At 37.4% G+C, this 54376-nt stretch overlaps 3 protein-coding genes, 1 long non-coding RNA gene and 1 other non-coding gene across 6 annotated transcripts; 3 read left to right on the forward strand and 2 right to left on the reverse strand.

Annotated features, from left to right (window-relative positions):
* The first annotated feature begins 205 nt into the window (after positions 1 to 205).
* Positions 206 to 11235, forward strand: LOC124636250 (vam6/Vps39-like protein). The gene is made up of 14 exons (XM_047172239.1): positions 206 to 539; positions 917 to 1066; positions 1210 to 1337; positions 1529 to 1732; positions 2046 to 2232; positions 2416 to 2533; positions 2823 to 2949; positions 4961 to 5326; positions 5693 to 5915; positions 6344 to 6799; positions 7038 to 7270; positions 7882 to 8016; positions 8735 to 9086; positions 10706 to 11235. The coding sequence occupies exons 1-13, from the start codon at positions 470 to 472 to the stop codon at positions 8888 to 8890; spliced, it is 2553 nt and encodes an 850-aa protein (XP_047028195.1). The 5' UTR covers positions 206 to 469; the 3' UTR covers positions 8891 to 9086; positions 10706 to 11235.
* A 1642-nt stretch (positions 11236 to 12877) lies between these two features.
* On the forward strand, positions 12878 to 12950 carry Trnar-ccu. Its single transcript has one exon. It is a non-coding gene; the product is annotated as a tRNA-Arg (tRNA).
* Positions 12951 to 13528: 578 nt separating this feature from the next.
* LOC124636587 (homeobox protein XENK-2-like) lies at positions 13529 to 26325 on the forward strand. The gene is made up of 3 exons (XM_047172744.1): positions 13529 to 13887; positions 21509 to 21738; positions 24744 to 26325. Exons 1-3 carry the CDS (start codon positions 13733 to 13735, stop codon positions 25340 to 25342), a joined length of 984 nt encoding a protein of 327 aa, XP_047028700.1. The 5' UTR covers positions 13529 to 13732; the 3' UTR covers positions 25343 to 26325.
* Positions 18494 to 30659, reverse strand: LOC124636588. Of its 2 annotated transcripts, XR_006985137.1 has the most exons (3): positions 30570 to 30655; positions 21466 to 21736; positions 18494 to 18604 (listed from the first exon to the last, which is right to left on the reverse strand). It is a non-coding gene; the product is annotated as an uncharacterized LOC124636588 (long non-coding RNA). The 2 variants fall into 2 exon arrangements; XR_006985136.1 differs by lacking the exons at positions 18494 to 18604; positions 21466 to 21736 and adding an exon at positions 29807 to 30082 and having other exon boundaries at positions 30570 to 30659.
* Positions 30660 to 52031: 21372 nt separating this feature from the next.
* On the reverse strand, positions 52032 to 52880 carry LOC124636652. The gene has a single exon (XM_047172813.1). The coding sequence runs from the start codon at positions 52878 to 52880 to the stop codon at positions 52032 to 52034; it is 849 nt and encodes a 282-aa protein (XP_047028769.1).
* Between the last annotated feature and the right edge of the window lie 1496 nt (positions 52881 to 54376).

A 54376-nucleotide genomic window follows, 5' to 3' on the forward strand; every position in this document is an offset into this window, starting at 1 on the left:
ATTCCTATCAGTGTGTTCCATTTTTCTCCTAGGAAAAATTGGTCACCGTATGGTACGTAGGCGGGGCGGGTGATCAGTATTGTTACGGTTGTCTACGTCCAGCATATCAATAACAATGTAAATGATGCAGCACTTTAGGCAGTCGATCATAATGACTCGACTAATTTTATAATCGATACATGCAACGGAACAATAGTCTCTTTTTAGCGCAGCACTATAAATGTCAAAGAACTGAAAAATACAATTTACACTTTGTTGATTTTACGGTGCAATAATATTAAATTAATAATTTAGCGCAATGCACAAGACTATTTTGAATTATAAATGTAATTAATTGCATTGTCTAGTATTTGTTTCGAATTTGTGGTTTAGGGACAGGTGTGAAATATAATTAAATAGCTGCCTTGTGCATGATATGGGTGTATAGTTTTTATCTTTGTGGTATTCCCATTTGAAACTGATTATAAAAATGCACGAAGCATACGAAATATCCCACTTGCTCAATGCAGCTGTACAAATTGAAGCTATAGCTGCTTATGGTAAGTTGGTATAATGAATATAAATGAAAATCTACCAAATGATTACTAAAAGGCAATTTGACTCATCTATCTAGCTGTTTCTCAAGCTAGGTTGGGGTTGCCCTATAGCCTTAACCAGGCAACCCTCTTGTAAGACTGATTTTCAGACTTTCTGGCTTAAAACTGCCAGGCATTTGGTAACAACATAAAATACATTGACCGAGGGGTGAACAAGTATCATACTTCAATCAACTGCAAAAAATAATAGAGGTAGTGTGAAGAACACTCCCTGCATTTACTGAATTACATCTGAATTATTATAATCTTGGAGATTCTTGTATAGATTAATTTAATTTAATAAAAAGTGTATACTAATGTGTTTTGTTTCACCATTATAGAAAATAATTTGCTACTGGGTACAAGACAAGGCCATGTATTGATGTACTCACTGTCTCAAACAAATGGGAACCAAAAATATGAGTTGCAACTCCTCCGATACTGTAAGAACTTTAGTAAGAAACCTATACAACAAATTGAAGTAATTCCTGGTAAGTTACGTGTTCAATATTCATTTTTTAAAGTCCAAAAACAAATATTCTGAACAGATAATTTGATCATTTGTGTAATATGCTATATGATCCCTTACTAATCATATAAATATGTATGTGTAATATAATTTTGTATGTTTCAGAAAAAAACTTGCTATTATGCCTAACTGACAGCGTCCTCTCTATACACAATATAAACGGAGTTAATTTCCCATTGGTTACAACGTTAGATCAAACTAAAGGTGCTTCTCTATTTGCATTAGATAACAAGGTGAGCTCTTACTTACTTATCAATTGACTTAAGGAAAGATCAAAGATGGAAAACCATTGATTCTTCAAAACCCATATCAAGTCATCTTAATTGATTGCCTTTCCAAATTTTTCCAACTAGCAATGAAATCTAACTTAGTGTGACAACTGGATGAGTAAAACAATTCTAATAAGAATTTATATATTTTTCAGCCAACCACATCAATGACCGGGGAACCTAATTCAGTAGATCGTCTCTGTGTGGCCGTTAGAAGAAAACTGCAGTTGTACTGTGGCAAGAATGGAGAATTTAAAAAACATCTGTTTGACTTCACCATCCCTGATGTTCCGAGGGTCATGGCTTGGGGCCAGCAATATGTGTGCGTTGGATTCAAAGCTGAATATGTGTTGTATGATGTAGGTGATCAAGTTGATAATGATTTGCTTGCCCTTTAAGACTTGAGGTCTAAAGGAATATCTGTGGCAGAAAATAAAATGTGATGAATACCTCCCTCAAATTCCAATTCATTTGTTTGTTGAGACACTGCACCTGTGATTTGACACCACTTTGAGGACAGATTTTTCAATCACCATTAGTTAACTTAATATCTTAGGAATAAATATAGCAGTTTGACATATTTTTACAAAAACCATCAAAACCTCAACATATTCTTCAGATAAAAGTTATCTGGAGATTAAAAAAATATAATACAATTCATTCCATTTTTAGCTCTCATCGGGAAATCCAGAAGAATTATTCCCAACCAGCAGTTCAAAATCTCTTGAGCCCACAATAGCCAAATATTCCGAAACATCATTTCTACTTGGACGCGATCAAACTTCGGTACTGGTGGAGGAGGCTAAAAATATAGATATAAAGAAAACAGTTAAATGGTCTGAAGCTCCTATTGCAGTTGGTAAGACAATTTTACCTAACTACTTTAATTGTAAATGAAACTGAGATATATAAACTGTCCATCTTTTTTTGGAGGTACCTATACTAATAATTATTTAATTTCCAATCATTTTCTTGTTGAAAATTCGTTCCTATTCTCAAACTTTCAGGATCAATTTAGTCAATGCTGTAATTTTGTTTTCAGTGTGGGACGAGCCATATGTGTTAGGTTTGTTATCAGACCAAGTAATTGTACAGACAGTGGAGCCTTACCTCTTCATCCAAACATTACCTGAACTGAACAAAGCAAGACTGATGTATAGGTTAGTATCACTGATTTCAGATAAAAGTCAAAGTCAATTCATTTATTTCATTTAGGCTTTTATAAGTACTTATGAACAACAAACATATAAATAAGTTTGATTCTAGTTGCTCAATCGAAAGTAGCTTCCCATGGAGAAGATCGGGCAAGAAACTCCATGGGTACTCTTTTAATTAACAATAACGGCAAAAGGTATATGCGGTTTTATAAATAATGGTACGGAACCCTTCGTGCGCGAGTCCGACTGGCACTTGACCGGTTTTTATTCTTACTCCTGTTATTTTTTTTAGATGTAAGCGAGGACTGATATACGTGGCTTCAGTGGGTCAGGTGTGGTGCCTCAGTTCCGTTGACGTCACAAAGCAGAGGCAGCAACTATTGAAAGACAAACATTTCCAAATTGCCATAGAGTTAACGGTAAGCCTAGTTTTACAACAATTTATTCAGTAGAACATAGTGTGGTAGTTAATTGACCAATCGCTATTTCACAGTCAATTAGGTCCAAAGGGAAATCTTATATCAGTTTAGAGGATCACCCATTATAGTTCGGCCATTCAGAGAATGCGTTCCTGACACGTCGCGATTGAACTGACGACGTAACTTTGCAATGGCGTTGCAGTTACGATAAAAATATTTTTGCTGGTTGTTTACCGTTTTAACAATTGAGGAGCATTAAAACAACATTATTATATCAATAATCAATGAATGTAGTTACGTCGTCAGTTCAATCGCGACGTGTCAGGAACGCATTCTCTGAATGGCCGAACTATAATAATTAACGTTGTTCCATTCTGAGTAAGTAGTCCACGTACACTTTCAGATCCATTCAGCTTAGGTTCATAATTTTGTAAGATATGCGGTATGTACTAGGTTCGGTATATTCAGTCTGCGGTAGGTATCTTCACCATATTAGATCATTTAATAACAAACATTTGTTTTCCTTGAATGTAAGTAAATGTTATAGCTTGTTGTATAATAAGAAAAGTATCACCCGTTGGTGTATACTGTAGGTTGCAGTGATAACAAAGCATATTGGGACATGACAGGAAAAATAATGTGAACAAATATATTTATTTTCCTGGACCCATGTTATTTACAGTTTTCTATCAATAAACGTTTAGTATTTAACTGTGTTCATTTGAGGTGTTTCTATCGTTTTGTGATCTGTGTGTGGCTAGTCAAATCAAATACAAACTTTAATTTCAATAATTATCGTATTACATGTGTTTGTAATTTTTTTAGAGTGGCTTTTTTAATAAATTGGGCTAACCATATTTTTCAAGAGACATTGAATGAAAAATAGTGGTAAAAGTGTAGGTCTAGATTTATTTCCAATTCGATTACAATTAAATCTCCGTGGTTTTGGGTTTATACGTGGGGTAAATAAATAGGGATTATAATGGCGTTTTGCAGACATGCCTAAATATTTATTTATATCCTTGTAACTTGAAACTAACGATCTTTAGTTTGACTGCTATAAGCTATAGGAATTTTAAGCGCCTCGTTAAAAGATATAAATTAATAATATTTTTGGTTTTTAATATAAACGGCAATTTATCTCGAGTGACGTATTTTATACTGTCAACACACCATGCATGCTCATTAGTAACATTATGTAGTAATTAATTAGTAAATGAGGAAAAACGCCAGATTTATTGCAAAAAGTTGTTAGTGGATACAAACATGGTTTAGCAATCGAACGCACTTTTGTATTTGTAATTTCCATATACACTTATGTAATTTCAAATCATTTATAGTGTAAAATTCTAAAATGTTTCGCACCAAAATCAAAAAGCGGGAAGCTCAAATTATTAAAATCTTAAATGTAAGTTGAATGCATATTTATATGATAGTTTATTGTATTTGATTTTTCTAGCCTTAAAGTTCAGTGCTGTAATAATGCCATTTACAATAAGAGACCGTGTTCAAACTATTGGGCTTTTAATTGGAGTAAGTAGAGTAGCATAGTAGGTACTCTAGCGTTATGGAAACGCAGAAATAATAAGTACTTCAATTTTCTAGTGTGCACTGCCTCCTGTACTATTTTATTGTACTATATTGTTTTGTCCATGTATTTAGGAAATACCCTAATATTATGTATTTGCAGTAAAAATCTTGATTCAATGTGTATAGTAGTCTTAATATAGGTACACATAGAAATAAGATTTTAACAGGTCATGAAAATATTTTTTTCATCTTGAACAATTCAGCACCCTATCATTCAAATTCATCATCATCATCATCATCATCATCAGCCTATCGCAGTCCACTGCTGGACATAGGCCTCTCCAAGTGCACGCCACTGAGATCGATTTTCGGCTTCTCGCATCCAGCTCCTGCCAGCCGTCTTGCGCAAGTCATCACTCCACCGTGCCTGAGGACGTCCTACACTACGTTTGTCAAATTAACATACCTATAATTTCAACAGAGCCTCTCAGACTGCACACCCGAAGAGAAAGAACAAAAGATACATTCCATTCAAGTACTTTACGCACTCGAGCTATTTGACAACAAGGAATATTCACAGTCCATGAAAGAGTTCTTCAAATTAAAAACCGACCCTGCTGACGTCATCAAACTGTTCCCCGAACTAGACTGTAAAAGTGAGGACAAAGAGAAAAAGAAATTGACCGGGAAAGACCTGGAAAATGCTCTGAATGCCTTGATAATGTACTTGAAGGAGCTGAGGGCTAATATAGGAGTAAGTCCTGGGCCGGATGAGGCGACCAATCAGAGGAATGTGACGCAGCAGTTGGAGTTGATTGATACTACTTTATTGAAGTGCTACTTACAGGTACATTAATATTGCATTTATTTTTCTAATTTTAAATCCTACTAATATCCTTCTTCCTGCTATGCTACTAATATTATAAGTTTGAAAGTTTGTGAGAATGTATGGATGTATGTTTGTTATTATTTCACGCAAAAACGGCTAGACCGATCTGGTAGAAATTTGATATGTAGATACACCCTGGATTAACACATAGGCTATTTTTTATCAACACACCAAGCGGGTGAAGCCGCTGGCGGAAGCTAGTATGCAATAAAGCCCGTTTGTTTTTGTTTTGGTAAACTATGACGTTTTTATAAACATTATTATAGTTTTCGTATTTAACAACAAGGACAAAAAGGACCTTTTTGACTGTAATATTTTGTTCAGGTAAACGATGCTTTAGTAGCACCACTTCTTCGTACCAACAACTGTCGTTTAGAAGAAGCAGAGAGGATGTTACTACAGCATGGGAAACACAGCGAACTAATAATATTGTACCAAACGAAAGGGCAGCATATGAAAGCGCTTCAGCTGCTTAGAGAACAGGCTAAGGAACCTGATTCCAGTTTAGAAGGGTATCAAGGAACGAAGAATTATTTACAACAACTTGGTATGTATTGATACCTTTTTTTTTACTCATCAAATAACAAATGACATCATCATCATCAAATCATCAAATGACCCCTCCCGCTGTGGGTTAGCAGCGGTGAGGGAGTGTCAGACTTTTACTGACTAAGAACCGTCGTGTTCCGTCATAGGCCTTTTATGTACCAGGGCCGCGGTATCTCTTTAGAACAACCCGCAGATGTATCGATACCTCTGATTTATTGTTCTTTAATTCTTAATACACGTGATTATACAGTTGATTCACATTTTTGTTCACAATTTCTTCGCAGCAAAAATACATGGAAAGTGGTGAAGGGCGGGCGTTTTGGGGGCTGTCTTTTGTAAACTTGACATTCTAAAAGCTAATTTTCAGCCGACTTTGAATAAATTACTTTTTATTTATCTTTATACTACGATTTATTATATTTCCAGGTGCTGAACACATAAACCTAATTTTCAAGTTCTCCGACTGGATTTTAAAAGAACATCCAGAGAAAGGCTTGAAGATATTCACAGAAGACAAAGTAGAAGTAGAAAACTTACCCCGTCCAAAGATATTAGATTTTCTTCTTAGAGAACACGAATCTCTGGTTATACCATACTTAGAACACGTCATTCATACTTGGAATGACACAAACTCATTGTTTCACGACGCCTTAATTAATATGTACAGAGAGAAAATTACGGATAAAAAGGCGAATTTAATAGATGCAGAAGTGCAACATATAAAGTCGAAATTAATAGCTTTTCTAGAAAAGTCTGCACATTATACTCCGGAGAGAGTGGTGGTACATTTCCCTACCGACAGCTTGTTTGAGGAAAGAGCTATTATTTACGGTAAATTGGGACGACATGAGCAAGCGTTAGCTATATACGTACTGATATTAGGTAAGTGTGGTACATATTAGGAGATTTTTTTCCCTGATATGCACAATTTAATTTCATGTCAATTTGCAGTTTTTGATAACTTTTAACTGCCAGATTATTTTATCACATTTAATTCCCGAAATGCAGCAGATTTACTGACGAACCTCCATCTGAAATTAACAGATCAAACATACAAAACAGATAATACATTGTTTACTCTACATAACTATGCTTTATCTATACATTCTTAACTCTACAGGCGACGTGGAACGAGCGATACGCTACTGCGAGAACATAAGCGCGACTCCAAACGACAAAAACCAAGATGTCTACGTAATTCTGATGCGAATTCTGATGAACCCGAAACAGGACAATGCTCTTAGCGATAATCCCTTAGCCAATGTGCCGAGACATCCGAAAACTGCGGTACCGGACTTGGATACAGCGCTGAATATATTGGAGAAACATGCTGACAAGATATCGCCTTTGAAGGTTAGTTTTGAATTTAGAAAAGGACTAGTGTGTTCTTTTGACGATTTCTGTCACTCTGAACTGCCAGACATTTAAATAAGTCAGAAGGAGGTCAAAGAGTTTTTATGTAGAAGTAGCTTTATTACAAAAATATATGATATGATACCACTGACCTCTATATTTACACACTGGACCGGCTGTTCCGTACGTTTGACAGCAATTTTTTTGTGCCCATTTGAAGCGCCAATATCGTCTAAGCGAGTGTCCACAGAACTAATTTTGACGTATAATTTCAAATGGCTGTGAGAGACGTGTTTGTTCATTGGTTCACTGTAAAATAATTTTAGTACCACGAACACTCGCTACGTCTAACAGCGCCAAAATGGCGATTATCAAACGGGCACAAAAGCACGTTGACAACAGCCTGTCCAGTGGTAAATATAGAGGTCAGTGTATGATACAGACAAGAATGACAGTATTTTATTGGGTTTAATTCATAATTTTTGTTATGGTGCTTGTTACCACAGACACAAGAAGTTTTAGATACTACACACCTTTCTAAACAACGTGTTAAACAAGTCTTGCTTGAACTATCAGAAACAAGTCTGACAAACTGTTGTTTCTCATTTCAGGCTCTTTCAGTATTGCCTGACTCGGTCCCGCTGAGTCGCCTCAAACATTTCCTGGAGAGCGCTTTAGACGGACAGCTCACGCTAAAGAGACGCATGCAAGTTCTCAAAGGATTGTTGTATGCTGAACATATGCAGGTAAGATTTCATTTAATTATATTTACATACACAGGTTAGAATTTCATTTTATATAACGTTGTCCTGTTTGCAATATGAATATTTTTTTTATTTCTATATAAATTCTGTTACTGTTACTGTTACAGCCACATTTTTTTTTATCATCCCACTGCTGGGCACAGGCCTCCTCTCACACGGAGAAGGATTGAGCGTTAATCACCACGCTTGCTCAATGCGGGTTGGTGATTACAGACTTTATAGTCCAGGTTTCCTCAAGATGTTTTCCTTCACCTTTATATCGGCCATTGGTGTCTAAGATATACTTAGAAAGTACATACAAACTTAGAAAAATTCTATAATAAATTCTATAATAGATAACATATATATATATATATATATATTCTATAATAAATTCTATAATATTTAGAATTTATATAAATTCTATAATATAAATTCTATCCTATATAAATTCAGGTCTAATCTAGTTTTTTTTTAATTTATCTGGCAATTTGTACCTTAAACCCTGGCATGATAGCGTTTTTGGTGGCTAGTTGTTTCGTGCGGTTTCGCCCTCTACCCGAGTATATTTCGCGAATCCGGATAAAGTTCTCGAAAATGCGGGGAAATCAAATCAGAATAGTAATCCCTGATAGCCGCGCAAACCAACGAAAGAAACACACAAGTTTTATAATATTATATAGTAAAGATTTATGTAACAATTATTTTGCTTTATTTTCAGGTGCAAGAACTGAAACAGTTCCACGAGTCGAAGAGCGTAATTATAAACGAATACAACGTATGTCCTGTTTGTAAGAAACGTTTCGGCAACCAGAGCGCTTTCGTCCGATACCCCAATGGTGATATCGTACATTTTAGCTGTAGAGTTGATAAGTAAAAAGTAGATATATAAATCTATGAAATATATTTTTTCTGTATTTAGCGCTCAAGTTATATTTAATTGTGTTGAAAAGCAAAATTCAACCTTATTTCTGAGTTTGGATGAAGTTTATCTATGGATCAAATATTAAATAAAATAAAAATACGGTCTTTGAATAAGGAACATCATTGGATTCGAAAAGTATTCGATTTAAATCATTGACTTATAACTATAGGGACAGGAAATGTCTATGAAAAAAACGTGCATACTGCAGAAACTAAAATGGCTGCCGTTACTAGGGTTGTACCGCTACCGGATTCAACAAATATCGATATTGTATTCTAGTTAGAAGTACGTACGAGTCTTACTGGGTGCATAAAAATAACCGAGTATAAATAATTTCTTCGTCATAGAACTAACTATCACATTAACTTCACTGATACTAATAACCTCAACAACATCAACCAAATGGGAGGAGTCATTTCAGTAGGGTGATACCTTTAAAAAAAAAGCACAGGCAAAGTAATTATTTATTATTTCAAATAGCCCTATGAAAGTTCTTTCACGACAGACTAGTTGCAGGGTGCCAAAGATTCGGTCTTATGAAGAAGAATCCGCAAGAAACGCCATAAGTAGATACTCTCTTAAAAAAAAATACAATAATTAAAAATCGTTTTCAAGCTATTCATGAGAAAGTTATATAATGCAAATGGAGCTAATTATGTATTAATCGATTGTACAAAACAATTTTAGTACTAAGAAAAAAATATTTATACAATTCGAAACCTATATTCGGTAACTAAGTTCTGAAGCAAATATTGCAACTTGCATTCCGATTTGCTCGTCTGTGCGGAAGCACTGCCGTGCCCGTGGTCGCCGTAGAAGCATCATGTGAAGATAAAAAGGCAAAACATATTATTTTCAATAAAATATGTCTTTAAAATCCTGAATTTTATAATACGCCTTTTTAATCAAAATGTTTTTAACTGCATTTTAAAACTTTTTATCTGTAAAATGAAGGATGTATATATAAAAACATAAACTATTCCCTAAAAATATACACATATATTCGGAACGCAACTAAAACCGCGAGGAAAAGCTAGTATTTAACTAAAAAACAAAATAAAGATGTTTTATTGAAAATAATACACAACTCTGAGGGCTCAGTGTCTTAGGTTAAAATTTGTAAAAGCACACTTATTAAGTGGATAATATATCGATACTATTATGACAACTGCACAGCACTATGCCAATATGACATGTTATTGTAAACAACATTTATTTCTAAATATAGGTTTTTATACAGAAATAAACCAAAATATAAGTACTTTCACCATCAATTCATGTTCCCATACATATTTTTTATCCAATGTGAATTATTTTATGTAGTTTCTAGCAAAAATAGGTTCCTAACCTGTGTAACGACAATCCAGCTTGATTTTGGTGCTTCCTAGCACCACACTTCACAATACAACACATAGGCATATTCGTTGATTATTTCACTATTGAAATAGTAAAGTCTTAAAAGTAAACTCGAGTGATTTTCTATAAAATAGCAAAAATAAGTCACGAAGAGCACCTATTTGACAGCACAACTACCATGACATATATGGCCAGATATGGCACGCACCTACAAACCGGAGGATTTCAAAAGTAAAATGTCACCATTTTACGCAATCACAAAAATATTGTTGTCCCTGTTTTCAAATACACTTATCTGCTTAGAAAGAGTGAGACAGAACTATGTTGCATAGTTTGTTTCATATTTATATAACTATAGATACGTCTATAACAACACGGCGTCTCCTTATAATTCTAAGCTCGATGATTTAAATTCGAACTCGAGTTCCATTAGGTACAGAAATAAGGTTGTATAGTTTCCGCGGCAGGCAGTTCTCGTTACTAGTAGCCTCTTTCAAACAGAGGATTATTTTATGAAGGTTTTATTTTCATTTATCACAGTAGTTACCGCAAGTTAATAGACTTGTAGTTAACGCATATCTTTTGCTACAATTGGCTCTTATTTTATGTTTGGCTGTGATTTTATTTAGACCCAGAAAAACAATTATTGTCTACAATATTTGAAAATCTCAAAGGCAAATAATATTCCTACTACCTACATTATTATGTAATGAAGAAAATGCTAATAGTTAGTCAATCTAATTTTCCTTACTTCTATAGTGAATGTGCTTATTCATAAGCAAAGTTTAGCTAAATATGTACAGCTATTTCAAAGAAAAGTGTTAAGAATCATTGTACAGTAATGTAATATAAATGTTAACATGTATTGTATCTATATTTTAACCATTGTATTATTAGCTCATGTATAAACATATTATAATATAAACATTTTTATGGAACAATTTTTGTCTGATTTGCTCCCATTTAGATTATTCATAAGTTCACCCAAAATATGTGATCGAGGTTACAGTATAGCTTAGCTTACATCACTGTAGCATATGCAAATACATAATGATAATATCAGGGGGATGTGCAACAAAATGTCATATCTGATACTGACATGAATTATCACAAGGGGACAGACCTCTTCTCATTCCTCAAAGAGAGTCAGCAAACCCCAGCGGGGCCCACCAGGGCCAAGGCCTACCGAGGCTGCAGAGTTGTTCGAAAGAGTTACCGCGGCCCTCATACAAGGGCTTAAGAAGGAACATGATGGGTTTTAGTCTCACTCATATTTCACTCTTTAGCCATTAAAGCCCATGGCTGAATATCGCTTTCATTTGTACCTCAATCAAGTAAAGCTTGAATTCATTATCTCGGCGTTCATCAGCGTATTACCTTCCACTGCTGAAGGTAACTAGATCTCCACCAACGCACACAAGCTATCAGTCTTGGGAGCCCACCTCTTTCTGGTCAGACGTTACTAAACATCGTGTAGAAAGGCGTCCTAAGCCCACTCTACAAGACATCTGCTTTAATTAGAACGTAACATTTTCGTTACCAATTGTTCAATGTTCCTTCCAGTGATCCTACCTTCTAACCGTCTCGAGCAACAGTTTTTTTTATAATGACTCATTGTCATTGTGGCTTGTATTTCGAAATAGCTCGATTGTCGAAGTTGTGTCGTGTCGATAGCGGTGAGCGACACTAAAATTAGACCGTCGAGGGTACCAGTATGAAAATGAGCTACTTTGACGTATCGACGTAGCGAACCGCCTACTGCGTTTGCGCTTCTCATTGACATAGAGTTATCAAAATTATGTTATCATTACGGTTATCTTGCGTAATTAACCAGTACCTATACGAATGAAGATTAAAATGTAATATGGTCTTTTAATTTGTGCCTTGAAAAATACTAGATTAATTGCGGTATAAATATATTTCCATTAAGTAGTAGATATGATATCGATCGATCTAGGTATCTACCCCTTAATAAGAATTTCCGAAGCACTAAAAAGCAGTGTAAACATTTTTAATCAATTATGATAACGTTTACATACATTATCATCTACAAATGTTACGATGATAATTCTATTTAACTACTGGTTCGTAGTTTGCTATTCCAGTAATCAATCAAACTGCCTAATTAGGAACATAAGGCACGTAGTGAGCCATATGGGCATGGCAATTACCAGTTAGTTAACAGTACATCTAAGTACTGATAAACTGGTCGGTGGTATCTACATGCTGACAAAAAATATCGGGAAGCCCGCTGTGACGTCACACGAATTTAATCGTCACGTTATTCCTACATGTAGCAAATACTGGTACCTACTAGTCTGTAGAAGCTAAGATACGCTAGTCTCTAATCCGGAACTATGGGTAGATCGACACTGGCGAGCCACAGCTGCTTTTGACCATGTGACATTGAACTTATAAATTGACATGAATAATTACGTATGTATGAGTAATGTAGTAAATAATCAGTGTAGGTATATAGTGTGTATGTGTGAGTGGCACCGCACGCGGCGGCGATGACGCGCGGTGACGCAACGTCGTCGGCGCCGGAGAACGTGTGCGCCTACTCGCGTCGCATTGCCGCTCGCCTCTGTGGCCCAATGGATAAGGCATCGGCCTCCTAAGCCGAGGATTGTGGGTTCGAGTCCCACCAGAGGTACACAACCGCCTTTTTGTAAGATTCATCGTTTGTGTAAATAATAATTAGGTATGTCAAACAAAAGCGCCGGTCTTTGAGAAGCTTACGTTAAAACTACGTTAGTTACTTTCTTAGGATTTGTTTGGTTGGAAAATGAAACTTTTCCTACTATTTTTTAGTTTCCATTTCAGATTTTTCTCTACAGGCGTTACCATAGAAATACCTATATTTTTAATTACATATTTTATGATTGAGAAAATTTGATTTAGCAATGAGGCGGATCTAAATATTTCGTTAGATATCTGTTCCATGTAGAGGTAAACAGCATGTTTCGACGTGCACAGGTTCTAGATAAGCCACTATTTTCGTTGCGTATTTATCAAGTCTTAGTTCGTCACCTGTCATTCCAGGATTTCATAACGAACGGTGACAATGGCACGTTCTGGCCGCACATAACATCTGACACAGATAAAACTATCTAATACCTACAGCACAGGCATCGGTGTGGGTTGCTGTAGTGTGCGCCTATTATAAAAGTCCCATATCGCGGGGGAAAGCTGTTAGATATGATAACGATACAATTTTATTGATAAGGACCGGTGAACCATCGATCAGTCGATAACTCACCGGGCTCGGTCCCCGCGTGCCTCGCGCTCGCATTATTCATTATCTGGCAAATAATTAAGCTTGTTATGAATTTGTCTTATCTGCAGTGATTTGAGGCAATCAAAACTTTTATTTATTTATAAACAAAATTGTAAGTGTCGTGTCGAATAAACAGGATTTTTTGGACGTGATAGTGTATGATGAGAATGATGGGTGAAGGGGAGATGGTCTACGGGGACTATTATAACTACGACAACAGCTGGTCTATAATACCGCCGGACTATGGCGCCGACATGGGCTACCAGGTGCGACAGCCTCAAATCGAGGAAGATTACAAATACAATTCTTATGCGTGAGTATCTTAACATTTTACATTAAAAGTTTCGTGGAAAATGATAGAACTATTCTACGGGATTCCCCGACAACATGTAGCCTGTTTTTTACGTAAGGTATGAAAGGTTAATACTACAAAGCACCCTTAAACTATAGTCTCACATAAACGTACATATATTCAGGAAAACGAAGCACATTGTAGGATCGCACGCGAGCCCGACAATGTCGTTGAAAAATGTCTTGCGGACGAATTTAACTGAGTGCACTGAAATTGACTGCGAGCGGTGAAACAACTTTATATCTTTTAGCATGACATTCAAGTTATTTTCTTGATTGAAATGGATTTTCTATCATATTAGACTGAAATAGAGTTTTCGTACTTTTTGCGAAATCATTTACTTGTTTGAGAAAAGGTATACCTACAACACAGATATAGAGATGAGGAAGTTTATATTTTTCGGCCCTGAAACTTCTTGAATTTTGAAGCAATACTTTTCTAGAAATAGTAAAATTATGTAGCCTGCAACATAGGCACTTAATTAAATGCGACCATGTGGATATTTACCTGGAAGCGACTAGCCACAAACCGCTACCGAATTGATAAAGTATCTACACAGAACTTGTGTTTCGCAATAACAAGTGAATCATCCACATATTTTGATCGAAGTTAGGGATAAAAAATGTTAAATGTTATGTAAAGTGTACAGCGTACAGCGTTCAGTATAGTATCGTTCCGGTCGATCGGGTTCGGTTCGCGTGTCGCACACTTATAGTCCCGTCGGCGATGAATCGGCGCACTGAGTACCATCGAGCTCGTAATCCACCAGCTGCGAGCTCTCCCATGCCTTCGTGGAGCCCTTAATTGGTTTGGAAACCCTCTTCGCGGGTTAGCGTGCTTCCACCCATTTAGGCTCAGTGCGCCTAACCAGATTGCCATAACGAAATATTCGTGAAACCCCATCGACCTACTCTATTCACTCGCAAAGGCGTACGAAGTTGGATAAAGGAGTTCCACCAGCCATAAATTCGCTTTAAGTATCATAGGTGCTGAGTGACGCGTGGCCGGGTGTCGTTTGTTTCTTTCTCCGGCGAACATCTAGGTCACGAATGCGGTGTGATGGCATGGCGTGATTTATGTTTATTACTCCAATATGCGAACTTAATAATACCCTTGAACTTACATTTCGCTAGCCACATTTCGCAGTTCATAAAGTCAGATATTATGCAAAGGCTGTCGTGTAATTTGTTGACATTGTAAAGTTTAGCTCGGTAATGGCAGCAGGTTGGTTTGGTCATAAGGTAATTTTTTTCTCGCAGCGGCGGCGGCGCTTGGTACGAACGGCGCGACTCCTCAATATGATATTCTACTTTTATACAAATTACATTTCTATCGTGCTCACTATCAACCCCCATTATTTTATCATTAACCAATGCAAATATAAAACGACCGTCTTTTTATTTTCAGTTACTAATTTACAAAGTTGTTTGTTCTGTTTCCTAAAGGTAGGTAGATACCTATAGTCAAATAACTATTTCATACCAATACTTATACATGATCATATTTTACAACAAAATGTGAAATAAATCGGTAAGCGCAGTTGAACTTGAGCAATAATTATGATTAATTAGTTACCCCGCCCTTACTGATTACGAGTCAGCATTTACACCTGGCCGAATCAGCTTCGTTTGTTCAAACCCTCCCGAATAAATGGTTTTAATTTCCTTGTTTAAAGTCGGCCAAAGTTCATAATGACTTGAATGCTTGAATTGTATTCTGATAAACGTAGGTAGTAGTTTTCTTGAAACTTTCGTTCATACTTATTAATGGAAATCTAAGCTCTAAGAAAGTGCAACTTCTAATTAGTTAGTTACAGCCTTTTTATCGTCCCACTGCTGGACACAGGCCTCCTCTCACACGGAGAAGGATTGAGCGTTCATAACTTTTAATTTGATGGGTTTTTTTACTTCTAATAATCGTGATTAATTTATAGTACTGTTAAACTGTATGATATTTATTGGGTGGGAGATACAATGTGTTTTAGTAAAGCGTAGTGCCTAGTGACCCGTGTAACAGAGGGCCGGTGCACCTGCCTCCGCCCCTCACAAATCTGGCCCTCGCAGCTTACCTCTCGATTACAGTATATGTGAAACTACCCATCAATGTGACTCACTGTTCTAGTAAGTTCTAATTAAAGGCAGGTGAATAAGAACGTAATTACTTATAAGATATTCCTGTTGTTTGGACTTACGAATTAAAAGGAGTGTGATGCAAAAATTTAATGAAATTCATATTGCTGTTCCATCATGTAGCTAAAGAAGAATAAATAAACCGTTGTTAGAAACACAGTACACCTAGATTTGGCCAGTTGTTTTCAATATGACTTGGGTCAATCAAACAAATAATTTTATTACCTACATAACGACGAGGATGTCTAATACCTACCGAATTGTTAATCTTATAAGCGTTTTGGATGTGTCATCTGTTAGCTTGTAAGATGAAATGAAATAAATAAAGAAACACTGGAACCGAGAAAACTAACTCGACGTTTTAGAAGGTGTTTTCAAATAACGAATTTATTCAAACGTCCAAGACTATGTAATAGAAAAGCTTTATAATACCAGTATTGTATGCTAAAGTATCTACCACTTTACATATTCTACCCCACACAAAGCGATGCGCGCACTAGCGATGGCAGCGATAGATTTAAAAACTCATTCTCAATAAGTCAATTAAACATTTCGTGAGCGGCACGCCACTTAGGGTTCGTTCCAATATAAATAATTGCGCTTTGTTATTGCTGCGCTTTCACGGGGAGAATCGTGCATACCCTTTTAGCTTCCCTTGCTTTGTGAAGGTAAATATTATATAAGTTATAGGCGCGGTAAGTAAGCTAAGGTAAGAATGCAATCAGATTTGCAGTGAGAATCTGACTTCTGAGCTAAATTGAAATAAAGTTAAGAAAGCAAACAACTAAACATTAATTCTAAGAAGACTTAAATGAGTCATTAAAAAATTGCAGTAGATTATATTCCATCTAGAATTAACACAATAGTAATTCTAATTTATACTACCTATACGATGCATATTGCTTAAATATATAGAGTATTCTTATTAGTATTAGAGGGAGATCTTCATCAACAATGGAAGAACCTAATTTGTGTGTTGTGTGTTCTAATAGACATTCTTACATGATAATTTTTTCCAATAAATTGTATTCAAAAGTTTAAATTAAAATAAGCTTCATAAAAGTACATAGATAAAATTAAAGAGTTTTCTTATAAGGCAAGGTAAGTGTATTGCGAAGCTTTGCTACGGGCTACGCGCTACGAGCTACAATTTACATTGCAACAGGCATACTTGTCCAGTTATTACAATTTAGAAAGTTGCAATTTACTGATGACTTTTGTTTATTTAAAAATACAATGTTTAGTAATTATTTCATATTTAAAAAATCTGGGTTGAGAACCTTTCCTTTTAGGAGTCGGTTAAAAATAGACATCATCATCCTCCGAGCCTTTTCCCAACTATGTTGGGGTCGGCTTCCAGTCTAACCGGATTCAGCTGAGTACCAGTGCTTTACAAGAAGCGACTGCCTATCTGACCTCCTCAACCCAGTTACCCGGGCAACCCGATACCCCTTGGATAGACTGGTGTCAGACTTACTGGCTTCTGACTACCCGTAACGACTGCCAAGGATGTTCAATGACAGCCGGGACCTACAGTTTAACGTGCCATCCGAAACACAGTCAATGGGTGTCTAAGATATACTTAGAAAGTACATACAAACTTAGAAAAGTTGCATTGGTACTTGCCCGACCTGGGATCGAACCCGCGCCCTCATACTTGAGAGGTAGGTCGGTTAAAAATAGACGTTGGCAGGAAAATAATTCTTATGTTGAAAAAAAGTACGTTGTCAGTGGTTTTTTAACTACATGTTGGAGATGAATCAATATTACTATCTATTTGCCACAAAATGATAGAACACTACAGATTTATAGAAAGTCAAAACTCCAAAAACCGGAGAATCCATTAAAACGAATCCGCCAAAGATTAAAAATAACTACTTAGGCCCTTATTGTCTTAGTTAAGTTGTCTTAGTTAATCCGCAGTTGCACACCTGCAAGTCATAAAACTTACTTCCCATTTATAATGTGGATTTTGAAAGGCGCTTTATTAAAAAGTACTTTAATTTCTATAAAGTTTTAGGAACTACTTGGACGATCTGAGACATATGGTTCGACTTATTCGTACCGAAAAAAAAACGCTGTACGTACATTCTGGCACTGGGAGACTTTCAACAGCGATTTATTTTCCGAAAGATGTGATTGATTTTATATACCTAGATACACGTAGTATGTTAGTTTTATTTAATTTTTTGCCGCGACGTGATTAGGTACATATTTTAGTTAATGATTTTTCTTAACGGAGTATTTGTATATGGCTGCACGGCAAAATTATACTATACCCTCCGAATTAACATTTCGAGGTAAATACATTTTGGAACTTTTAACTTTTAATCTGATAACGGATAAATCTGAAACCCGACGGGCGTGTTTTGGATTTTAAAAACAAGTAAACAATTAACTATTTTTGTTACATTTATTTTATTATAGAATCTTGAAAACTCACAAAGTTAAATATTCCTTCCTCCGTTGCCCGGTATTGCCGGCTTCACCGAATCTTTATCCGAATATCCAGTTAAAGCTATTGTTCTACATAATCTGCAATTGCACACCTGCAAGTCGTAAAACAAACTTCTATTGCCTTTGTTATAATGAACGGGGTTTTGAACTTATTACATTGTCAATGAGTTTTTTAAATAGGTAGTCAAGCAGTTTGTGGTAAGTGGCCGCTACGAGCTAGGCATGGATCTAATTCAAAAGTTAAGAAAAGAGCTTTTATGGTCTATCAAAATGTGATACTCGCTTTAACTGAATTACATGTAGTGTACCGTTATGATTAATTTTGAAACGTGTGTTATTTATAAAAATATTTAACAACTTATAAAAACAACTATTGACTAATTATCAAGTAAATAATTGAGTAGGTACCTATGTAAGAATTAATTATACAGGTAATATTATGTGTAGAAAACAAAATTTTCCTCAGTTTTAGGTATATGAAATGTTTCTTTACTAGCCCAAACTTGACACCCTGTTAGAAACAAGTCATTAAGCATAATGTATTAAAAGAAAACCTACCACCTAAGAAGTTTAATTTAGAAAATCATAATGTCTTAAACAGTTAACTTTTATGTAGATTTTTGTACCTACTGAAGAGCGCATTTAGAAAACAAGAAAGAAACTTTTTACTTGTTTCTAAAGCTGATACACCTGGCCAAAGTTTCCATTCAAGTTGCAACATGTGTTTGGTATAATTGTAGGTGGTAAAATTCTAAATGAATAGTTAAACAAGAACCGTGTTATAGTGAAAACAATTGCCTACGCACACGTGCAAGTCATAAACTGATAGTTTTGAGTTCTGTATTCCTTGGAAGAAGATACCATTGTTTCTGTTTACAATGCGCTAAGTACTTCAACATGTGCAAAGACTGTTCCACCCTGACGGATCGTTTAAGCAGATTTAGTGGATTCAATGGTTTTGTACTCTTTGGTTGAGTTTGATGGTGGTTCGAATGATGGGGAAGATTCGTTTCGGTAGTTTGGTGTGGTGGTAGGTAATTTTGGGACATGAGTCCCGGTAAAGGTATATTCTTTTTCATTGAAGATTAAAAACGTCTTCCAAATATTATGTGAAACGAAAAACCTAAAGAATCAATAGAAAAAGGTAAAAAAAAACAGACTTCACAATTCGATTTCAATAGGTAGGTTTTTATAAAATAAGTACCTATACAAAATCTCTACATAAAGTATTCGAACTTATTGGCAACAAAAAAAACGTTTCAAATATTTTGTTAACATAAGCTTACACGGGCTTATTAAAACACTCTAAATGAAAATCGTTATCCGGGCGTTTGGAGCGGCGTCCATAACGAACCCGGCTCAACAATGGGCTTAATGCTCGCACTCATTACAAAAAGCGACATAACATAACGCGCTACGTCGAAAGCTCCTCTATTCAAAGTGTATACTCCAGTTTTTTTGTTGGGAAGGCTTCGGGCGCGTTGTGATTGGTCGCCGGGAATCCCGCCCAGTCGGCGGCGCGCTGCCATTGGCGGAGGTCAGTGGAGCACCCTCGAGGCTAGTCCGGAGCTGAGTAGGCTGTCGAGGTAGAGGGCGGCGCGGGGTGTTCTTCACCCCGAGCACCACTCGAGGGTTGTTTAGTGTGGACGCGGCGTCGCAAGGCGCAGCACGTGTTGACGCGAGTGAACTGACAACCGTCACGATTATCCCGAAAGCGAGTTCTCCCGGTCGGGAGATGAAGTGCGAGGAGGGCGAGAGCGCGCGGTCGCCGCCGCCGCTGCTGCCGCCGGCGTCGCTGCTGGCATGGAGCCCTATCCTGCTGCCGCCGTGGGGCCCGGCCTTCCTGCCGGCGCTCTACCCGGCCGCCTTCCGATCCGCCTTCCCCGGGTGAGCCTCCGATATGTGGTCATTAGTGAATTTACAGTGATTCTAGTGATTTTTTTGTTTTGGTCTTTTGATAAACTATCGTACAGGTAATTTTTGTAGATGTGAAATTGATGAAGGAGATTATATACTTTTCAAAGTGGCTATTTCTTGAATTTAATTGTTTCTTAGGTCTTCTCCAAAAACTGCAGTTTTTTTTCTCATTTTGCTATTTGCATTCTGCAGTTCCCGCTACACTTGTCCTACACGTCTAATCCTCTGCACTAGGGATCAGGATCGTGACATTCCATGCGACAGTTTTTGCACCTCTTAGTGAGAGGTTGTTAATAGTGTTGTTTACAACCTGCATGCTGTACTGTGGGCCGCCATTGACGCCGTCACGTCCGCCGCGGGAACCTCACATCTACATGTAACTGATTGACACAGCTCTTTCAATGTAAAGAAACTCTCCATTATTAAGGTCACGTTCGCTCAAGAGGTGCTTTCCGACTACAATAGCTGAATTGATGGAATTTCGAATGTTTTCTTTTAATTACATGCCGTCGAGACTTGTCGCTGCTTAACATGACTTGAGTTTTGAAGTTTATTTGTCAAGGAGTGTGGGTGCTTGTGTAACGTCGTTGAATGGAGTTTTTTTGTAGTGATTACTCAACTTTTATGGGATTGTAGTTGTAAGATTAATGTTGGTTACTACGTGTCTACGTTTCTATTTTGTATCAGATAGAGTTTTAAGCGTCTTTTCAAATGGTGTTCTAGAAGTTTGTGGGTTTTATAATTCATCCTATAATATGGCACATATTCCTTGTTATAAAATTGATGAAAATAATAATACTAAAGCGAGCTTAATAAGTTTAAAACTTAGTTAAACCTACTTTATGACAGATCATGCGCGTTTAAATCTTTTGTTCAAACACCACTTAAGTTCGATCTTACATAGTTTAATTATATATTTTATTTTAACTTTACCTAAGTTTTACACCTTACTTAGTCGTTGCTCCCAAAAAACTGTATCGAATTACCCGAGGCCGGTTTAAAACACACCATCAAGCAAGGTATATTAAATACCTACCTGTTTTATTTTCAATCAATAAAAATATATTTTCTTGTCTCAGGTTGCTGGACAGCATGAAAATGCCAGGTCAGAGGCCCGGGTTCCAGATCTCGGACATCCTCGGGCTCAACGAAGGCAAGGGCTTGGAGTCGGCGCCGACGCAGGGCGCGCTCGGCGGGTGCTCCTTGGAGCTGCCTCCGTATGCTCCCCCCCACCATCCGTACTCCCATGAGCTGCTGCGGCACCATCAACCCTGGCTGTCTTTGGAGCACCATGATGCGCATAATAGCTGTAAGTATTGGTTAACTTATATTGTAAAAAAAAAAAAACTATAGTCCTAACTATAGTCCCGAACTATAAGATAGGTACGTAAGTTTTTAGAAGCAGTTGAGAAATTCGTCTTGGAGGCGTAAAATAATAAATTGTAGTTACCTAGTCAGTGATGAATTTCAAAGCGTTCTGACAAAGATACCTAGCTCTTTGAATCATTCGGAACCATATTTAAAACACTTTGTCAATTACTTAAATCAAACAGTTTATTGATAATTACGTCGTTTTCAAAAAACACTTAACTAATTACGTAACTCGAGTTTACTCGTCAGCCGTACTTAATTATTCCGTAGAGTTTAAAGCAAACAATCCAGTTAGTGTTGATCTAGCTTCTCTATTCAAGAGTTCTCTAACGATGCTTCATTCAAGTTATTAGCTTTCGACGGCGAAGTGCCCCAATAAACACTGTAGGGTGTATAGGCCTATTATATACAGAGTGGCGCTTCTCGTTATTTAATTAAGAATACATTTATGAGCATTAATTTATTTACCGTCCAGAGATCAAGAGGCTACTTTTTAAATTATTTATACATAAACTCAAGTTCGTAATTAAAGTTATTCACACATTAAATGGCGCTAATTTTCAGGAGCTTGACTGGATAGTACATACTTATATGGTTTTTTTAATACTCTTTTCTTTTATTTTTTCATGCTGTCGGGTCAAAATTGATTTTTTTTGCATAGTTTTCATTATGTTATTACAACTACCTTTCCTGACTGCCCTGAAATTAGAAGAACTTTAATATTTATTTTTGCTTTTACAATTGTATTTAGGCAATACAAAATATGAGTTGGGAACTGTTATCAGCAGTCTTAATAGACATAATCTTAGCGCACAGTTTATAAAGTCGTCATCTCAAAAGACACTTTTATCCGAGATAAGTGATAACGAGTATCTGTCGAACCTTCGACGCAACATGTATCTACATAGTGAAGAATTATCAGTTTTGTTATCCAAATAAATAATCATTTGTTACCTATAACATGGTGTTTTTCCGGTTGGGTTTTACAATGTAAGTTTTGAAAGGTAAAATTATTTTGATGGATTTGTTCGTTATTTTGTTATCATAGGTCCGGGAAGATCATGACGTGATATTTAATCTTTGATTTATATTCTAAGTTGATTTATATTTCTAGCCTATTTGTCTATGATATCGACTACAAAGGATAGTATGAACTTGGATCTAAAGATACCAAAAGTTACTAGAAGTGAAAAAGTCCCTTATAGCCCATACATAGTGTACATCAACACTACTTGATTCTGTTATATTGTCTGTAACTGTGTGTGAGCTATATTTAGGCCTATATCAGCGTGATTTATCTCCAAAATGTTGATCTCGGAATTATCATACACAAACAAGTTGACCCACTCGAAAGTAATGTGTATTCGGTAGCTTTGGAGAGGCCGAGATTATTTTTTGAAATGCTCCTTCATTCGAGTGCCTTCACCCGCTAATCTAGTGTTGTCATTAATTATTTTTATCGCTATCGAACACTTTCGGGCCATTGTACATAACTACATGTACTTGTGCATCGGATTGGTGGCCAATTCTATCTGGCGTTGATTGATAGGCTTTTTGAGAGTTTTAGTGCCTCATTACCATCGAGATTATGCTTATTCAAATATTGGTGAAGTGGACAATGGGTGATGTGAAAGTTTTGTGTCAATAGCAACATTATCTGTTTGTTACGTTCCCAATCTGTAATCTAATTGTTATTATGGATTTAACTGGCTGACTTTGATAGAATTTAAATGAAGAAAAAAGTTTGAGTTTACATTAGTCAAACTTAATTTTTTACGTCAATTATCATGAATGGTTTTTAAACCATTTATCATGGAAAACGTGGGTCAAATGTAGGTCAGAATTTAATCAAAAAGGAACTACTCAAATCTTGCCAAACCTCGGAATCAGTGTCACAGGATATTTGCAATGAATTCCAAAATAAATAAAATCTCATGAGACTTAAATGGGGTTGTGTACAGTTCACGCCCTTTGGGTAATTTGGGGGTAGCTACCACTGCGATTGTTTGTCGCGAGGGGTGAGTCGTGGAACGAATTTGTCACCAATAGTTGGTGATGGGCTCGTGGGGCTGGGAGCCAGCTGTCGGCTATCAATTACACCATGTTTGCGGCTGTTAGGGATGCTATTTGTTCATTATTTGATGACAGTTATAGATTTTATTGTGTTGCGACCTTTATCTCGGAGAAGGTCCGTTGTAGTCGCTTGTTAGATTGATTGATAGTTATAATAATTGTAGATAAAAGTTCGTGTTTTTTGTAATGGAAACTGATCGATGTAGGTTTTTTAATTAGACTCATGTTTTATAGCATTTTTGACATAGCTTCGCTCTTTACAAATCATTTCGAATAAGGCAACCCATCTTAGCTTATTGCATTGTCACAGAATAACCCGCTAAGTTGGAGGATAAAGAGAATTCGTGACTCGATACTTTATTAAATTTCCTGGTTGCGCTTATGAAGGTAAGCAGGGCGATCGTTGAACAAAAGCTGCCAGCTGCCGGGGGGTGGGTGTGGCACCTCACCCCCCCTGCCCCTCCCCGCGCGTCATCCATCCCCGCTTGTCCACCACGCCCAGCCGCGTTCCCGCCCGCCCGTATTATCATATCCGTGTGAAACTGAACGTTCGAGGGGTGAATACGGAACAATGTAATATTTGCCGTGATTTTTTCACGTCCCATTATTTGTTGGAACATGGCATCTAGTTAGAGTTAAATAGAGCGTAACCCTCGCAGATTAAGTGGAGATTTGTTGTGAGTGTTTGGTACAGACGTCGCAGTTTTGTTTAGTGGTTTTATTGCTATTAGTTTTTATATGACTTCAGTTCCCACGTTTTAAACGGTGTCGAGATTAGAGTCGAGTACGAGTTTAACACATCCTCATTATGTTTAATAAGAAATATTTTATTATTTTACCTTACTTATAAAACTTTTCTTTTGTCAAAAGGTGTAGTTGGTCAGCAAGCGAGTCCGGACAGTACATCGCGTGCGTCGGAGATATCGTACGTCGGTCCGTCGGCGTCCTCCCCGCCGGTGACGGACGCGCGACACGACATCGAACAGGAGCACGACGACGATCACGATATCGAGCACGACGACGAAAACGAGCACGAGCCGAGCATCAACCCCGGCTCCGACACCCTCGCGCACAAGAAACGCAAGCGACGAGTCCTCTTCTCCAAAGCACAAACCTACGAACTTGAAAGGCGTTTCCGACAGCAGCGATACTTGTCCGCCCCAGAGAGGGAACACCTCGCCAGCTTGATACGACTCACCCCCACCCAAGTGAAGATTTGGTTCCAGAACCACAGGTACAAGACTAAGAGGGCTGTTCAGGAAAAAGGTGCTCATGATTTGAATGTAGGAGGGTTGAACTCTCCGAGGCGAGTGGCAGTGCCGGTACTTGTGAAGGATGGCAGGCCATGTGTTGGCAAGCCTGATGGTCTGCCTCCCTTGGGCATGTCGTTACCTCCGTACCACCAGTCGATGCATCATCAGCCCCCCGTAGCTGGGCACGCGCCTCAAGGTGGTGGCTGTTGGTGGTGAAATATATGTTCTTAAAACGAGTTTCAAGTGATTTACTAGTCCATGTGTCACGGTTTGCAAAAATCGGGTTTCGTTTGTTGCGAACTTATTATATTTACTTAACAACTCCCTGACTTTATACCGTATTTTACAAACCAGTTTACAGTATAAATTCTCTAGTACCTAATATACCTAACTAATATCACGCTTTTTAAATAAAAATCGATTTTTGGAAACCGTCGATACTCAAATTATTATGAGCAAAATTTTCGTAGTTTTCGTTATGAAATTGTTAAAAAAGTATTGTTCAATTCAAATAGTAACTCGAATACGGCTAAAGAGTACATTTATTCGTACTTAGATTGGAAATTTTAAGGTATCTGGAGTTCCTACTTATTTGTAATATAATTATGTGTAATATTAATGAGTCAAGGGAAATTTTCAGTTAAGACGAGTGAGCGCCGTCGCAGGCGCACACTGTGATGATCACGCATTCCATTTTGATTGGAGTTTGTATATTTGTGTAAAAACCTGTGTCACTTAGCTAAGTAATTTTATGAGAAATGACCAGATTTTATCAGAATGCAATATCTAGATGTAAGTTTCAGTATTATCATAGTCGAATATGCCTAGTTGATAGTTATTTATGTATATTCAAATGAAAGTTTTATATTAAAGTACGTTTACGCGTATGAGTTTAGATTAAGTTACGATAAATGTATATTGTGTACATACTTGTGTGATTAGTTACCGAGAATGTAAAATATTCACGAACGGTATAGAAATTATAATTATCTAGTTATCTATATGCATTCATAAATTGATATGATGTTAGTAGAAAATATTAAAATAATACATATTCACTACGTACATTATAACCATCATAATATCAATTTCCAGTGTTTAAGGTTGTCCCATCGTAGACTACTTAATAAAACAAGATTGTAAAAATGTGTTATATATAAATTATTATCAGAATATATATTAAAATGATTGAAAACTTATCTATTATTTTCCTTTTACACCCTCTTCGAATCTACCACACTCCTGAAAATCTTCTCTTACGTAGGTACGAAAATTCATGCAGATACTTATCAAAATACGAATCAATTATGAAAATACCTCAATAGGAATTTGATTCCAAACGTTGGAGAAAAACTAGTCAATTTTTCCAAATTTTCTTTTGCTTTTATATTCTGCAAAGCAAAAACCTTGTTAAAGAAATCCACAACACAAAGTCATGTGTTAATAGATAAAAAGCGATTGAAATACAGAATTACTTAGGTAATCCCAGTTAAAACTGAATTGCGTTAAAAACGTTTGTTCAAACACCTCTATTTCTCTCAGCTGATGCGTTAAGTAAATAGATAAAATGCGAAATGATAAGACCGAATCGAAAAGCTATCGAATATACTATCCATCAAACCCCTATGCTCTTGATTCTGAACTGAAATGTCTGTAGTAATAGGAGATGTATGACTGAAGTAGATCTAGTTTTAGAATTTGAAATCCAGATTAATAAATTGTATAGTAATTTAGTTAGCTCTAATTAGGTGGTTCATCATCAAGTTTATTTCCATTAAAGCCACCATTATTAGTGTAACAGACTCGTTTGCACATTAGCACAGAGGATGTTTCGATCAAACAGTCCAAGTAAAGCAAATAGAAGACGACAAGTCGATGTGACCGATCTTTGTTTACAGTTACAATATTTACCAGTCCCGGCCGTTTATCTAATCGTCGGCTGCCAACCGCGATAGCTTGCGACCCGATTACTGAAATACCTGTGGCTGTAGTGTTTTCTATTCACCTGTTCTATTTATTTCTAGTTGAAGTTACATCTAGTGTTGAAATTTTTGGTGCAAAAAAGGCTTTACATATTCAAATCAAGTTTTGTGCTCAATTAAAAAAAAATAGAAATATACCTTGGCACCCCTTATATGCGAAAGTTAAGTCCTTAATCATGATAGAAATGTTTTCCGTTTTTATTTCGAATTACCAAGAAATTACAACCCATAGGTATTTCATTTGACGCTGAACACAATAAAATATAACCAGCCAATCGGGAACTTACGCTGGGGTATTAAAAGACCGCATTATCTATGTGTGAATATCTTTTACTTACAAATCTGACAATGAATCGAGCCTCTAAGTATAGCATTGATCGAAAACATTTCAACAAAGAGGTGTTGCCGTTTATTAAATAAATAATAACAAAACACAATGGTTTGAAGTCGTCGGTAGCTCAACAATGGCAAACAAACTGAGAATTATTTTCAATAAATTCTTGAAACGCCTTCGATTCTGTCGCAGTGAAAGGGCCCAATGGACGCGCTTGATTGTCGAAGCGGAGGATAAGCCGATTAGTTTAATACAACAACATGAAGAAATACAGCCACCCGGCTGACAGACTGACAGTTTGTTATTATAAACGGGTCGTGTGGCCCAATCGTTTAAAATTGCTCACAGACGATTGAAATAGCAAATTCTTTGGATTGTTAAGGAATTAGTTCAAATGTTTGTTTGTCTATCAATGCAACATTGGAAAAACTTATAAGCATTTTAATGGTATCTTAGGAAGGTATGTCAAAGAATAACTGACTATTTCATGTTTTTATCATAGCCATAATAAGCTTCATATTTCCAATTTGTGGTCAGGATTCACAAGTGAGTTTGCGTACTTTACGAAAATGCCCCTGTGCATCAACTTATCTGTATCCCATTCATTGACACTTTTGTGAGCATGATATGACCTAATAAGTGCTTCATATTTATGACATAGCATATTATAGCCGCTTGGACAAAACATTATCAAATACCATCAATACTTATAAAAAAGGATTCTATGATGATGGCATAAGATTGATTTTTCTTTAACAATAATTCATGGTGATAGTGCATGGTTTGTTCCGAATGAATGCGGGGTGTATTGATTTTGTTATAATAGTGCAAAGAACTTTTGTCCTTGTGGGTTGGAGTTAGGGTATATTATTGATTGTTGTGGCGCGTTGGAATAGCAATATGGAATACAATATTGTCGGTGTAAGCGTAATATCGTTATGATGGACGAGTCGTGGGTCGGTCAGCACGCAGTCGACTTGAAACAGATAACGTGGCGACATCAACTATGCACCTGGTTTCACAGAGAGCTTTGCTAGTGGTGCTAAATATAGGGGAGCTTTAAAACTTAACTAACACAAAACATCCGTCGATCAACGATTTATGAAAATTTATCGTTGTCTTTTTATACCCAAAGTCAAGCCATGAAACTGCGATCAAGTTGTAAAATATATTGGGCTTTACTATTAACTCCAGGTTAGCAAGAAATAATCTACTGATACTACAGAAAAGTTTGAACATACCAAGCCAAAAATAATCAAGAAAAACTGCAAGAAACCTTTAATATACATGACACTCTATGATTGTCTTAATAACGCTTAAATTAATGTTTGCCATCTAATACCAATTCACCCTTGTCACGTGTTGGCAAGTTATTTCAACAAAATATAGTTCCTAATCTGATGTGATAGTAAATCATAGTCATCTAATATGTTAGTAGGATCTGAAGAACATCGTTAGAGCTTAGCCGACACGCGCTCGAGCCATTTGCGGCTAACCCTGCTTCGCGTTCCCTCGCGACCCGGCTGGATTTATTGCCATTCTCTAATAAACACGTTATGTTGTAAACCTAACGAATATTAATAACTCACTTCCTGGAGCGCCCGATGACTTTCATTTTTGTTATTGCCTGTCGTCACGTCGTTAAGGCTTTTATACAGATTAACCTTTCCGAACGCAAATATTTAAAGCCCGAAACAATACGCCGAGTAAAAGCTTTTAATAAAACGTTGACGGCTCCATAACTCACTACAACTGCGCTTTCCACTGGAAAAACCATTGTGAGTTTTACGAAAACATTCGTAGTTTTTTCTTGATGCCTGTTTTACGAACCAAGTTATGTTTTGTAGCGTAATAATTCTCCTAGTATCCACCATTCGCAAAAATGTTTTAGTTTTCCTATATGTATCGCAACAGCCATTTTTCACGTGCCAGCAACAACGCACAGACATAAAGGTTTACGACAGGCCGTCATATTTATGGCGCTGGTATTGTGATATATTTTTTGTTGTGCGCATTAGGTTTTATCTGACTTTCCGCTAAATCAAGTAGCTACTGGCCGGTGTCAGGAAATACCCTCGCATATATCATCCCCGGCGGATGCGAGCGTTTTGGGGTTACGTCTCGATTCCGCAGGGCGATGTTCGCATTCATTTGTCTTATTGATTGGATAAAGGACGGGATTCTTATTTGCTGCCAATAAACTAATTAAATTACGGTCATATTTTTGACGGCGTAGATATTTTTTGGCACTGACGATTGAGCGTCGCTCTGTCTGAACCAGTTCCTATCTAACCTATGGTTATTAAGCTTTGTTTTTGGGGCAGTCACCCTAATTTGCCCAAGATAAAATCTATTCAACTTAACTACCTCTAAAATCGTATTTTTTATTAATTTCACAAAAAACTAATGTTGAAGTTAGGAATCCATCGCTGACAGCCTCCTGCCGCGTAAACGGTTTCGGTTATCCTCGTGCCTTCACAATAGCGCCACATGCTAAAAAAGTTCCATAGCCACAGTTTTAAATACTGCGGATATTTGTAGCGATTTATTTGAGTATATTCTGTCTGTGACGTTGGGGCAATACGGCGCTCGCCCTCGACAAACTAGAAGCTTCGATTAAGACGTATCGCGCCCTTTTTTCTGTAAAAAAGGGAAAATGAATAGTGCGGGGCGGAAATATTACGTAGTAACGGCATTTCCGCACAATAAATCGGCGTCCAATCAAAGGAAAGTCTGTTGTGCGTCCGCCGTATATCTTTGTTAATGCTACACTTTATTTTATTTCGCTTTTTATCGGTTGTATTGTTGTTATACATTAAGCTTAATTGATAACTATCGTATCTTGCGAGTTTTTTTGCTTATTTGATCTTATGTCAAGATAGACTCGACACTATTGATAACTTAATTTTGTTTTGTAAATGATTTATTTAAGCTTCAGCACCCATCTTCAATCTTTTGTAACAAATTAAACCAACTGTATTTGTGAGTTTTTTGGCAGAAGTTAAGAAACTTCTATTCACATTCTCATCAAACAAATCGCTCTAATAAAAATCAAATTTAAACAATGTATTTTAAATGATGCACAAGTTAAAGTGAGTTTATCGTATAAATAGTGTTGGCCTGTTACCTGTCGTCGTTATCTGCCGGGGGAGGCTAAATCAGAAAATCGATAAACGTAGCGAGCACTGCGTTTATTACACGTCGACGTCGCACCGTCCCTACAATTTAAAAAGTTTCCACTTTTGTCTTCGACATAGACAAGTAAATCTGTTATTGGCTTTCGTTAGATGAGTTTATGTCCCTCTTTTTATTTGCAGGACAAAAAAGGAATTATCAGCTGATACTTACACAGTTTCATTTATTAGAAACATAATAAAATATTTTGATACTTACAAAGAAGACTGTTACTTCTATTTTTTATAATTTAACGAAATGAAAATGCAGATGTTTTGTACATCAAGTTTTTATTGCTATTTTCATATCCCGTCGCGAAGATAATTTTCTGACTCAACTACTTGCAATAAATTATGCAGCTTGTCTGACTAAAACCACTATGGTTACTTAACAAAATGACTAATATTTCTTAGTACAATAGTTTCTGAACGTCGCACGAGTCAGGAAGTGCGGGATTGAGTCGTCAATATGACTGCGTTTCCGGACGCTACCACAATGCTTCCCCGCTGTTTGTTGTGAATGACCTGTCAAACATCACCAATTAATTACCAACAGATTGGTTACTCGTAACCAATACAAACCATAGATTGCTTGACTTTACAATGACCACCTAAGTGTTGGACACACGCGTCGATGCAAAAAGCTGTTACTGGCAGCTGAACGACTCAATTTGGCTAAACGGACAGCACGTAAAAGTTTTATTAAGTTTTACAAAAAAAAAAAAACTTAATTTACCAAAGGCTGGCCAGTAATTTCAACACTTTGAAAAACGAACACCCACAAAGAGTTCCATTTAAGACGTCTTCAAACATTAGTATCAATATTTAAACGCTGAGAAGCGTTCTGTCTATGGCTTATCCTCTAAAGAGTATTTAACAAGTAGACCATTGAAACATAACACTATCTAGTCCGACCTCCGACCACCGCCGCGATGAGTCAGCACCCAGCTAATGGTCACTCGGTCTGTTGGCCCATGATTAATTATCCTTATCGGGGCCACCCGAACCGAGCTGATGGCTCTATGATGAGATCTGGTTAGGAAACATAAGAAGGTTTATTTTGTTTTTAGAGTATGGCAGTTGAGGCGCTTTGAAGAATATTCGGAGATAGCATTTGTGTTTAAAACTTAAGGCCATGATGTTTCAGTAAATATGACTTAAAAAAAATTGTATCTTTAAGTAGGTATTGTGGATACCTACATATTCCATAAAATAGATTTGGAAAGCTCATGTAAAAAAATTGAGAGTTAGAAGTCAGGTTATTGTACTAATGTTAGGTTTTAGTTTGATTAATTCAACTGATGAAAATTCTAGGTAAACGTTTCTATTGTACCTACCTACCTATGCTATGACAAATGACAGACATCCTTGAAAATAGATAATAGAATGGGCTCATGCGTTCTACTTCCTTGAATGTCGATAAACACAGTAATTGCATATCGTTGCAGCTATCACGTCGGCAATGAAAATATAATGCATTATCTATGTGTGACACAACTATATGTTCTATGGGTACCTGTAGGCTGCTTGCCTATTGGTCGGCAGGTTGCATTTTTCCTATAGTCTGTCATATCGCTATCCGCTAATCTTATCTGATTTGCAGTCCGTAATTGCATTGCGTTAAGGGCAAGTTAAATGTGTCAACAATACTTTGATATACCTATGTATGGGTTTTTACAAGCACATATACAGGTACCTAGAGCTGCAATTTTAAATTAAATGGTGTTTTATCAAAAGAAATAAAAGTATGAAGAATAAAAAGCTATGTTAGCTCAATTCGTTTGTATTCAAACAAGTTCTTAACTTTCAACACCCATTTTAAGCTAACGATCCATACAAATAAATTGTCTAAAACTAAACGCTTTATTAATGGGATGCCACTATAATTTGTTACGTCTGCCAGAGTCCATGAAAAGAAACAAATAGAACGTTTAAACTTTTAGATTAACCATCTGAAAGGGGGGAATTAGATTGCTGCGGGGGGTCTCCGATATTCTGTCTTCCAACAAAGGCAACGCTGGACTTCGTAACAACGGGAACTAGAAAAAAGTTTCTCAACTATAAATTATTTCTTCGCAAAGCGAAAACACGAGCCAAGTAATTTATATTTCCGATTACGTTTTTTAAGTTTTCGTCGCAGTTTTTTAACTTGGACCGGATAAAAAGATACGTCACACTTCCTTGGACGTATTTGATTGCCTCGCATTCGGCTTTCATTCCATTCAATAATCTAAATTACGCTAATCCCTTATCCTTTTAGGCGCGTTTCTTTGAAATTCGGAAGCTGTAGAGGGCCTTTTGAGAGGACGGCTTCGCGTTGATAATTCTAATAATTGGTTCCTTTATTCGTGGCAACCGGAAAGGAGACCCACGTCAATGCATCGCGCCTCTAAAAGGATTTGTAATGGCAAAAATGAAGTGAGAATATTTATGTGCTACTACTATAATGGGACAGTATTCTGTACTCCAGACAGTGTGTCGCCGTCGGGACACAAAAAATGAAGAGCCCGGCGCAGGTTTATGATTATTTTAGAGTGTTGGAGGTCTATCTTGAATGAATTAAATCTTATCTTTAAAAAAAAAATAAAGTTGTAAATAAATTGTATGTTTATCATGATACAAATTGTGTTTCAGGTTCTGTAAATTAACTATCACTTGGGATGTATGTTGTTATAAAATATTGATGTTATTACAGATATAGCAAAGCTATTGTTCAAGGAGTTGTCGATAAGAAATACTGATTTTATCTTTAATATGAGCCACTCATTTTTACAATATAAAGATAAAACAAACAATAATGATAACAGTAATAAGTTAGTATCAATCTATTTGTATTGTTTGATAACATTTATCGCAATTACTGGTAATTGATTATTTAGGTATACTTTGATTACCGGTCATATACAATGCTACCTATTGTATGACTTGATATTATGTAGGCCCACTGCCCATGTAGATATGATTCGTAACAGTTCAGCAGAATAAGCTTCAAATATCCAAGCATTTTACTGAATGTGTCACATCAACAATTGAACTCAAATGGCCACATTACACATAGGGTACAACAACAATAAAATAATATTCGTACATAATCTCGAATGACATTTTATTCGGTTAAATGGAGTCCCTGATCACAACCATGTTCCGATTGAGCTCATTTTCCGGAGGCGTTCAGTCAAACAATTTGTTATTTCGAGTAAATCGCACGCAAAAATGCGGTGTTGTCACGGTGTCTGTATGGGTTAGAATTTAGTTTTATGCAACGGCGCGGGACCATGAAATTGATTTCGATTTGCAGTATAGAAAAAGGCGGAAGCCTTACCTATCTGATCACATTCATTCATGGATGGTGTTCATTCATAAAAATTTACAACTTTTACGTACTACGAGCAATGGATTCGCAGGTAGATAACTTTTATGAATGAATTTTAAAATCCTTTCGCTTAATTTTTGTGTTCGATTGTATTGTTCGTTAAGTTTTCATAAACTAAAAGATGATCATCAAGGTGTTTTATATAATTGTAATAAATATTGTTCTACGCTAGTTTATAAACAATGGCGAAACTTAATAGTCGATTCTAGATTATGACAAATACGACGCCGTTTCAACTTTACAAAGTTGGGTTAAAGTTAATCTTTCAAGCTCGCCTAATGTCTCCAATAAAACTTGGACCATTTGGTTTAAGAACACACAAGTATCCTTAACAACTGACACTCGTCAGCAAGTGAGTGATTCCTCAAGCTTAGTTCATTCATTCGGAGAGGCGGGCACTCAAAGACAGAGGAGTATGAATGGATCAATGGACACCCATTTACTGACAAGTGTTTTACGACGATGCAAAAAAGTTTTGGTCAGGTACAGATCCGGATGCGAACGACACTGAGGCTGCGTTCCCACGACTAGACAGTTACTTATTACAATAGTTTATGAAGTGACAAGTTCAGTACTTGTTTGTTTCCCTTTCTTGATTGTTTCGAAGGCCTTGTTAAGAACAAAGCGCCATGTGTTTGGGATGAAGATGGAGGCGCGAAATAACCAAATTGTAGTTTGGGCAACAGATGTTGGTTTGCGTGTTTTTGTTTAGACTTAGTCATTATCTTGTAATTGTTTTGCCGATGGGTTATGCCATCTTCAGGGTAACTTCTTAGTCATTTGAATTTTCTTGGTGTAAAGTAAATACAGATCATCTGTCATCGGTTAAAAGAGAGGTAATACGTAGGTATTTGCGGATCCGTTATTTTATTTATGAGCTGTGATAATAATATAAGTAGATTACATTAGGAAATATTGTAAAAACCGTTGTGTGAGGAAATATCATGAAGATTATGAGTCAAAAATTAAAGGACATAATTCTACCTACCTATCTAGTTAATTTTCTAAAATCATGTGACCAAGTCTGACGAAATCAGATTTAAGTTTATAGTTATCACACATGTTATATAGATATCACATATATTTTGATAGGAATAAAAGTACATAATTATTCAGCTAATATTACTTATTCAGAACCAGAATGAACTGCAGTAACTACTAGCACTTGTTAACTATCATAATCTTCTTGAAATTGGATATCTAAAACATATGTTAGGAAGTTTCATCCGTGTTCAGTACTTTAGAAAAGATACAAACAGTTTTGATACCTAGACGTGGAGTTAACAATAAAAATAACTTTTTTTCTGGGTAGGTATCTAAATGCAATGCCAAAATGCCGTTAACCATATATAGTGGTTTCGCTGTTGTACCTTTTGTAATAAAGGTAAAGATGATTGAAAATCAAATATCATATTCTACTCAAATCTCTTATGAGTGATAACACTGGTCAACAGCATTTTTGGTGCAAAGGTGAAATATATTATTTCTTATAGATTATTTTATCCCCAAAAAATTACATCAAATTTCATAAAAAAACGCGTTTTTGGTACTTTAGGAGGGGTATATCTCTAAGTCCCGACGTGCTAGTGCAACTTTATGTTCTGGACTTCGATTACGTATCTATCAAATATTCTACAAGAAATTGTACCTATATTTCACGTTTGCACCAAAAAAATAATAATAATTTGTTGACCATTGTAATTTCTTTAATTATAAAATTTCTCCACACAATTGTATCACTATATACAATTAGTTTCGTGGAACATCCGTCCGGAAGTGTCCGAGTGTCCGGAGTGGTCGGTGGTCTGTTTACACTGATGCTGGTTACAAAGCTGATCTATGAATGAGTTCCTCGACCACCCATAGAGTACTGTTGAGTAGCCAATTGCAGTGCTGTACGGCAAGGGAGAAAGTACTAGAGATTATAATATTTTTAGCATAATTTTTAGATCAAATATTGAAGAAGGAAAAGCATGTGAAACGTATCACATATTATTTTTATACTGATCATGCGAATGCGTCATTAAATGTCGCGGTTTGAGACGTTACACGTTACAGTAACACATTTTAGTTTTTCTCACCATGTTTTCAATCATTACGCTATCATACTCATAGATGAGTTTGATCTAATATCCAAAATTATGAACAGCAATTCTGTAAAATTCTATTTTCGTATTTCATGTTAAACCCGGAGTCTTTCAACAAATGTTTCCTAGACAAGTAGCTTGTTGTATTTATGAAATTCTGGCACATTTAGAACGTAAAACATCATTTGCTTACAATTGACCGTTCAATGGCGGGAACTGTTTCTGTAAGTTACATATTCATGACAGGCGGATCCGTGCCAACATTTCTTCGACCTTATTCTATAACATTGTTCCAGATTTTTGACGGTCACGTTATATTTAATGTGTCCATTTGATGTTTGAAAAAACTTTGATGGTAACAAAGTTTATTTAAACTGATATATTATACTAAACTACAATATTGATCTAGAATGATCATTAATTTTCATGTAGAATTTCATAAACCGGGAAAACAGTGCCACTTTCTTGCTGCCGTACCCGTAAAGTCGTGTCCATTGATCACGGCACCTTTAATTCCCGGCCACATTAGTCTATTGTGGACAGGCGTTATTCTGTAAACTCCTCATTATGAACCATACTTTGTATAAAAATATGTGCTCCACTATAAAGGTAAACATTGATTTTTTCTAACGCCTGAGAGAATACTTGTTTGGGCCGCCACTGACAGACGGACAAAGGGACAATGAGGGATGATCTTGAATGGCGACCGCACACTCTGTGCGTACGCGCATACTACCTACGACGCACTTTATAAATTATTGCAATGACTCGGCCTTATGGAAACTTAAAGCTCTTGGGACTAAGTTCAAATAAAATATGTCAGTACATTAATTTACCATGTTTATTTTATAACAAAAAGCTTATGTAGCCTCTTATGATCACGCTTTTAATTTTTTTATACTTAGATGTCATCCTTGTTCATAGATTTCACATATAAATGCAGTACGCAGCGGCATATAGCATACATGAACTTATTAAAAATGTAAGTAAAAAGAACTTAGTCAGTAGATAGGTACTTACCACGAAAATATACATAGATACACACACTTACCTAATGTTTAAATTATGTACTTGAAATCATAGTTAAAAATCATAGAGCGTTGATCCGTGACTACGCTAGCAGCAGAGCCGAAGATTCCAATAGAAGCAGAGCTTGGGATGAGTAAGCTAGGAGTAAATGTGAGCCTGATTTCTGGCAAACCCTTTAGGAAACGTACTATGTGATGATACTTATTTTTTCTTGTGACATGATGTCGACGTGTATGTAGACGATGTCACCTCAATACATCTTTTGCAGAAAAAATATAGATTCAAGAATTTTTGCAGTTTTTTTTTTTCAATTCTTCTTACAACATGTTCTATTAATTCTTGTACAACTGCGGCAACGGTCATAGGAGATCACACCCACTCCTGGCCAATGACTTCCCCGCCCTCAGAAGGCTCGGTCACCTTCGATGAATGAGAAACCACGTTCCATTGTTATTATTGTCAATAGCACGCAATTTATACGTCCCTTTGAATGTCTTGCGGTTTTATAGCGATCATGAAAAACTTGTGGACTGTCTAAAAGATGTGGAGACACGTGCGAGGTGTAAGACGTTTTGGACAAACTGTCGTTTGTAGGAATAATAAGTTCTACTCGTGATCTTGTATTTAATAATATAATCGAAATAGGTAACTTATTTATCATCCCTGTGGTCTAATTCATGAGAGACAATAAATATTGCCTGCTTGTTTCTTTTTATTACTTATTGCCTCAGCTACTCACAAATGAGATACATTATGCAGAAATCCATTCAACAATCGTAACATTCGGTAGACGAGATTAAAGTATATTGAGAAGAACAGGACATAATAAAATCACTGGGTATAGATACTCTTAGTTAATTTGAAGATTGCTTTTACTTAGATCCTAATATCATGCGCTATAAGGAAAGCACTATACTAAAAGCATTCGAGGATTTTCCTCCGTTATGGCGCTTCCGAATTCAGTAGATTTATGCGCCGCCATTGTGTGAGAGCGAGACGGCAACAACTATATAGGCACTTACTCTCTAACAAGAACAAAAGATTGTCGTCTCTATTAGCTACCTAACGAATCGCGTAGCGACGCATAGTACATGCAAAATATCATATAAGTAACGGTGTTGAATTTACGAATTGTTTTGGTAGTTTGGAACGGGAAAACGTATTTGAACAATATGATGAACTTAGGTACAAGCCAATTATGGTAACGACTCAGGTAATTTGCGATCGTCATGTCAGGTTGGTACATTGATGCTTGTTACACCTTGTAACAAGAATGGAAAACCTTTATAAAAGCTTAGGTTATATGTTAATAATAACTCTCTGAAATCGTTCCTTCATTACTGAGATGATCGCTGGATGGTTCGCATATTGCACATGTAACGCCATCCGTTTTTGTAAATTAGTTTAATATGTAACAAAAGAAGTAAAAAAAAAGAAGTGAGATTGTAACAGGTGCTGATATCATGTAAAGTTTGAAGAACCTTTCTTTAACACTGGAAAAGCAAAATGAAATTATCTTCTTTTACTGCGTATACTACATCAGGCAATCTTATGAAGCTCTGAAAATCCGTCTCGAGTAAATTGAAATTGGAGGGAGACGGCAGACATGAACGGTGTAGGATTTCAGAGCAGGTGCGATAAGGACAGGAACCAAAGGAGTGAGAGCTCAATAACGAGCGGGCCAAGGGTTGGCTGTTTCTCTTACAGTCTGATACTCGGAGCCAGGCAATATGTGGAGATTTATGTACCTCCCCATGTACGGAATGCTTAGGAGGAAGTCTCATGACGCAACTTATTTCCATTGTTGCTAACGTAATGCCCGCACCTAGTTATTGGGTCGTTATATTAAAAAAATGTGGTGTAGGATGCTGACAGTTTTTTTACGGGGCTAAAACATGACACCACATTGTACATTATATACTTCAACTCTTGGACAATCCATGTCTCCGTGATGTTGTTACTACAACATGATCTGGTTATATATCCCTTTCTCATTTTTAAGTCTCTTGCGAATTCTTTTCATAGGATCCACTTTCATAGGCAGTAAATCCTTAAAATTGTATAACTTTTTCAGTCAGTCCCTGACTAAGTATTTATTGTAGTAGTGCGTATGAAATAAAAGTATGAGTTAATGACATAGGAGTTGGTCATATCACGATTGACATTGATCGTAGAGGCGTGAACACTTTTAAATTAGTTTCAATTGCCAGTATCAGTTGTGAACGAATGTTATTTGAATTTTGAGGCGTTACAGCTAGACAGAAGGGCGCCTTCACTCTAATCGTAATAGATGATGTTGGATATTGCACTGCGATAAATTATCTAATGATTCTACCATTGCTCATTGTCGATTGCAACACGTTTTGGCCTGATTCCGTTTTTGTTTGAACAGGGTTTAATGCTGATGATAAATCATGTTGGGTAGGTACTTGTATGCTATGTATCTATAACAATAATTTCTAGAACATGTGTCTCATGGTGAACATCACGCCTAGCTTTCTGAACCTTGATCTTTGGGCAAAGGTTAAACTTTTTAGTGAATTAGAATAAAATCATCAACAACACATTCAAATTACATCAAAACCAATGATCTTACTTTTTCAACTGCTCCAAATTCATCCATAGAATAAAACTTTATCTTACCGTAGCACTAGCATTTAATATAATGTGCACTTAGTGCCAAATATTGACATTAAGTACTTATCGAAATCCGTGCAGTAGTAGCAGTTAGTAGGAGCTCTGGCCGGCCAGAACGCGATTAGCGTCTCGGACAGTATGCAATAAGACCGTGACAGAGTTTCGAAATGCGTTAAATATAAATAACAGGTGATTCCAACGTTTGGAACGAAACTCTCAAAATATAAATGCTGTTATTTTCGGATACTGAGCTGTATTTAGAAATGTAATCTTTATACGTATCTGTAGACTGTATGCAGGTATATTTTTAAAAAGAGTTTAATTATAGATAATTCCAGCTGGTGAGCATATCGGGCGGAGTCGCACCTATAAAAAGACTTACTTTTCATATTTTTCTCAAGCTCACGTAAACATTAATGAAAGATAGTAGGTATTCGTAACAATGAAAGCTACAAGATAACCAAATTATAGCATCACAGCGAATATTATAAATATTTTAAAAACAAGTTTATCGTTATTAAATTAAGTATTTGACAATAATAAACGACCGTGACCCCCTCCTAACAAGAGTGCGGCCCTCCCACTTAATCTCGGAGTATCGCTAACAAATTTAATATTTACTCGTGTGACTTATCCTTATAAATCGGCAACAATATTAAAACCGCCAGTACATTTGATTGTCGTGTTGTTGCCACCCCTTACTGTTTGGTTTGGTCCAAGTGGTTAGCAAAAGCGGGCTTTGTGTTTTGCAAAAATATAAAACACGTCGAAAATCAAGTTATAACAAAAACCTTATTGTACATAAATATGTCGCATACAAGTATGTGCCTAATTTACTAGATCAGATAAATAATTGATTAATTATAGCCACTGATTACTCTGCCTGAAAAATGAGACTCAGAGTAGGTACCACTATGTAAGTAGATTATGGTGAATCATAAACTTACTGAAATAAGCAGAACATAATTTTCACCGGTCTGATTGTTTTTTCACTAGAGATTTTTGTACTGTTGTACTTTTACTACATACTATCCATTGTGCTCTTTCACCCGCTAAAGCTTATGACTAGTTAGGTGATTTAGCGAGTTTCAGCACCCTCATTGTATGCGAGCCCATGCGCGGATTTGCAGCTAATCCGAGCCGTGTCTATGGCTCTCCGATGCTGTGCCGAACTACGTGTTAACTTTATTAAAACCACGCCGTTTATTTACGCACCATGACGTTTTAACTACTCGTAAATATCATTTGAGTTTTATTTTAGTTACTTATTATTTATTATTTGAATAATTTTATAAAGCTAAGGAGGTGTGAGAAAATTTCAGTTTAATCTGTATATTTTTATTTGTTACCAGTGCGTGATAGGTATATGTAAATACCAATTTTATTTTGCTACTGAACCAAAATAAAAGCAAAATATCCGGTAGGTTGAAAACAGATTTCGGTACAGTACAGGAGCAGATGTACTTAGAAACCTAGTTAAAAGTATTGGATATTTTTATCCAGGTACTCAGTATGTTTAGAAACATTTTTTAAACATAAATATCTGTTTTACGAAAGCTTCGTTATAATTCTGAAAGTCTTTCTGGAAAGCGATCCCAGCCTTTTATGAGAAAAGTCATAGTAAGGTTGTTAGCAATTATCACATACCACTTTACATTCAACTTACAACCATAACACGACTTCATAAAGCAACATTTTCATTACCAAGGTGACAAGACGAAGACAGGGCGAAGATTTAATCAAGTCTGGCCGCAATCAAACTGACATAATGTGTGTTGGGATGTCACCTTCAATGTTAATGATGCTCTTTGAACATAGTCGTTAAGCGTTTGATGCTCTGAACATTATGTCTTTCTTCTTCTTATTTTCTCTATGTCTTTGAAAATGCGTTTACAGCATTAATAAAAATAACGTTAAGGACAAAGGGGAAAAAAAAGAGAATTTAACTCTGCGAATAAGTCTCTCAAACGATGTATCAAATTGATAATTTTAGAGCGATTTCGAGTCTAGTCTAGAGTTGAAAAGTCTAGAAACAATTTCTTGATAAAAATAAATCTTTATGTGTTAAATAGTGGGAGGACTATTAGTATGGTCGACGGGCAATAACGTAAACATCAAAGCGAATTTCAGAAATATTTTGGACAATTGTTTTGAAGAGCTAAATTATTGAATGCATTAGACGTTGCAAGAAAACGCTATGTATTTTTATTTCTTCCGCGTTTAATGTAGATCAGCGTGTCACTGAAATACTTATGTTCTGGTTGAATAAAAATGATGTCAAAGCTAGGTCAAAGTCAAAATACTAATGAATCTAGATTTTTTTGACTACATATTTTTACAGCAGCCGAATGATCAAATGATTCATCTTCTTATGCTATCGTCAATTTTTTGAGAATTGTGGAAAGTTCGGAAAATTTAAATTTATTTTTCTTTTGTATTTAAACTTACAGTTCGGATGTTTTTTTTTATGAAATGCAGCTGTTTACATTTTCAGCTACGTCTATGGTCAAGAGTCCATTCTCTGAGCTTGACTTACCGTAACGTAATAACCGCAATATCTGTCTGTACATACAAAAAGGGAGATAGTTGTATATCAACAGATGTGTTTGAAACAATCTGATTATAAAATCAAACACAGACACCTAGTGTCGGCGGCTGTCAACAATGACTGTCTAATTAAGCGAATAAAGGGTGACACCACAAAGCTGGTCTGATGGATCCCTTTAATAAACGCTCTGGTTCACGCAGCTTAGCCACGCCTCGCGCTCACTTCATTTAAATATTATTAAAGTGATGCCATTCATCCTCTTTGCGTACCTACTCTTAGCCTCTTCTGTTGAACTGAACCTTTTTAAATATTAAAGAAAAGATTTTCATCTAAACTTTATAAATATGGACGAATGTGTAGAGACGAAGAACTGCCAATGTGACATACTTTTTAATCGACTTATACCAAAAGAGGAGATTGTAAATTCCGATGTTTTTTTTTGATAAATAAATAAGGTTCGTATGGTCACTAAACTAATAAACAGGACCGAATTACCTACGTAATTCAAATAAGACAGGTGCCATTTTAAAGCTCAATAAGTATATCTTATTCTATCAGCACAACAACGTAATATTACCAGCCTTTAATCCGATAATACATCGCTATAAGCATAATCAACTTAAACCATAAAATTAGCTTCGATATCGAAAGCCAATATTGTAGCCTTCCGAAATCAGATGTCCGATCAAAATAGCTGAGGCGCATTAAGTAAGATGTAACGGCAGGGGTCGGAGGGCGAGCGAGGGTTCACAGGATATTGCCTAATCATTCCCGCCTTCACACCCTACTAACTGCCAGTTGTTTTAGCATTCATCGTTTTATATTGCACCCCGCACATGGAGATTGATTCCCCATTGTTACAGCGCAAATGTTTTACTAAAAGCAGACTTAAATTGTCCGTTTACTTTTTAATATCGGTTACCCTCTTTGACTGGTTAATAAGTTGCATATCAGTTTTTGTATGAATAATGCATTCTTGCTATAATTACTCCGTCGTAGATTGTACATGATTAACATATATTTTCTTAGTAAAAATGCAAAGTAAACAAATCCTCTTCAATAATATTTACGTAATTGGATTGCCAAGTTAATAATGCGTAAAACAATCCGAAAATCCGAAAAGTTGTGGCAGTGTGCTGTAAACCCCGGGCATTCACGGGCTATTAATTCTGACAAAGTACTGTGGAGTCGTCCAAAGGGTTGATCTGAGAACGGTTCACAAAAATGTTGTGACATTTTGGGTAGCGTATAAAAATAGGGTAATTATATTCATTACTAGTACACATCTGTTGTTAACAGAGCACCAACTATCCAAACGTGTGTTAATCCTAAACTCCAACAACGCACTTTACATCACGCATCACAATTAAACTTCTATCCCTCGCAGATTGATAGATAGTAATGTTCAGTAAACATTGGACTATTGTGCAATAACATTACCAAGCCAAATGAGATCGGAAGGAACGGCTCGCATCGAATAGACCCCAGAACATATATCATTCGTTCAATAGCTTATAACAATTGAACAACAAGCCATTGAGCGGCCATCTCTTTGTGTGACGTAATTTTATCAAAAATATCGGACATGACAATAGGAAGGCCGACAAAAGTCGGAAGAGCGGATGCGATTCGCGTCGTCTTGTCGGTCTTGCGACAAACGTAGCGCGCTGAATTTTTTACGCAATGAACACAAAGAAATTGTCGTTTGTCGAAGGGGATGTTTCCACCCACAAGTCAGCGGTACATGCTCATCGCTCATTACAGACAATCGGAAATGACTACACGTAGATCGGAACTTTTGAGCCACTTGTAATGTTGCTTGTAAAAACTAGTCATTGATTCTTTTGTCAATAAAGTGTGGCGTGTACACACAGGTGTGAGAATTCAACGTTTGACCCTATTGTTGCAAAAGCTATATTGGATGTCCAACCATTAGTGATCGAAGCTATTCGAGAAAGATACGAAGCTTTTGTCCCAAGCTCGAAGTCTAATAAATGAACCCTTTCTAAACGTACCTAAAACTGCAAACTATAAAATGGGGCAATTTATAGCAGGACAATTAATCTCGTGGCGTGAACCATTAAGAAAGTGCCACATAGTTGACTCGAGCCGTGTAACTGGCCATTATAGGACTTTTACTGTTATCGCAAATCGTAACGCCCGCCGTGCACCGTGTAATTAGTCGACATATCCAGAACACCTCATTACTACGACTATCAATCGACACTATTGTCACTACCATAATTTTCTTTATAGTAGTAACCATCACTGACATTGCACTTCCAGTTTTAAAAGGCCTTTGTACAAATACGGCGATGGATGATGTTTGACTCGATATGTCCGGGTACAGAGTATTCAACCCCCTGGTTGCGTGTCAGGGGTAGTACACAAAAGCATCAGTTTGGTCATCGCAACAATACGATGGGCATGTTGAGATACAATTGATTTTCTGCTCGCTATTTAAGTCAATGTTATGAGTGAGGGGAACTCGTTTCCGTTTTGTCCTGTTACATTTTTACAATACAAAAGTACCTTACTGTTACTGTTTAAAATGTATCTACAAAAAATAAGAACTCTGTGACGTAGGCTTAATAACATCGATATAGACAGAAGCTGGTAGAATAAAAAAAGGGAAGAGAAAGCGAGTAGAATAAATTAATGAAACTGAAATAAAAGCGTTGAGAAAATTCTCCAATTCATTTTTAATTTCTTCTCGTATATATTCGATTTATTCTGCGACTATCTCTATTTGACCAAGCAGTAAACCTCAAAAAGAACGGAATCACACAATTTTAAGCAAAAAAGCCCATTAGTGAAGTCACTGCACAAAACACAATTCGTTTGTCGGCGTTGTACAAGAGGTACGCCCTTTCTGACTCGCTCACTAACAGACAATACGCATTCTCCTCTATTCTCTCTCTTTAGGAAGGAAGTGAATCATTTTTATTCGATTAGCATCCGAACTCGGCTTGCACAAAGATACCTAGCACAATAGAACGGCTACTGTTGCGTACAACTTAAATACAAGAGCGATGACTCGGCAATCAATCAATGAAGTTTGTAACGACGAGACTTGATCTTGTGTAGCTATAAGTTCACTGAAATTATAAAGCTTATTATGTATGACATTATACTTTATTAAAACCATGTCGCATATATGTGTTTCGTTCTTCTGTTTTTCACGCATTTTCCAGTGATACCCATTTCGGAAAATTAAGTGTTATACCAAATGCAGTGCTTGGGGAATAAGATTTCACTTTTACGTAGCGATGATACAGCTATAATAGCTCTTACAATACAAAATCCCAAACTGAAAAAAATATCTCCCTGTACTGCACACACACATTATTAGTTAATTAAGCAAGTATGATTGTATAAACCCTTAAAAATAGCCAGTGACTAAAATATCTATGTTGTGACTAGATATATTTTATCATCCTATATACTAAAATATATCAAAATATAGTTTAGTCATAACATAAACATAGATACACAAACACACCCATAAAACACCTGTACGTTTAAAAATAGCCATAGGTAGGTAGTACAAAGCTGCCAAGTGCAATAGGAAAGAGCATGTAAAACGGAAAATTAATTTCAACACCATGTCGGAAACACCGCCGCTAATGCACTTAACCTGACAACGTAAATTGTATCTTATATCCTTCACCTTAACGTCTAAAATTATTTTGGTACGAATTTAAATAAAACTGTCCTTACCTTGGTCACCTGTTCAAAATATGAAGAGTAGGTACCTATGTTACCTTCTCGTATGTTCCGTGAAAATGATTTGGAATATTTTCAAAGTTCGCACATACGCATGAGTGCTATTGTCCTTTATTTAATGTGGGAGTATTTGAAATGGTCTGTTAATAATTCCATAAATAATGTTCAGCAAAAACTGAGTTGAATATAAGTTAAAAGCCAAAAGGGGTCTATACAGATTTTTTTATAAATTTAAAAAAAAAAACACCGCAAGTTTATAAAGACTCCAAACCTTTTCTAATCATAAAATAATTCATGCAAGAAAACCTCTGAGACCTCAAGATTATTGGAGTTGAAAGTTGAAACATTTTACATACACAATAGATCAATTAGCGTATCAAAGGCTGTTTTACAGTTGAATCGGCCGCTGTAAGGCGTTAATTGTTCGTAAGTAACACGCTAACTGCGAGCCGTCAAGACTTGAGGTTGGTGAAGCCTCGCCAACTAATGTACGCCAAGCTAATTGGAACTTAATTGAAATAGAACACTGCCGCAAGTGTTAGAGGATTTATGACGAGCTATTTTTGGATGTACGTTCACGTTTCTTTGTGGACGTTACTCTTTCTCTCTTGTTATTAGATAGGTTGCTATCACAAACATTACTTGTACCTGATCATTTTTTAAATCGAATCCTCTGCGTAAAATTATCAATGATAGTTTTTAGTTTTAGACCTGTTAGATATAATAAAAATATCATGTACCTACTAATTTCATTAAATAGAAAATTAAACAAAAAAAAAACTCAAATAATGTCAATTATAGTCATTGCTAATGTAGGTCTTTCATGGTTATTACAAGATACGCAATCTTGCACTTCTGTCAATACACTTATCAGAGAATTAGGAGCCACTTATAAACTATGCAGTTATGTGAATATGGTGTCATTGAAATTTCCAAAGTTAGTTTTTATGCGAGCCATTATCAAAATGGGTAGGCAATTAAAAGTTTTTATGATTTTTCAACAAAAGTCAAATAGGCGCAGTAAAAAAGTGTCATCGTTTTTATCGCCATTGTCATAAAAGTCGGTCTTTTTATATAACACAATGATAATTTGTCATCCACCGAGGCGGTTAAGCACCTGGCAACCACGCGACCCCATCCCATACACGGAGAGGTACGCCTATGGCGCGATTCGCAACGCACCTACTTTTGTCAATGATTGTTTAATTTATATTATGTGATCTTCAAATGTTATTTAAGTAGTTCTCTAAACATGCAGATGTTTCGGTAGGCGGGTCGTTTAGCGGCAGCTGGGACTATGTATTTTAAGGTTCCGCAGTGTAATGGGATGACATAGGTGAACGTTTTATGGCACCGCTATTTACCGAGTGCATTATCGCCGTTGTGATTTCCACCGGTTAGTCATAGTTGCTGATAATAACGTTTACGCATCAAGGTGATTTACCTACTTTACTGTTAGCATGCATTCTGCAATCATGCTTTTAACTTCAAGGCAATTTTGTATTAACACTACGGTATTTTGGTCGACATTTTGTAAAGTGACTGAGAAGTCGTCCAATAAAATGCTGGTGGAAAACAAACAGTGATTTTTTATTTTTAATAGCTACAAAAATATGATAAAAATGGTCTGGAAAAATTAAAAACACAATAACCCGCTACCCGGGAGTGTGACAGTGGCGCCGACAACATTCGCGGTCGGCGAATCGACTTCCTGCGTACCGTTTCCCGCCAAAATGGATAGCTTCCGGCGGGTATTTGTCATCTCCAAATCACAGAGTAAAAAGAGTCGCCATTGATATTGTGTCAACCTCTTTATAAACAAAGAATATAGTACAAAGGTTCCATGATAGAAAATTAATGGCCCTTTCAAACTAGCGGATTTTTAACATCGCATCATTTATTTCTTTTTGCCTTATGTACACAGTTCCTTATATACATTACCCTGTTAGAACGCAATTTTAAACGGTGTTGTTCCATGTGCACGTATGACTGCCGCAAGCCTAGAACTGACATCTAGTGGTTTGAGCCATGACACCTGAAAGTGCTGCGCGTTAGCCATACCGAGGCATATACGCGCGGTAAAATCTGTAAGGATATGTTGGTAACAATGTCTATTATAGTTAATATTAAAAAATTATGTATGAATTACCAACTTTTATTAAATTGTTTTTATTTCAAACAAAAATCTAAAAGATATGCAAAATTCTATCCAAATAAATAAAATATTTCCCAACTTCTCGTAATCCGTTTGTGTGTAACAGATACAGTTGACAATTGACTTTTCCGCTCTCGTTATTATTCATCTGGTTTCCGGACCCTCGGCTTCTGATGTGGAGAACATTTTCAGGTCAAAACTTAATGAACCAGATGAACAATTGGTTCGTAGCCATAATATTGTACTTTCTCTTATACATTGGTAAAAACACGGAATAAAGTAATTTGGGTATTATAGGTACACTATGTAATTTTTACGGAAAAACATAACACAACTCGGGAAATGATATTCTTTATAATTCAATGAAACGCTTTTTAATAAAAAAATATTTATGTACATATATTTATGAGCCTACGAATTTCGTAGCAACTTGCTACGACTTTTTAAGCTACGCTTTTCTTTATAACGTGAGGTCTAGTTAGCGAACTCTGATTTGTAATAGGCTATTATATAATATTATTCTATATAGCTAGTTCTACACGTCATCCTTGTTATCATGAAACCATACACGTGTAGCATCTAAGCGTACTACGCAGGCCTGAATAGGACTGTATTTAATAAAAATGCTTCAGCAAGATTGTAAAAGTATTTGTAATCTGTCAGACCATTTTTGACGGAGAAAAATTAATAAAATATAAAATAAAACACGCACACAAAAAGGTAGGAAGGTATAAAGGTTTTAGTCCGCCACATGTTCCCCCCGGCCAGACCGTGACTACGGTCGATAAAAATCGGGGAACTTTACACGACGCCCGCTTCTCGTTATTTTCGCCCCAGATGTCGTATTGGTGTCAGCTCTTGTGATTTCATGCTGCGCCTCATCACGTGCTATGAAAGCTGGTTTGAGGCGGTCGACTGACACGTTGCTTGGCTTTCCCCGTATCTCGATCGTGAAATATTTTTCATGCCTCTGTAGAACCTTGTAGGGCCCCGCGTACGGTGGTTCCAGTGAACGTCGTACATGATCTCGACGGAGGAAGACGTGGGAGCAGGAATGAAGATCTCGCGGCACGTAGAAGGGCGACGTGCTATGCCATGCTGCAGGTTTCGGAGTGAGGCTGGCCATGTGACGTCGTAAACGATTTGCGTACTCGGTGACGTCAGCTGTGGTGAAATCTGCTTGCATAGATATGAACTGACCGGGAAGCTGTAGTGCTTCCCCGTAGACGAGCTCGGCTGGCGTAGCTTGGATGTCTTCTTTCCACGAGTTACGCATGCCGAGTAGTACCAGTGGAAGAGCTTCCGTCCACTGCGAAGAGGTGTGGCACATGATGGCGGCTTTCAGCTGCCGATGCAGCCGTTCCACCATGCCATTCGCTGCTGGATGGTAGGCAGTGGTGCGAAGATGCTCTGCCCCCAGCAAGGCAGAGAGAGCTTTGAACAGGTGACTCTCGAATTGGCGGCCACGGTCAGTGGTCACCCGTGCCGGACAGCCGAAGCGGGCCACCCAATTGGCCACCAGCGCTGCTGCGCAGGCCTCCGCCGTGATGTCCTTCAAGGGGTAAGCCTCGGGCCATCGAGTGAATCTATCGATGACGGTAAGACAATACCTGTAATCAGACGAAGGGGTTAACGGTCCTACGATGTCGAGGTGGATGTGAGCGAAGCGAGAGGATGGGGTTAGGTAAGAGGAAGGTGGGGATTTGGTATGGCGAGTGACTTTAGAAGTCTGACATGGCAAACACTGCCTCGCCCACTCTCTACAGTCTTTGCGGATCCCTGGCCACACATAGCTTTGCGTCACCAGTCGCACTGTAGCTGAACATCCAGGGTGATGCAAATTGTGCAACGATTCAAAGGCTTGCTTCCGGAGTTGTGGTGTCAAATACGGTCGGGGCGTAGGTAGTGTCGGTACGTCGGTAGTGTCACATAGAACTTGTGCGTTGCCAGTTGGTGTAGCAACCTTTTCCAGCTTCAGTGAGGACCCATTTCGAATGAGGTCTTGCAGTTCTGGATCTGTTTCCTGGAATTTTGCAAGATCTTCAAAGTTTATTGTCGGTGACACTTCCTCGATTCGTGACAATGCATCAGCAACCACATTTTCCTTGCCCGGGATATACCTTATATCGGTAGTAAATTGCCCTATAAAGTCTAGGTATCTGAATTGCCTTGGTGAATAGCTGTCTCTGTTCGACTTGAAAGCAAACATCAGTGGTTTATGGTCGGTGAAGATCGCGAAGTCTCTTGCCTCGACCATATGTCGAAAGTACTTCACTGCTTCATATACCGCTAACAACTCGCGGTCGTACGGGCTGTATTTTCTTTGAGCACCATTTAGTTTGTGCGAATAAAAGGCTAGAGGTTCCCAGTTAGCTTCTCTTCGCTGTTGCAGGACAGCGCCGATAGCAGTATCAGACGCGTCAGTAACGATGGCCAACTCAGCTGAAGGATCCGGATGAGCCAGTAGGTTTGCGTTGGATAATGAAGTCTTGATGTCTTCGAATGCTTTGAGGAGTTCTGGAGTCATATTGACTGGATGTGCTCCTTTGATTTTCGGACCGGCTAGTATTGCGTTCAATGGGGCTTGTAATTTGGCCGCGTTTGGGACGAATCGACGGTAAAAATTAATGACACCTAAAAATCTACGAAGGTCCTTGACCGTCTTGGGAACTGGATACTCTTGGATAGCCTGTATCTTGGTACTTAGGGGTTTTGTTCCTGCAGCTGACACATGGTATCCTAGAAACGTTACCTCTGACTGTCCGAGGTGACACTTTGAAGTGTTTACCACTACCCCGTATTCTCTTAAACGGGCGAATAACTGCCGTAAATGCCGCTCGTGCTGTTCATGGGTCTGCGAGAATACTAGGATATCGTCGATATACCCATAACAAAACTCTAAACCGAGCAGCACTTCATCGATGAACTTTTGGAATGTCTGAGCGGCGTTCCTTAAACCAAAGGTCATAAATGGAAACTCGTAAAGACCGAAAGGCGTAGTGATGGCGGTCTTCGGAATGTCGTCTGGATTTGTTCTTATCTGATTATAGGCTTTGACAAGATCTATGGTGGAGAATACTGTGCACCCTGATAGCTGGTAGGAGAAATCGTGGATGTGGCGTATAGGATACCTGTCTGGTATCGTCCTAGCATTTAGTGCCCTGTAGTCGCCACATGGTCTCCATCCGTCGTCTTTTTTCTTCACCAGGTGAAGAGGAGCGGACCAGGCGCTCTCCGACCGTCTGGCCACACCACTTGCTAGCATCTCTTCGAATTCCTTCTTGGCGATTAATGTTCGAGCTGGATCGAGACGTCGAGGTTTACTTGCTACCGGTGGGCCTGGAGTGGTTCTTATGTGGTGCACCGTGTTGTGCTTACCCAGTACATGTGTTCCTGGTGGTCGGGTGATTTCTGGATACTCACGAAGTATTTTATGGTAATCTGTATCACCGACTACTGCCTTCACGGATGCAATGTCGTCCGATGACTTGCAATGGGCTCCTGGAACCGATAGTGTCGTAGTGTTATCTATCAATCTCTGATTTCGGCAGTCGACAAGTAAATTATAAAAACTTAGGAAGTCGACCCCTATAATCGGTCGAGAAACGTCAGCTACCGTGAACTTCCATGTGAAGTCCCTTCTGAGCCCCAAGTTGAGTCGTAGCTGTGTTGGCCCGTATGTGTGTATCATCGTATTATTAGCTGCAACCAAATCGAATTTTGACAGTTTCACCGGCGTTTTTACTACCGACCGAGGGAAAACACACAAGTCTGAGCCAGTATCCACCAGGAATTGCATTTTCGTATTTCGGTCGGTTACAAACAAACGGCCTGTTGAAGAGGGGCAGTCGTTGGCCGCTACTAGCGACCGCCCTTTGCGTTTTCCGACGTAAATGTGCATGGTTGTCTACACTTGTTTGCCTTGTCTCCAAAGGTGTAGTGGTAGTAGCAATGCGGGTGGTTCGGTGGTGGCTGTGGAGTCCTAGAGTTATTAGAGCGACCGCGATAATACCTTCTTTGGTTGTGCCGAGACTGTGAGCGAGAGCGAGAGCGCCCTCTCCACTTGCTGTTCATTTGCGATGACAGCCGGGCAACTTGTTTTGTAAGTTCGCTTACTTCTTTGACCAAGTCCGGCGCGGTGCTGGTAGATGCAGAGGTGGCAGCGACTTGCGGGGTGCATGGTACAATGTCGTACACCCGGTCAGCAATCTCTGCTAGCTTTTCTACCGGCAGGTCGGCAATCTGTGAAGCAATCACTGTCTGTATATTTTGCGGCAAGCGGTTAGTCCACAGACTTTTCACAAAATCCGAAGCACCAGCGGGTCCAGCTAAATTTTGTAGATGCCGTAGAAACTGAGAAGGCCGGCGGTCACCTAGCTCCTCATGGATTAATAATTGCTGGATCCGCTTCTCCTGTGACGCAGAAAGACGATTAATTAATTCAGTTTTTAATTTTTCATACTTATTTGTCTCTGGCGGCTTTGTGATAATGTCTTTAACCTGCATTGCGTACTTCGTTTCTAGTTGAGTAACCACGGTATAGAATTTTGTCGTATCGCTACTTATTCTTCCTAGGACAAACTGGCCCTCTATTTGGGCGAACCATACAGCTGGTTCTTCCGGACAAAAGGGCGGACAACGCATTGGAAGTCCGACTTTCGATACTTCGCACTTACTGTCAGCGTCGGAAAAAAATTCTGGCTCCGACATTTTTGTAAAATCGCTCACCGCTTGTGTTTGAATAGATCACGTCGGGGTCACCAATGTAGCATCTAAGCGTACTACGCAGGCCTGAATAGGACTGTATTTAATAAAAATGCTTCAGCAAGATTGTAAAAGTATTTGTAATCTGTCAGACCATTTTTGACGGAGAAAAATTAATAAAATATAAAATAAAACACGCACACAAAAAGGTAGGAAGGTATAAAGGTTTTAGTCCGCCACACACGTTCCTAGTTCACGTGGATTCAAGTACATACTGATATAGGCTACCGTTTACGGCTTATTAAGTTGTTTACGTGAAGAAAATCATAAAAATACTATCCCTTCTAGGATTACACTATAAAAAATGTCCAGTATTAATTAAACATTACAGCTGAACACTGCTTTTTGTTTTTTTATATTTGGTCACCTATCACCATTAGAAGAACTATCCATACACATGTTGAATACACAGCGATGACACTACTTATTTACAGGTCAATATTTTTAAACCAATTTCTTGTTAACATCCCGGAAACATTACCTTACATATAAAGATAAGACTGGCGAGGGCGTGGGTTTCTGTCCCAGTGTCACAGTGTCAGGTAATTGTGAGAACTGATTGCGTAATTAGCGCGACGAGTCAAAGGGCGCGGGAGACGGCCACCCCACTGTTTTACACCCGTGAGACTTTTTAATTGTTATTGTTTGTATAGTGCGACTGATCGTGGTCGTGTTACTGGTGTTTGGTATGAAAAGTAATTGCTGTTTAATGCTTTTCACCTCACTTTTTAGGGGATGATATTTTGGAAGCGGTTGTCTCAAAGTTCTGTGGTATTTTTTCCTTATTAGTCTGTCTAACTAGCTACTTGTAACTGCCTAGCTACATCTGCTCTATTTTTTTTTATCTTTAAGCTGCTTCTGCCATAACAGTTTTCATATTAGAAAATATTTCGTAGGACAGGTAAGCAATTTAGCTTATAACACTTTCAAAAATCTTAGCGGATGATCTGCGAAAGTTATTGTTAAACAAAATAATGTGAGTGCATCAATTTATTTCAATTTACACGATGGCATTGTTTTGTCGGGCGAGGGTGGCGTTCTCGCTCTTCCGGAGCGCGCTTCCGACACGAGCGCGACGCGTGGCGCGCCATCTTTGAATGCTACCCTACAACAATTCACAATTGTTGCCAGCAAGAAAAACATGTCACAATTTAGGGAAACCTTCATGCTAATATCGACCTTATTCGTTTGATTCTATGTTTAAATTCAAACAGTGTTCGACTTGTCTCTTTCGGCTTTTTGTCATTTTAATAAAATCTTTGATTGTTTTGTCTGTTGTGCTAATGCTGTTTAATAATTATCTGGAACATGTTTCGTGCGGCGAATGTATTATTGAACGACCGTCGCTTTTAGGATGACTATAATTTGAATTAAAAGTCACGTCGGCAGATTACGAACAGTCAATTTGATGGTGGGGTCAGGTGGAGTATAATTACGGGAAT

The sequence above is a fragment of the Helicoverpa zea genome, chromosome 14, assembly GCF_022581195.2.
Source record: "Helicoverpa zea isolate HzStark_Cry1AcR chromosome 14, ilHelZeax1.1, whole genome shotgun sequence".
NCBI lineage: Eukaryota > Metazoa > Arthropoda > Insecta > Lepidoptera > Noctuidae > Helicoverpa > Helicoverpa zea.

What these genes read in the sequence shown, in the direction of transcription:
- LOC124636250 (XM_047172239.1), top strand. Translation starts at nt 470, where the DNA reads ATGCACGAAGCATACGAAATATCCCACTTGCTCAATGCAGCTGTACAA. An exon ending in ACAAATTGAAGTAATTCCTG is followed by an intron (nt 1,067 to 1,209) that starts GTAAGTTACGTG and finishes TGTATGTTTCAG; the next exon opens with AAAAAAACTTGCTATTATGC. An exon ending in TATTGAAGTGCTACTTACAG is followed by an intron (nt 5,327 to 5,692) that starts GTACATTAATAT and finishes TATTTTGTTCAG; the next exon opens with GTAAACGATGCTTTAGTAGC.
- LOC124636587 (XM_047172744.1), top strand. Translation starts at nt 13,733, where the DNA reads ATGATGAGAATGATGGGTGAAGGGGAGATGGTCTACGGGGACTATTAT. An exon ending in TACAAATACAATTCTTATGC is followed by an intron (nt 13,888 to 21,508) that starts GTGAGTATCTTA and finishes TTCTTGTCTCAG; the next exon opens with GTTGCTGGACAGCATGAAAA. An exon ending in CCATGATGCGCATAATAGCT is followed by an intron (nt 21,739 to 24,743) that starts GTAAGTATTGGT and finishes TTTTGTCAAAAG; the next exon opens with GTGTAGTTGGTCAGCAAGCG.
- LOC124636652 (XM_047172813.1), bottom strand. Translation starts at nt 52,880, where the DNA reads ATGTCGGAGCCAGAATTTTTTTCCGACGCTGACAGTAAGTGCGAAGTA.